This window comes from Cryptomeria japonica, chromosome 5 (assembly GCF_030272615.1).
Source record: "Cryptomeria japonica chromosome 5, Sugi_1.0, whole genome shotgun sequence".
Classification (NCBI taxonomy): domain Eukaryota; kingdom Viridiplantae; phylum Streptophyta; class Pinopsida; order Cupressales; family Cupressaceae; genus Cryptomeria; species Cryptomeria japonica.
The window spans coordinates 805,615,357-805,687,445 of NC_081409.1; the positions used below are offsets into that span (position 1 = coordinate 805,615,357).

The window sequence follows — 72,089 nt, forward strand, 5'->3', positions numbered from 1 at the left end:
CAATTCATGTTAAAATAAACATGACTCTTTAGTTAACTTTTATCACCTTATACACTCTCGCCACACATTCATGGTGATTAAAACATGATTAAAATATGTTGTGAAAGTTGGATATGTTAGGGTTTACGCAGCTTGGAGAAATAAATATATTAAATATAATACAAAATAAAAGGCAAAAGTAACAATTCACAATAACATACAAATTTAACATTGTTCACCAAGTGTGAGTTACATCCACAAAGAAAAAATAGTCCACTTTATTCTATTATCCAATGGAGAAACACATTACAATCTTGTGGCTTTTCACATTACACAATCACTAATTATCAATCCCTTTTCATGGTTTACAAAAGTCGATTCACATACCAAAATAACAACTAACTCCTTTATAATTTGATTTAAGGGGAAAATGGAATTTGTCAAAGTCACCAAATTTTAAGCTTGACGCTATGATCAATCACCATGTACTAACAATCTCAAAATTGGAGACTGATCAAGGTCTACACCAAACCAGATATAGGTTATGTTATATATTCATATTAGATTTCAAAAAATATCTAGTTATTTGAACATAGCAATACATGTCTAGTTATTGAGTGTAGATCTAATTTTAGTTGTTGTGGGTATTTCAAATTTTAGAATATTTTATATTTGATTGTTAAAAAATATGAGTTTATTTTAAATATAATAATTATTTAACATATATTGGTTAGGGACACAAAAATGATACGAAAGCATCGATCTTTCTATCCTATAGGATACAAAAGAGTTCTTGATTATTCTCAATGGAAGGGAGAGAAGGTATCAAAGAAGGAAGCAAAGTAAATTGGTCAAATCTCTTGTCCAAAATATATATTTAAATGCAAAATATTTTGTTGCATGAGAAAAAATGGTTGAAGAGAAAGAAAGAAGAGAGTTTACAAAGACTACATCAAATATATGGATTCAAAATAGTAGTAGCTCCTTGATTTTTTTAACCACATCCTCCAAACACCTATTCCAAATATAGTGACTAGATTGTGGGAAATGAAAATTATGGAGAATCCTTAAGATAACTCATAAATCTAGATTAGCCAATGAATTTCGGTTACCAAAAGTCACTATTTTGAATGAAGCGAACTAGTTAGAAAAAGTCATAAATTAGCAAAATGATGGCTTGGCAACTTTCCATCCCAAGTATACAACTTAAAGTGAGGAATCTAGAGCTGAAACTTATTTTAAATATTTATGTACATCAAACTATAAGAATGAAAAGAAGAAAAATATAAACCATAGGTAGCTCCAACACAAGTAGGGAAACTTCACAATTCCTTCTTTTGATAGCTCCAACCCCTGTGAATCTCATATTTGGATTTAGAAGTTCAACACCTATTTTTATAAGTATAATGTATGAGGAAGAGGCAATCATATTTTATATTTCTTACTTGGAAGAAATATCATATGAATCGATGTATCATGGCCTAATCAATCAAGATCACAACCTTGTTGCTATAAATAATTACAAAACTTAATTCACAAGATTGAGATAAAGCACTGTGAGATCCATTTGAAAGAATTGATATGATTGAAGAATAGTGCATCATTAGACAACTGTCACATAGTTTAAAAGGATTACAATTATGATTCTTTATGTATTAGAGAGAAGAAGCAATTTCCTCTTTGTTGAAACTCTATTTAAACCTCCTAAAGATTTAGTCAAAGATTTTCATCTTTCATCTCTCCAAGAAATCATCAAGGAGACTTTATAGATTGAATATTTAGTGTTACAAAATAAGTACTCATCCAAAACATCCACCTTTTGACAAAAAGTAGAACTTCCATAAATGAGGTTGTAGTTCACATCCCTAGAAAGCAACATCATAAAATGCCTATAGTGAGGAAAAATGATTATTAAATCATAAATGAGCTTCAAAGAAAGAATTTATGTTTTTCATGAAAGGATCCTTGAGAACCTAATCATATATATCTTGGTAAGGGCCAAGTATATTATATTAAGGTGATATCTAATTATGACTCAAAATCTTATTAACCTAAGCCATAATCATTGAAAGAGAAGTATGAACCTAAAAAGGAGGATGAATTCACAAGTACTAGTAAAACTGTAGCTCGTTTAAGAGCACCTAGATATCATCCATCCATGATTGAGGAATATTGTGTAGACAAAGAACCACGATACTCATTAATATTTGGACTACCCATAATTTTATCTATAAAGGGTTAGTGGTTAAAAGAGGTTTGAAGTTTGATGATTTTGAAAGTTTCAATTCTCTTATTGCATATGGATTTACCATACTATGCACCAAGATAATCTATCAAATCAACATCATATTGGGATATGACAAGGTATGTGATTAATTATATGTTGTGGGACTAGGGAAATTTGCATGGTTTGGGGTGTATATGTTGGAAACATGGTTGTCGTTGCACCAAAAGATTGGTGTGTTAATGCCTGATACAACCACGAAACTTAATGAATCCACGAGAGGTGGCTAAGACATGTCGCAAACCCAAGCACTACGTTGCACAACACAAGGAGACCAAGGGCGCACGCCTTGCAAAAATCCCTCCCAGCGTAAGTGAGGGATTTGAACCCATGACCCAAGCTCTGATACCATTTGTTGGAAACACGGTTGTCATCGCACCAAAAGATTGACATGTTAATGCCTGATACAACCCTGAGACTTAATGAATCCATAGGAAGTAGTTAAGCCATGTCGCAAGCCTGAGTGTTTTGTTGCATAGCACAAGCAGACCAAGGGTGCACACCTTGTAATAGTATAATGGTTTTATTCTCTTTGTGAACTTATCATAGAATTATTGGTCTATGGATTTCAAGTCCAAATTTAAAGGAAAATTTTTGATACTCAAAAGTAATTTCAATTGGAGCTCCTTAGGTAGTTAGTAATAAAATAATAGAAAATAACTTTTACAAGGACTAAGTTTCTTGGGTAACAATTTTTTGGTGTTTCCTACAAATTCGTAAATGGATAAGCAAGATAATTTGTTGAGATGGTTGACATTAACATTGCATTTTGAAGTATTTTCATGTGTCTCTACATTCCTTGGAAAGTGTTATAGGGGATATAAGAGATAAAATATTTATTTTATTGTGTTTGACACATTTTATTTCCATCCCATAGAGGTGCAAATTTGTCATTAACAGTTAAAGAGTATTATATGGGAATATTCCCTCTTATTGTCTACTTTCTAGGTCTTTCTAGTAGGGACCACCTAGACTTGCATGTGGTTGCATGTGGTTGCATGTCAAAGCATGTTGGGGTGCCATATTTTTCATGTTTTTAAATATTCTAGAAGTGAACCTTCAAATCCACTAGAGAGTAATGGAGCACCCAAGATGACTAATTGTGATTGTTTGTGGGTTAGGTGTGTAGGGATTTAGGCAGAATCAAAATGTGCAAACAACCTTCTACAAGTGAAACCAAATTAGCACAAATAGAAATATCTATCATATACAATGAGAGTGTATGTAATGTACATAAAAACCTTACATATATAGGCAAGGTAGAGAGGTGATAAGGTATAAAACAACGATTGAGTACCCCTCTATATATTAGACACTTGTGATCTCGCCTGCCAAGTGTCTGAGCAAGTGGCAAGTATGTATGCACTTGGTATCTCATTTAGTGAGTACACATGTCTTAACTAGATTAGGTGATACAAAATCACTAAAAACCCCTAAGTGGAGACTCAAATAATGTGATTAGGACTCTCTCTAGATATGTTATAACCTAACTAGTTTGATAGTCACTATTTACACCAACACCCCCCTTAAGTGTGACTAAGAGAGTAATGTATGCATCATGATGACTCCCAGCTACTAGGCCATGTTAGGAACTCATATACAAATTTCTCATAAGTATATTAGAAGAGAAAACCTAATGGGAACAAAACTCCCCTCTAAAAGAGAGATGATACAATGTGAATGTGCAAGTGAAGAAGATAGATTTTAGAAGGAAGGACTCATGATGACCCCCAAGGACTACTTTTATGCACAATATACAATTAATTTTCTCCCCTTATATAGAAATGAGAAATTATGCAACCTCCCATAATATGATGCATGTAATGTTGGTAGATGTTTAACACTAGTGTTGATAGATGTTTAACACTAGTGTTGAAGATGTCCCATAATCATTGAACAATGTTGGTAGAAAATAGGGTTGTAAGGTACCACAAATGTCTTTTGGGTTATTTCTAGACCCATATATCCATTATATACCCTTTAAATAGCCTTAAAACGCCTTTATTGTGCTTTGAAAAGCTATAAAAGAGTAAAATATTGTAGAATAAAAGTAAAATTTGTGGGAATAAGATAGTTGAGAGTTATTATGAAACGATGTGATGGAAATGTATTATGAAGAGGTATTAAGAGGCTATATAAAGAGGGAAAAGTGGGAGATAAGAGAATAGTGTGAAAATATATGTGAAATAATATGAACTAAATATATGTGAGAATAAGGAAGTGTGGTACACACACACACACATGCATATATATACACACGCATACACACACATACATACATACATATATGAAGCATGATGAATATATTATAATACATGTATAGTACTTTAAATTATATGAATAGATGATGTCATAGATGTATATACATGAGTGGATGTAATTTATTGTAATTTAGGTTATAACTATCGCATACATATGTTCTCCCTTTTTATTGCATTACACCAAGGTTGACTACATATAATAGAATATTAAACCTTAGAATTTGGTCAAGGTTTTTCTATCAACATTGGTTATGTTGTGGGGCCTTGGTTGTTGCATAAGTAGAAAGATTATAGCAAAAAATAAATTATTGTTAAAAATTAGGAATTTTTTTGAGTAAATTTTTCTCGATTGGGAATATTCAAGAATGAAAAGGAGTTTTTAAGGTGTGCAAGAGATTTTTTTTTAGAGACAAGTCCATAAAGGTCTAATTCATATTTTTTAGCAAGGATGGAGGAGTTAGAAAAGGGAGAAACGTGAATTATTATGTGAAAATAAAAAATTTGAACAAGAATTGAAGTAAGTTAGAATATACAATGAAGACCTACAAGAAAATTTAAATTTTCATATTGAGGAACTTATTTGTGCTTGCAAGCTTTGCTAATGCATCTACAACATTCACCAAAGTGTCAACCTTCTCCAATCTCACCTCCCATCTTCCACTATTTCATGAAAAAAATGGAACTGAATACCAATGTACTTCATTTTCGCATGGAACATAGGATTCTTTGCTAAGAAAATGACCTTGATTGTCATAACCAATGGTAATCACACCTACATCAAGCCCAACATTTAAAAATCACTATCTAAGCTTTCCTCAAGAGCATAAGTAACTACCATGTACTCTAATTGTATCATGGACAAAGTGACCATAGTTGTCCACTTACTCATCCAACAAATAGCACCACCAAATATCATGAACACATCCATTGGTGGATCTTTTATATTCAATGTTAATTGTCCAATTTCAATCCACATATCCAAAAATACAAATTGAATACTGAGCTCCAGAAGGTTAACCATGAAAACATAGAGAATATTCAAAAGAACCTTGCTACTATCTTAACACTCTCTTCATTGCATCCCAATATACTCGTCCAAGATTAGCCATAAATTGGCTCTAGCCTCCCATTTATTGGGCAATGTTTAGCCTCATATAGACCATGACATACATCAAACTACTTACAACACTTACAATACTTTGGTCATGTCCTCCACATCAATAGGAAATTTTGGATAATTCTCTATAGATAAATTTGTTTTTTTGCAAAACAAGAACTACCAAGAATTTATAAGTTGTCATGTTGAATCTCTCCAACACCAAGTTCACATGCTTTGGCTTAACCAAAGATTTTTTTTGGTTTTGTTTATTTTGATCTCCATTCCCATAATGCATCTAGCTACACCTAGATTTCTCATCTCAAATTATGGTGACAAATAAGACTTCAAGTCAGCTTTTAAATCCTTACCATTCCCAAATTTTAACATATCATCTACATACAATGTAATAATGAGAATGTGACCATTATTGATTTTGTAATATACACAATGATCATATTTAGACCTCTGAAATCCATGGCTCAACACATAGGTATTAAACTTTTGGTACCACATCCTAGGAGACTAGTTCAAACTATACAAAGATTTATTCATTTTGCAAATCATATTTTTTTTACTTTATACCCTGAAATACTCTAGTTGCGACATGTAAATTTCTTCCTCCAAACCAACATGAAGGAAAGTTGACTTTCACATCCATTTACTCAAGTTCTTAATCGTAAGTTGTAGCAAGTGATAAGAGGAACCAAATGGAAGTCAAGATTACTATAGGAGAGAATATTTGACCAAAATCAATTCCCTCCACCTATGAAACCCTTTCGTGACCAATCATGTTTTATGTGCCATTTACAACCAATGAATTTACATCCAAGAAAAGGTACCAAATCCCATGTTTTTTTTTTCTTCAATGTAACCATCTCTTCATCCATGGATTTCATCCAAGAATCTAGCCACTCATAATCAGCCTCTTTTACAATCCTAGGCTCATCAATTTTAGCAATCAAAGTAAAAACACAACTGAAATCCAACAATGAATAACTAAAGCTTTACGATTACTACCTAAATGTCATGGACCTTTTCACTAGTCAAGGATTCTTCTTCAAAACTTTTAAAATTTATTAGAGATCTTCTCATCATTAGGTCCACCAAGTGTATACGATTCATTCTTCATTAGAGTAGGTGGACAATGAACTACACCCTTTTGTTTCTCTTCTTTCTATGGTTGTAACTCAATAGGGGAAGGTTTCATCTCTTCAAAAATTACATTGATGTTGATCCCAAAGATTGTGCCCCTTCACAGTGATACCATAACCAATGAAGATACATATATTTGCCTTTTTATCCAACTTTTATCTCTTCTCATTTAGCACATATGCATGGCTCACAAATAAACATTGTGAGATGTCTCAATGTAGGCTTCTTTTTTAACCACACCTCCATGAGTGTTTTATCAATAAGCATCGATATAGGAAATCTGTTGATCAAATGACAAGTAATGACTATAGCTTCATCTCGGAACTTCTATTCAAGGACAACACCACTTAGCATACTCCTAGCCCTCTCAATTAATGTATATTCATCCTCTCTACAACTCTATTTTGTTCATGGGTGTATGAAGTCATCTTATGCCTCTCAATCCCATGATCTTTATAAAACATGTTGAATTCTACCAAACAAAACTCACCACCATTATTAACCCTCAAACATTTAATCTTTCTACTAGTTAATTTTCAACTATCTTTAGACTCCTTAAACTGGCTAAATCTTTAGATTTTATCCTAAGGAAATATACCTTTTACTATAGTCATCAATAAATGAAATGAAATATATAGATTCTAAAACCAATGGGACATTAACAAGACCAATCACATCAGAATGAATGTGGTCCAAAACCTTAAAAGATTTGTGAGAACTAGAGTAAAATTGAACATAAATTTGTTTTTCATATATACAATGTTGACAAAAATCAAACTCAAGATTATAATTATCAAGCCCTTCTATAAGGCGTTTTTTTTTTAAGCCATAAGACCCTTCTCACCAATGTGGCCAAGTCTTTGATGTCAAAACATTGTCTTTCTCAATTGGAAGCTTCATCTCTAGATAATGGGCACCCTTAGGTACCCAAAATGCATGACCATCAAAAGTAGATGCAACAAAAATTTTTATTGCTCGATTTGACTATGAGGACCTCTTTTCTTCAACTTGTCAAATTAACTATTACACTAAATAATGTGTGCATCCAGCTTTAACAAGGTGTTGATTCAAACAACCTTAGCCAACACCATATATCCTCTCATTATCTTGCATCCTTGACTTGAGAAAACAACTTGCATACATGCATCATTCATTTTTCTCATTGAAAGAAGTTTTCAGGTCAAACCCAAGATATGCAACACATTGTCAATCCCCTTCACTCTACCACTAGGGAATCAAAATTTGACTCTTCCATGAACAACAATGCTTAGATGAGAGTTATCACCTAGATACACCTTCCCATTGTCAAATTCTTCATACATTGAGAAGCAACCCCTATACAAGGTCATGTGAAAAGATGCACCTAAATCTATTAACCACACATCTTTAGATGCATGCATTACCAAGGCTATGACAAAGGCTTCACTGTCATCTTCAAAGGATTTTTCTAAATTAAAATCGAAGGTGTTCTTTTTGTTTTTCTTCTTTTACTCCTCACATTCTTTGCAAAAAATGATTAATTTTGCCACAATTCCAATACTTCATCTTGGACTTTCCAAGAGAATTTGATATCTAGGGGGATTTGAATCTGGACTTCTTGTCCTTCTTGCCTTCCTCCTTCATTCTACCACAAACAACATGGGGCTCCTTAGACATTTTGAAATGTTTTCTCACACCTTTTGAAAACAACAATGCAACCACTTCATCATTCTTAAAGATGGTAGTGGTACTCTCAATGGGCATCACAAGGTGATCCCACGAGTCTAGCAAAGAACATAATATGTCATGCAATGATCCTCATCCTCAATCTTCACACAACAAAATCCAGTTGGACAATGAACATGTTAAAGGTATTTAAGTGATTAGCCACAAATTCTCCTTCCATTCTTAGAGAATATATAGCTTCTTCCTCAAGAACAACTTGTTTACCAAGGATTCAACCTAATAAATCTCACCAAGCTTCTTCCATGGATTTTTTGTAATCTTCTCTTCATGAATATTTAATAACATGAAGTCTACCAACTAGAGTATGATCAAACCCTTGTCTTTCTAATCCAATAGCTCTCAATTCTCTTGAGTCGTGTTGGTGAGGTTTGCACTAGATATTACGACCCATAGATCTCTATCTACTAGCATATCTTTCATTTTGAGCTTCCACAACTCACAACTCAAAAAAATTGCCATTGAACTTTTCCATCTCAATCCTTCTTAATGTGCTTGCCCTCTTTCTCCTACAAGGTCACAATTTTTTTTTTTGCAAAAACTCTCCCTCAAATGAAGATCAATACAAAAAACCCTTCAACCCAACAACGAGATCAAAACTAGTCAAACTCTACTACCAACTGGAGGTCAAGTAAAAGGAAACAACTTGCTACACCAAACAAAGTGGGGGAGATAGTGCAAAAATGTCTTGCAAACCCTTACACAATTACAATTATTAAATGCATATACGAGTAACAAAATAAACATGCAAGTAACACTAGATATACATGAGGAAAACCCTTATGAGAGAAAAACACTTCCAAAAGCATAACCATTTGCATTATCAAAAATCAAAACATGGTTTCAATACAATCTCCAAAGCTAAGCTCACCTACAAGAATCTTCAATCAACAAGAATCTGAGGTAACTCCAACAACATATTAATATCTCTAGAAATCTTTAACCTATTCTACATACAAGATGTTGAAGTGCCAAATATATAAAACTCCATGAATAGAAGATGGATGCTAAGATTGCCACCCGGCACATGTTCCAATGTTTGTATTCATATATTGAGTCTCTGCACTTGGATGCATGTAACCACCTTGCATGAAATGCACTATCATATGCAAAACCCAACTCTTTTTCTTTTTCTTTTTCTAATTCCAACGCCTACCTCCTCAAGCATAGGACCCCTTCAACAAGCAATGTGCCTACATGCATGCATAGGCACCTCCATTGCAAAGTGCCCACCTTTCATAACCCATCACACATCAAAATTGTCAAAACTTGTCATAGGCCATCATACAATTAAAACCTGCAACTTATGACAAAAAGCCATCAAATAAGCCTCCAATATGGTCCACCAAATGAGGCACATACTTTCATCAAATTAAAATGCATGTAATCCTAGTCACCTCCATGTATGATGGTAGCTCAACCAATAGATCCTACAAAATGGCTTGACACAGTAAGTAAATAGAAAAAATTAAGATACAATAATAATCAAACAAATAAATCAATAATTCAATGTTAAGACTTGCAAAAAGTTGAAACACCTAAATTCCAAGTTTTATCAAACCATCACAAATAATTGTCTTAAAGAACCAATACCTACATGTTGGATAAAATTCAATTCTCGAGGAAAAGAATATTTTCAATTAATTGTTATGATCTTGAAAGTGTGATAATTTAATTATGAGCTTGATATAGAAACTTTGCATGTTTAAGTATTACCCTTTACACAATTTAGATGTTTAAAAAACCTCTAGCTTCTTAACATACATTCTTCGGATTAACATAAGTAAATGCACAAGTAGAACGCATTAGGAATCGCCACCCTACTAACAATTACTTAAATAGTTTTGCATTTGCATAGTTTTCAACAATTACTTAAATAGTTTTGCATTTGCATAGTTTTCAACTATAAGTTGCGACTTCAATTTTTTACCCTTTTACGTGCAAATTCTTAGTTAATTTATATTGTCACCTCTAAATGTATTTTGACATACAATTTTTATTGCTTATAATATCTTTCTAGTGAAAGAAAAACAATATAATTTCTTTTTCTTCCTGGTGATTAAAAAAAAGGTTTGTATGTATCTTTTATAGAGACAAAAATATACGTCAACATATATCTCATAACGGGCAAAACTAAATTTTAAAATTACTACATACACTATTATGTCTGTTTTGAATAGGCTATTATTGCAACTTATACTGGTTATTTTGAAGTGATCATTTAATTCCTAATTCTTTATTAAGATATTTCCTAAAGTTAACATTAAGATGGGACATCTCAATGTTGAGTTGTCGACGTATATGTATTATGTATATGTAGTGTGTGTGTGGATGCGTATATGCATATGTATTTATATGTAGTGTATATGTGTGTGGATCTGTATATGTATATATACAGACACATGTGTTCATATATATATACACTTACATGTGTATAAATTGCAAGTGAAGTCATTTAGAGAAGATCCATCCAAGATGTAACGTTTAAGAATCTCATCAACCATCATTAAAAGATCAAAATTTTCAGTTTATCCCACAATTTGCGAGTACAAGCACCTTGTAATTAAAAGATTACATAATCAATAATCCTAGAAAGGCCTTATTCTCAAGAAAATATCAAGGCATTCTCATATCCTGCGAAGAGAATACATCAAATCTTTAAGGATCCCAATATATTTCAGGTTCTTCATATGCTCATAAATCCGATGCATGAAGTAAGATCATTCTTTTATAAGGTGTAGGCATAGCATACAATGGCTCGCAGCGGGGAGAAAAATAAACTACGAAATGGGTTATTGTCGATTTCTCATTGTTCATAGTTGCAAAATACTCATAAAGGATATCTTTTATATTGGATTTCAGCATATATATCAAAGAATGCAAGTGAATCACTAAAAGCTTTCGCAGCCATTTAGTATTGAATGGCTTGTAAATTTGTTATAGAACATACGTCTCCCCAGCATATTTGTGTAATCTAGCCAACATTGAGTACCTTTGGGGGCTGCAATTCCACACTGTAAATTTGTGGAGCTTCCATCTGCAAAATTTAATGATACTTGTGGCCATATAAATAAAGACGGGATAATAACACGTTTAACAAAGCTACTTACAAGATTTGACAAAAGAAGTAATCTTGGTAGTCCCTACATTAAATTCGCGAGAACAAGGGTAACTATATTCAGAGTGTGTGTGGACGGGATCATAAAGTAAACAAATACAATTAAGAGGTACAATAAAAACTTGAATGGACAACATGCGACTGTCAAGAATAAATAAAAAGCTCAGGTAAAGGGATGTAACACAATCAGCTAATCATAGCATTTACAACTTTTGATATAATGTAATGATCTCGACCCACATCCTTGTCTGATTGAATTTGAGATTTTTAGGGGTAACACTTGAGATATTTAGGGATAGCATATCTCCTCTCCATTGAAGAACAAAAGAAAATTAAGTTAAACATTCACAACTGCTCCAAATATTAGCACTTACTATATATTTATCCATAAGGAGTGTACAGAATCAAACATTTAAGTAATATACTGCTTAACTTTTTTCACAGATAAAGAAAAAAAGCTAGGCAGATTGGACGAATCTGAGAGATGCCTGCTCCTCTTTTTAACGAGGTTTTTCATTTCAAATTCTGCAATAACACTCCTTTCACATCAATTTAACAAAAATACCCTTTTAGTGGAAGCTTTATCTACCTGAGTTGAAAATTAAATATCATGAGAGTCAGGTAGACTGCAAATCACTGATTTTGAGGAAAAGTCAACGAATTCATGCAATGACAAGTTGAATTACAAGAACAAATTTAAATTTCCGTAATGATACCTTTCCAATATACTGTTACTTGCTCACAGTCTCAGGCAAATGAAAAGGGGTGCTCTCGTTGAAGAGAATTTTCACATATATGTAGGTGGTAAATCATGAAAACACTTCCAATAGAACTTCCCTTGGCCAATCCTCTCAAATAATTGACATTAAAACTTGCTCTGCCATAAGAATTTGACTTTAGTCATGAAACAAGTCTCAGAGCGTTCATTAGAGCATTTGTATGTTCTGGCTTTCCAACTGAGATACGAATATAACCTTTCAATTCTTTGTTATTGTAATGGCGTATCATCACTCCCATTTGAGAAAGGTCCTCCTGTAGATAAACAATAAACCATTATAAACATCTGAATCCAAAGCATACAATTCAGAAACACATTTTATACTTTAAAATAATCCTGTCATATAGTCACAAAAAATGATGATCTAATAAGTATGAGTTGCCCCTTTCAGGCAGCAACTTATATAGCCAATAGTACACAAACATAAGTACCAATGATAGATTGTTTATACAGGATAGGTTGCAAAAAATCTCCACTTATTGCTTCAACGAAAATTTTTTAGATACATGCCCAACTGGCAGGCAGTAACCTGTAACTGCAAATTTGGGTGTCACGAAGTCTCCTTTTCCATTTAGAAGGATGGAATACAATGTGTCCGCAACATAAGAATAAACAAACTGAGATGAATAGCCTATAACAAAAATGTAAGATAGAAAGTAAATAAAATCTTGCTGATAGATGCTAGATGATGAGAGATCAGTAGAAGGCAGGCAGCAACCTGTAACTCCAAATTTGGGTGTCACAAAATCTCCTTTTCCATTTAGAAGGATGGAAAAACAATGTGTGTCCAACATAAGAATAAACAAACTGAGATGAATAGCCTATACAAAAAATTAAGATAGAAAGTAAACAAAAACTTGCACATAGATGCTAGATGATGAGAGAACCGTGCATGTCATATTGTTTCAGTGAGCAAAATCACAAAAGCATGCCAAGAAATATACCTTAATTTTTTTGGCATCCCTTCCTTGGGTTACTGCACAAAGAATAAAATTTGAATAGCTTGGATAGGGATTCAAGTACGGTACTTCTTGCAGGAGCGAATATAGTCTCTCCTTTTCAGCCAACAGTGCATCTTTCACCTTCTGCAAAATTTGTAATACAATTTCATATTTCAACTGAAAATAGCCACTCAATTTTTTATTCTAAAGATTCCCAAATCATGATTTCAGAAGCACACGTTCTGAAAGTCTGCCGCAATGGAACTCTCATGCATTTATTTTACAATAATGAATAAAGCAATCAAAAGCACTCAAACATGTCAAAAAGGAAGCAACATAACAGGGTCAGCATCAGTGTCAAAAATTGTTTGTTCTCCAAACAACAGGATAAACAGAAGATAAACTAACCCCACCTGTAAATAAGTGGGATTTTTAAGTGCTGCACATGCAGCAACTTCTGCTGCAACAGAAACATTGTATGGTTGCTTTGCTCTCCAGAAATATCCCACAATGCTCAATGGAAAAGCTCCATATCCAACTCGAAGGCCTGCTAAACCTATAAACACCATTTGTACTGAAATTAGCCCATAACTAGTTTCTTCACTTGATTGAGCTAAGAAATTCCCTAGAAGTGAGATCTTTAGTAAAACAACGCATTGAAACAAAGGTACAACAAAAAATTCCACATGTTAATTTTTTTTAATGTAGTGCACAATTAGGGAAAAACAATTAGTTTAATTAAGGTTTAAGTTTGAATCATGTACAAAAGCCATTATAATTTTGAAACATTAAAATGGGAAACCAAGATCTCAACTTGTATTACAAAGCAGGCCCCAAGGCTACAAAGAGCAAAACCCAAACAGCAGCTAACAAGAAACTAATAGCAGAGCAGAGAAAAGAAGCACAAAAACAGGAAACATCACAAAAACCACTAGTTACATAATGTCTTTTGTGGGAGACACATTTCCCCGGTCATCAAACAAGAAAGAAAAAGGTCCTCCTTAAGGTCTTTCTTTCTGACCTCATTAAGGCTATTAAGAGCAAAAGCTATTAAATTGGTTTTTTCTATGTTGCTGCATTAAATCGTTATATATCAAACTCTTCACATTAACAGTCGTCTGGAGCTGGGTCCTATCTGGCTATCCAAGTGGAAACTGCAGGATGGCATCGATATTCTTTAACCTATCCTCCCCCAAGTTTCTGGGATGGGTACAGCAGGGGACATGCTTTTGGTACAGGATGTTTTTTGACCATATTTTAGGGGATGGCTATTACAAAAATGAAAAATAAGGAAATTCTTTAAAATATAAAGAGATTTTAAATATTCGTATGATAATAAAGCATTCATCATAGACATTATACAACCTTAATACATAACATTAGACTTGAATTGAGATTTCATATGAGAATTGACAAACAAATTGACAAAATTTAAATGCTTTCATTATCAATGTGCATATATGTTATAGTTATTGGGTTCTTCTGGTTGGCGCTGGATTCCGGTACCGGTACGAGCTGAGTCCCAGTTTGAGTTAGGTTCACACCAAGGTTTGACCTGAGTGTGTTCTCGGCGCTCGGTTTCTCTATGGGTCTGACGACCCGGGTGTGTTCTTGATGCCCAGGTTCTCTGTGGGTCCGGCAAGTTGGTCTGTCCATCATTTTTATGGATGGAAAGATTGTAAAAATAGGCCATTAATCAATGTTATAGCAGTGTGCCCTAAAGGGGCGATGTTTTTGAAAGTGATGGATTCTGAGGGGCAACTGAAAGATGCAAGTTTCATTGACAATATCCTCATATAGAATCCATTGACATGGTGGGGCCTAAAAATGTTGTCCAAGTCATAATGGACAATGCTACAAATTGTAGGGCAGTTGGGACTACATATGGTCACATTTTTTGGACACCATGTGCAATCCACTCACTCAATTTAATCATGCAAAAGATTGGCACACAAAATGATTGGGTGAAACAAGTGTACACGAAGGGCGAGGAGATTCAAATGTTTGTGACTAATCATCATATGCCACAAGCCATATTCAAGAGCTTCTCCAAGTTGGAGTTGTTGAAGGTAATTAAATTTTATTTTTTAGTTTTTTAGTTTTTATTTTTTATAGTTGATATATGACGTGTATTTTTTTATGCCATGTTAGGTTGTTGAAACACAATTTGCATCTCAAATGCTCATCTTAAGGCAACTTGTGAAGGTGCGAGAGGCCTTGAGTTCTATGATCGTCAACACCTTGTGGAGTGTATGGAAGCAATCCAACACAAGAAGAGCTCAAAAAGTAAGAGCATTGATCCTTGATGATGTATGGTGAGATCGTGTGGAATATGTGTTGAGTTTCACTGAGCCCATCATGAGCATGATTAGGTATGCCAATACTGATCGCCCATATTTGGGTGAAATTTATGATGGCATGGATAGCATGGTGGAGAAAATGAGAGAAATAATACCAAAAAAAAGGCAATGACCTAACGGAAACATTTTTCAAAGTTGTGCAACAAATTGTTGTTGACCATTCATTGGAACAAGATGACCACCCCTTTACATCTCTTAGCATTTGCTTTGACACCAAAGTTTTATAGCGCAAAGATGCTTGCAACACCAAGGAGGGTGCCACCATATAGAGATGCGAAGGTTCCTACTGGCTATAGGGCTGCCTTTAATCAGATATATTCAAATGAGGAGACTGGAAATATTGTCTTGAGGGAGTTTGGCTAGTTTGTATCTACAAAATATCATGATGCTATAGCTCTTCAAGCCAGATATGGGATGGATGCTAATGAGTAGTGGTATGTGTTGAATTTTAGACTTTCAGATTTAACCTGTACTCAGAAAACTGAAGTTAATTACTAAATCAATATATTTGTTATTTAGTTTAATTACTTTCAGACTTTAGACATAAACATAAATTGAACAAAATGAACACAACACACAAATAACCTAGGAAAACCTCCTAGGAGGAAAAAACCCAGCCAACAGATCTTCAGATCTGACTGAATTATATCCAATTGTAACAGTACATTACTTAGCTGGTAGCTTTGATGTGGCACACCAATTTGTCTAAGCCTTTCACACAGCAATACACCTCTTGAATCTGTTTTGCATATAGCAGCAAGATGACCTTCAGATGAGCAGATCTGGAAATTGTCTTTGGCTTCACATATGTCTTGCAATTCGCATCTTCTATTGAAGTTCACCCTTGTATTAACAATCGCCTCAATGCACACTTCCTTCACTTCGCATTTAGAATTCTTTCTTTCTGATTTTCGCACTTGTAGAATGATTATCGCATGTGATATCATTGTGTTAATGAGGTCAAGTAGTTGTTTATTTATATGAGGCAAGAGGACCTATTTGAGGCCGGCTTGGTGCTGATCCCTTTTATTTGTTTAATTACTTTATAGGGTCGGCCCTATTAGAGGGAACACATTTCCCTTATGAGTGGCGTGTGTCTTTTAGTTATAGGGTCAGCCCTATTAGAGGGAACACGTTTCCCTTTAGTGTGGCGTGTGAGAAGGGAGAGAAGGGTCCAACCCTTGGTGGATTCCAATGTTGCCTTAGGCAATTGGAATCCACATTCTACCTAATTACAATCAACACTCCCTCTTAACTAGGGAGAAAGATAACCTTACAACCAAGTTACAAGATTAGGGTCCAGCCCTAAGTAATACATACAATGTTTAAATTGTAATCCGAACTTAGCTGTCAACTTCAAATACTCCTTAGAGAGGATCACAACAAGTAGCCACAAATAGAAGCCCATAGTATCCATCTTGTACTGCCTATGGAGGGTGAATCCAAAACTTTAACATGCACACTTGCAAGTCATGAATACATACACAATTATTCATGCACATCATGGAGTCTTTCCATACCATCCATCACACATATCCATCATTCATTGCCTTTAACTCAGTCTTCTCCCAAAGAAGAATGTAACATCATAATCTTCCATCTTGCACCCAAGCATAGAGTGGAGTTACATAACCATTGTCCTCCATCTTGCACACAAGCATAGAATGAAAACATAGTCCTCCATCTTGCACATAAGCATAGAATGAAATCTAATAAACATAATCCTCCATCTTGCACACAAGCAAAGAATGGAATAAACATAATCAGAATATTGTAGTCTTCCATCTTGCACACAAGCATAGAATGGAACTACATAACATAATCTTCCAACTCACACACAAGCATAGACTGGATCCACCTTACATTGCTCACAGAGGGTGGAGAGGATCTTTTCTACCATCTTACATTGCCCGCAGAGGATGGTAACAATTACTCTTCTCCCCGAGAAGATTACACTACCACCTTACATTGCTCGCAGAGGGTGGTTGATACATCACAATGTATCATTGAGGTTGAGACTCCCTCTCAACCAAGGCAGTGTTCTTCACAGCTCCAAGACTATCTTTTGAAGTACTCAAGCTTCAAGAGACTTGGTGAGAACATCTGTTGTATACACCTAAAATTGGTCTGAAGATAGTTAATTAAATATGCAGTTATTTGATTAATTCCCCTTCCCAATTGAATTCACAAGCAATTTAATTAATTTCCTACGTTACCCCAAGTTTCCGGGACGGGGGGACGGGGGGACGAGTTTCCGGGACGGCAAATTTTTTTGCCAAATTTGGGGACGGGGGGGACGGCAAAGGGGACGGCTATATAAAATATAGGGAAAATTTAAAATATATAGGAAAATTCTAAATGTTCATATAAAAACATGGATAAAGCATGCATCTATACATCATATTCATATGAAAACATGGATATAGCATGTGTATGATACTATGAAAACATTTTAGAATGCAAACATCGAACATACAACATTATCAATAGACTCAATACTCAATATGCACTCATAATTCAGAATTTCAATTCATTCACATTGTCAATATGCATATCATAATAGATATTAAAGAAATAAAATACATAATGGAGCCTAATCAGACTCGGAGGTTAAATTTTCACTACTTCCATCAGCGCAGTTCCCCCCTATATTTTTTGACGGGGGTTTGGGGGCAACGCCCCCAACTTGGGGTCAAGGGGCATCGCCGTCGGGTGTTATTTTTCTATTGGCAAAAAACCCTTCATGAGATATTTCACTCCCTCAATTATGCAAAAAACATCATTAAAAAAAAATTGAAAATACGACTTTTTTTATTTTAATATTTTTCCCTAGCCCTAGATGTGGGGGACGTCTAGCCGTCCCCGGGACGGCTGGGACGTCCCCAATCCATCCCCAGTCGTCCCCGGGACGTACGGATGTCCCCCACAGCTAGGGAAGCCGTCCCCCCGTTTCGGGGACGTCCCCTCAAAATTTTGACAATTTGGGGACGGGGGGGGGACGTCCCCTGGCCGTCCCCAAGTCCCCGAAACGTCCCCGGGACTGGGACGGGGGTTTTCAGGTAGGGGACGCGTCCCCGGGTTTCGTAGTTAATTTCCCTATTCATCTACTAAGTAAATAAATCTAAATGAATTATTTATATAGTTCATTTCATATCCCCTTTTGATTAATTAATTGAATTAATGTCTCCCCATATTAATCAATTCTTCTAATCCCTAATTAAGATTAATTACCATTTTCCAATTATTTGAATTTCTAAATTCAAATGAGCACATGGCTCCTAACTTTAACCACCTAACCTAACCATCCTCTAACCTAACCCATTCCACCTAGCCTTGGGTTTAACTAACCCTATCCTATCTTGCACATTCTAACCTCCTTATCCTAACCTCCCATGGTGTGGATATTTTCTCTTTGAGACACATGGCACTTTGGCCACATGTCTCCTCCCTTGGACACTTGCCCTCTCATGAGCAAGGCTCCTCAAAGATGACAAGTGTCTCTTCCTCCAACCTCTTCTCCAACTTCCTCAATCTTGGCCCTTGATATCTTCAGATCAAATCTAAACCGTCGATTCCTGCCACCTCAGCTTTGGCCTTGGAAGTTCTATAAATATCCCCCATTTTGAAGCAATATGGATCCCATCTCATATCAATTTAGGCATCATTATTATAGGCAATTTACATTTCAATTATCTAGTAATTAGCTTTTGGATTTATCATAGCATGTTAGTCTAGTTTCTTAAATCATGCATTTCATATCATCTCCATAGTCAATCATGATCAAATAGCTACTCAACTCTTGAGTTGTCACTTTGGAGGTCATTGCTCCGTTGAGAGCACATTAATCCAACACCTTCAAGGTCCTCAAGAATAGAGGAAAATGGGACATTTCAAGGAAGGCTTATGGTTTGCATCTTTGATTTAGTTTTGAAATTAAGTTTTTCAATTATACTTTATATTGTCTCATTATATGTGTATGCCTCTTATATACAACATTTTTAGCATCACATCTGCAACACAGGATTATCCTGCCATAAAACACTGAATTGTCAGGTATCTCTATACAACCCTGATAATAAATCAAAACAACATAACAAGAATTTTGAGAAACCACACTGCTTCTCTTGATGCAACACTTACAACAATGTATTTAGCTTCAGCAATACTCAATGCAACTGAGGATTGTTCCTGTAGGTCCAAGAGATTGCAGCGGGTGAATGCTTGAAGTGTTTTCCTTGTCCACAAACTTTTTGACCAATTTGAACCTAAGTAGTCTTCTAATGATGGCAGCTTCAGCCCATAATCAATTGTGTCTTGCAAATATATTAAAATATGCTTAGCTGCAAACAATATGCTTAGCTTTGATTAGCTGAAACACTCACCAATTAACCTGCCTCTATTCAGATGAATCTGCAAGATCATAGTTGGCTGCAGACATACTCAACTTCTTCAAGTTAGTTTCCATATAAGTTTACAATCCATAATTCTAACATAACAATAGAAAACTTGACTTAGAATAATTTCATTAGATCTTTTCCACACTTCTAACCTAGAAGTAATGCATTTTAGATTTAGATCTTCCATCTCAATTTTGAGCTAATTCTTTCTTATATTAAATCATGAGACTACCTTTATCAGTCAGAGTTAGATCATCCACATAAGGAATCAAAATTAGCATTTCAAATACTTTAAAGAACAGGTTAGAATCTTTACAAAAACCTAGGTTTATCAAGTACTCTTTCATACCAAGAGTTTTATTGAAGATCATAGGGCTCCCTCTTAATCCTCAATATCAGATTGATAGCTAAGCATCATAGTATCATAAGTATTCATAAACAAGGATGAGAAATGCCAACTTCACCTTTTATGAATTGGACCCGTGGCGCAATTATGACATATCTTCAAACTTCTTCTGATTGAGTGTGAAGATCCTTATGCCTTATTTCAAAGCTCCCTCTGAAGCCACATCAATCCAAACTTATGGATTTCTGAAGTCAGTATGGCCTTGGCCCTCAACATACATCACCTACTATATGAGGTTATATAAAAATGACCTTGGGTGAGGATCACAACATTCCTGATAAGTTAGATGCATCCCTTTTAACAATATAACCAATGATACATAGAATGCCGAGACAATACTTATGTGACACAAATTAAAAGAGTCAGCCTATAACATACAACCTGAAACTTGTACATCACCATACAGGTTATAACAAAAATATAATTTTTCATGAAAGATGTACAAAGAAACTCATAAGGGTTAAGTCATGTTCATTTTCTGTCTCACCAGGGTTTCCACAGATTTGAGAGTATATGCATTCAACCATTAGTATGACCTAATAGAGTCTAAAATTAGCTCACAAAAGTACGATAGTTATCAACTAGAACAATTCTAAGTCAGCAATTGAGGATATAGTGTATATCATTAATTTCCATAATACTTCACACTTCATGATAACAAATACTCAACAGATAAAGTCAGTTTTATGTAACTAATATAAAATCATTCAATTGATAGTCAAAACTCAATCAAATCATAGATGAGGAAGTACTAATACCTTTTAATAATGAAGTACCACATGATGGTGACATAGAATGTTTACAAGGAGAGTGAGTATACTTACCAATGAAGATACTAACCAAGCAATGATAGTGAGAGCTTGATAGAGAACTATACTTCCATGAATCAATAGCAATTAGAAAGTTGCAGTATATAATCAAAATAATTAGAATAAAGGATATAAAGGTATTTCAGACCAAACCTCTAGTCATCCAACAGCAAATACATCAAAGGAATTAATCTTCGGATCAAGCATAAAACAGCAGTCTAATATTATTTTCAAATTTGCCCTTTTCAGCACTCCATACTCCAACAACTGCCGGTGGTGTGTGTGTGTGTGTGTGTGTGTGTGTGTGAGATGTCCCCTAATGGAACCCTCTTATATTAAGATATGTGCATAGTGATTACAATATGGAAACACTATTGTCAGCTAAGCTTGGTCTGGACCCTGCACAACAGATTAGTCAACATTTCCATTATGCCTTGATAGACTATATACATATCATAGTTATATGAAGGATTAGAGAAACCATTTCTCTCCCTACACCAGTTCCCATTATGGAGCTCAAGGAGAATCACCCAAGGTGCCTCGAGACTATCCCTCTCCAACAAGCCCAAGAGCACCAAGGACCCATCAACTTGGCCTCTTGGCCCACACTTGGGGTTGGCGTAGTGTTGATGTGTATTTTGTACACCACCAAACACAGAATAAAATACCCAAAAGGTACCTTATCCTCTCTTGATTAATGTCTCTGAATGCTGAAGATGTCGCGAAAAGGATCAATCGGGATGACTTCAAGGTTCTTCGTTGTAGGATCTCTACGTGTGGATAAGCACCAGTGGTCGTTGTATATGTTGTTTCTTCAAGGGGCCTTACGTACTTTCAGAGAAAGCTTGTCCGTGTTACTCTCTTTTCAACTGCAGGAACGGGATTTTCCTAACACTAACAGATTTTCAAAAAAATGTCAAAAGGATAAGGGTTTTAAGGAAGGAATGCTAATCTAATCCTAAGAATGACTCAATGAAGGCTAGACTTGGTAAGATTCTACCAATTTCAATATCGCCAAGAAATTACAACTCTACTGGAATTGATGCGATCTTCTAAGGTGATTCAATAACTTTCAAATCATCAAGGATATAGATACTATCATAGGGATACATATCAATACTTCCAAAATGATTGAATTTTTAAGCAATCTCAATATTTCTAGTTGACCACACAAGGCGTCCTTACAATCAGTAAGAAGCTAGTGGTTTGGAACGTGAATCTCACCAAAGATCAAGCACAACACTTAGTCCTTCAAACTTAAACTTAAATACTACTTCAACTGAGAGTGATTCAAGAAAATAAACAATCATGAAGATAGCCACAAGTATTGCAATAAAACACCATAACTTCAATATTTTATTGATCTCAAAGCCAAATAGACAACAATTGTTCAAAATTCTTTCTTCACTACTCAAGCTTGCTACACAATTACTTCTTTCTCTCTAAGCTCTCTCTCCTTTTTTCTAACTTCTAACTATAAAAAATGAAAATGAGTGAGGGTATATATAGCATCCTCAAATACAATGAATGGCCTAGATCGAAAGAAGATCAACGGCTGAGATTTTGACACCTAAACCCTAATTAGGGTTTGTTACAAAAAGGTCCCCATTTAGATAAACATCATTAAATGCATAGCCAATAATTAATTGGCACAAATATCGGGGAAACATAGACCAATAAGAATTAAGCTGCCACATCATCCTATAACAACTTTTCATCTAGAATTTTGTTCCCTTTCCTATGATCTTTCTTAGCATATTCAATGAATCTGGACACAGCTCTCTCGATCTCAACAATGGGAATCTCAGAAAGATTCTTCATTCGTTCTTCCAAGTGAAGTACTTGATCAAAAGCAGTGAGAAGAGTTGTCTCCCATCCAGGTTCAAGTTCTTTGGTCTTCTCAATCAGGAACATAGTGGTGTACATCTGATCTCGTTGCTTATCTGTGATGACATTCTCTTCTTTGCAAAAGATAACCTTGACTCTCTCCTCCAACTCTTGGATGTCCACATCTGTCTCAATCTCGATCCGCCTGCCAAGAATGGTACACAACACCTCAAACACCTTATCTTGAATTGGATGAATGATACCTTCAACTTGACTGCATCTGGTGTTGATGTCTTCAAAAAGGACCTCTTTCATCTGGAGCAGAGTTGACCACTGTAGGAGATTATGGGTTCCTCCATCCATTATCTTTTCTTGTGCCAGAATCCGTCTTGGTGTTTGTCTCATCACTTGTAGGACAGGAATGATAACATCTCTAGTGTGAGTGAATGCAGCTACAGTTATCATTAGATTATGGATAATCTCAAGGACCTGGATAGCTCGATGAACTGTCTTCATCATTCTTGTTGCAAATTCAACGGCTACCATGTGGGATTTATCAATCCAAGAGCTCATAAGCTGAACCAAGCTCTTCACCCTTTCTGCCTCGCCTACTGATTCAAGAGGGAGTGCTTGTAAAGGGGATACTGCTGGATCCTGACGTCTCAAGGGCTGATTGAGATGACTAAAATAGCTTCTCCAAGCACTGACCTCTCTCAAGCTTCTTATTTTTTTCCATTTCTTCTTAAGTTTGTCTTTAAGTGCTTCAAATGAATCGATTGCTTCTTCCATTGCTTGTTCGGAGGTAAGTGGACCAAGCTCAAATGTTTACAAGTCATAGTCATCTGCAAGAATCTCACCCTCATATTTGTCCACTACTGGTGTAGCTACTTGCAATTTCCTGGATCCTGTCTCATCTCTAATTACCTTGGACATCTTTGTGGCCTTCTTCTTTTCCATTACCTCTTGAGAGTTTCCTATAAGGCTTTCCAAATCAAATACATCTTCTTCCTCTTCAACCACAACTACCCTTGTCAATCTCTCCTTTAACCAATCCGGAATGGCAGATCTTGTTTCCCTTACTTGTATTTCTTTAAGCAGTGGTTTATCCTCTCGGAAAGGAGATGTCGCTTCATCATCATTCTTCTCTTCATGTAGCTCATTAGCATCAACTTGGGGAGATTGACTCGACGACTGCTGAGGTGTCTGTCCCTTTTCTTGCTTGTCATTTTGTACCATGGATTCCATAGATTCATCAATTTCATATACCATCTTCCCCTGATCTTCTCCTTGATTTGCCTTCTTTTCATGTCGAGAAGATGTGCTTGGTGGGTGATCGGGGTTTGTTTTCTGCTTCTTCCTAGTGGGTTCCCTTTTCTCATGTCTTTCTTTCCTCTTTGAGCCGTTGGAATGAGAAGTATTCTCATTCATGCTTGCTTCTCCTTCTTCTGACCTTGCATCCAAAGTAAATGTCATTGATACATTCTACTCCTTCAACTTCTGATGTTGTACATCCACCCATCTGCGAGTGCAGAATAAAACGGGGGCCATCAAAGCTCTCAAGTCTAAAACCTCGGGCTCATTCCAATCTATCTTCACTTCTTTGTCTTCTTTCTCATAGGACGACTGGAGGTATCTACCATTATCCTGGGTTTGATCAGCTACTCTATAAACTCTGCATTTCCTGATGAGATCTAAGGGTAGCCTGGAATGCATCTTTCTTTTAACCTCTAAATCACCTGGGAGATTCATCCAAAAGTCCTCCACCTGAAATGAATGCTTGTACTTCCTGTCGACTGTCTCCTCCATATAACCATGAGGATCAAAATTCTCCCGCGAGGCAAAGAATGAGAATGAGTATAAAGATAATTCCTTCTTTGCGTCTTCCAAGGCTTGAGTGTTAGGACACACCTCAACTGAATTTCTTAGTATGATGGGCACGGGAATTCCATTTCCATGCTTGTGTCCGGATGCCTTCGCATAAGCTGCCAACTGTCTGGTCACCTCAAGTAGTATTATTCTGTCTGTTGAATACCTTGGCAACATGTAGGGAGGTGAAGGACACCCATGAACTCTGATGTATGTGAATTTTTGAAACTGGATGAACCATGCACCATACTTTTTCACAAGCTCCTGCGCATCCAAAGATAGTCGATTGTGAATCCCACCTTGCAATATCCTGGTAATGTTCATCGTGAAGGTGTCATTGACTAACTTGTAGTCACTTCTAGGCGGATAATGCAGATGTACATAAGAATCACAAACCCTTATTTCTCCGGGTCCTCTTCCGATCACTCCTCTGTGAGGTAGCCCTGCATACTCAAAACTCCTGATTAAGGCATACATAACATATGAGCTCAAGTGGAATGATTTGGTGGGTCTTAGCCTTCTCAATTGCACATCCAAACAATTGCTAATGATTCTGGCCCAATGAAGCATTCATTTTCCTTGAACTATCACTTGTATGAAGAAGAACATCCACTTTTGGAAGAAGGCGGCTTGAGAAGCACCTGTAACTCGATTGAGCAAAGTTATCAAGTCCCTGTATTCCTCCTAGAAGTCGATCCTATGTGGTGTATTGGGAATCTTGTTCAGGCAAGGCCGACTCTTGAGCAACCAATTCTTATTGATGAGATTCAGACAAGTCTCAGGATCATCTTCATAGATCGACCTGGCTCCTTCTAAGCTTTTGTAAATCATATCTTTATGGTCTAGAAGATGAAAAGCTTCGCTTATAGCTTCCTCTGAAAGGTAAGCTAAGATGTTCCCGTCTTTGGTTACGATCGTCCTTGATTGTGAGTCATAATGGCGGGCACACTCGATCATCAGCTCATGACACTTTACTGCAGGAGGGAAACCTGCCACCTTGATGATGCCACTTTCAATTATCTTCCTCGCAACAGGTGATGGCTTGCCAATGTAGGGGGCCTCTCGAAACTTCTTCACATTGAAGTTTCCTGAGTTGGTGTCTCCGATATTACTCCACTTGGACACAATCCTGGTCTCCAATTCGTCGCTCCTCTGATCTTCCTTGATGAGAGCCTGCCGACTAGTAGATCCTCCGGCTTTGGGGGTCGCCATTTGATGCCTACACAAAAATTTCAAAGTTAGTCTTTAAGCATCATACCTTAAAGTGTAGAAATTAAGACTCTTCAAAGGGAAGTTTCAAGATATTAATGATAAATCTAGAATTCCTCATTTCTCAATTAATTATGAATGGAATCAAACTTTCAAGTCTTAGACCCTTTTCTAAAAAATTGCTTTAAAACAAGCCTTGAATAAGAACATCAAAATGATTCCCCATACCTTCCCTTGAGTGCTTAACTATAAAACCTTTGGAAAATGATGAAAGAAGACCGGATTTTGCTGGACAAGAGTTAAATTATGGTCCTCCTTTGTATGAATTACGCCTCCACTAGCCTTCAAAAGAGCTTCACCCTCCACTAGCTTTTCAAAATCTGGAAATTATCCTTCAACACTTAGCAAATTCTGGAAATTTAGCCTCCAATCTGCTGGATTTCGCTCCTCAATCTGCTCCTCAAAATCGCACCTAGAAGGAATGAATGAATGATTTGAAATTTGAAGCAACACTCCCCCTTTATATAGGGCGCTCACCCTAATCCCTTCAAGGCCGACTTGGCAAATAAGGGGTAAAAATAAATAAAAATTCCTTGAAAAGGTGGCCGACTTGTCTATAAAGGCATAATAATGATTTTGAGCGCTCATTTTGTATTTTTTAATTTTTTAAAATTAATTTTAATGCCTCCAAGGTGAATCTTTTAATTATTTCAAGGCCTAAAAATTAATTTATTAAATTGCCAATGCCTTCATTAATGCAAATTTAATTCAACCTCCCAAATGTCTTGATTTAGGTGATTTAGTGCAAATTAGGGAATATCAAGGTTTGGTCAAAGCTTAATGAGCTTCCTAATGATTTCGCCCTGGACCCTCTGGAAGGGTCAGGAGCAATTTTTTTAATTTAGGCCAAAATTCACCTTAGCTTGATCATTGAACTCTTCCAAGGCAATCTCCAAGGTCCATTTCCTTGTATCACTGAGTTGGCTCATCAAAATTTTGAAGGAAATAGTGCATTTAGGGGAATTTCGCTCTGGACCCTCTGGAAGGGTCAGGAGCGAAATTCATAATTGGGCTCAAAATTTTCATTTTCTAAAGTTCAAAACCCCTTCAAGGCATTCCAAATAGGCTTTTTCACTTAATTCCGGGCTTTGTTTCATTCAAATTAGGAGGAAAAAGGTGATTTTAAGGTTTTTTGCCCTGAACCCTCTGGAAGGGTCAGAAGCGATTTTTTCTCCTTGGGCTTACTCCTTCATCAACTTTTGTCGAATCTTCCACTCATAGCTACGCAATGTTCTTCCTCATTCAATCCACCCAAGTTTGAATTGATCTGCAAGGTAAAATAGGGGTTTTTCAAATTTTCGCCTTGGACCCTCTAGAAGGGTCAGGAGCGATTTTTCCTCCTTGGCCTAGAATAATCAAGTTTTAAAGCAAACAATTACTCATCTATGGTCTTAAAGGTTATTTCTACCTTAGTGCATCCTTGTCTTAGCAAAAACTCAAAAAGAATAGGTTGATTTTATGATTTTCGCCCTGGGCCCTCTGGAAGGGTCAGGAGCGAATTTTGAGTTTTTAGGCACATTCCTTCATTCTTTTAACTTCAAATCACTTCTAAGGCATAAAACATCATGTCCTCCTCCCATCTAAGTCATTAATAGCAAGATTTTGTCTTGAATTTTCAAGAAAAGGGGAGGACTTGGAAATTTCGCTCTGGACCTCCTGGAAGGGTCAGGAGCGAATTTCCTTCTTGGCTTCAAAACTTTCACTTTCAACAATCCCTCTTCACTTCAAGGCAATCCAAACATCGTTTTAAACCCATGCCTAGGCTCAGCTTCGCTCAAACTTTTGAGGAAAAGACAGGTTTTTGGATTCTCGCCCTGGACCCTCTGGAAGGGTCAGGAGCGATTTTCCCATTCTAGGCTTGGTTGCTTCTTCTTGACTATCCAAATTATCTTCAAAGGACAAAACATACTTCCTCACATCCACTCCAACCACAAAAATTGTTTTGATCTTGCAAGAAAAAGGTGTTTTTGAGAATTTCGCACTGGACCTCCTGGGAGGGTCGGGAGCAAATTTTGCAATTTTGACCAAAATCTCTCACTTTTCACCTTGAAACTTCTTTGCTAAGTAAGATTTCATCTTGCACTGTGCTAGGAATAGGATTTCATGTCCAAGAAAGGCCAAAAAATGTGTTTATAAGGAATTTCGCTCTGGACCCTCTAGAAGGGTCAAGAGCGAAATTGCCTTTCCTGGGCAAAAATCCTTCATTCTTTCATCTCCAAATGTGCCTAGGGGTTTCATCATGTTCTTTCCACCTTTCATTATGCCTTTGATACTCCACTTCGCCCAAACTGAGCAAGAAATGTCCTCTACTAAGATTTTCGCCCTGGGCCCTCTGGGAGGGTTAGGAGCGAAATTTAGGTTTTAGGCGAGATCCTTCATCCTTTCAAGTTGAAACTTTCTCAGGAGGGTAAAGGGAGTTGTCCTTGTTTCACTCATGCCCAAAACTTGACCTTTTTTATTGCAAGATAAGAGATATTCAAAATTTCACTCAGGACCCTCTAGAAGGGTCAGGAGCGAATTTGCCTTCCTCCAAAATTCATCATACTGCATGCTTCCAAATCTTCAAATGTATCAAGTGACATCCAATCTTCATTCCAAGAGACCCTGCACATAAAAAGTTAGCCAAAATTAGTGACAAATAAGCTCAAATAAGATTTTAGCTCTGGACCCTCTGGAAGGGTCAGGAGCGAATTCCCTTTCAGGCATCATCTTTGCTCTCCAAAATTGATCAAATCCCTCTCTAGGCAAGAACACATAAATTCATCTTCAAACATGTCAAAACTTAGTCAAAATTGTGAAGGAAATCCAGTCTACAAAGAATTTCGCCCTGGACCCTCTGGAAGGGTCAGGGCAAAATTGACATTTTCAGGCCCTTGATTCATTTCATTCTCCATTTAACTTAACCAAATCAACTCCCTTTCTTCATTGACCATGCGTAGCTGACTCAGACTCAGAAACAAACAGGACCTTACCCAAAAAACTTCCTTCAATCTAGACCTGACCTGAGACCTATTCATCCTGCCCCTGACCTAACCAATTTGACTCTCCTGAAAGGTATGTTTTATTTTGACAATCTTGAACCTTCAGGTAGACTAACAATTTTCCAAAATTTGACTAGACTTAGCTTGAAAGAAACCCAAAACGAGCTTCCAAGGTTTAGCCCTAATCCAGCCAGCCCAGTCAGACCACTCACTCACTCAAAATCCTAAAAGCAGAGAGAAAAACAAGTAGAGAGAAAGCAAAACCAAAAGCAAAAGAGGGGTCCCCATTCTAATGGGGCGATGTGTGAAATGGTCACAACACGTACCTACTAGAGCCTAGTACTCTTGCTTGCTTGTAATCTCCCTCCATAATTGGATGGTGAGATTGAAAGGTATTACAGACTCCATCACATAATTTACTTAATCGTCATATGAACAGTTAGAAAAGCATTATTAAACTGTCATACATATTACAATCTATATTAATATTACAATTAAATTCTGCATAAGAACATTATCAGGCTTCATATATTAAGCATACATATTCAACTCATCCCCATGCTTAACACAAAGAACAAAGATGTTAGTGTCTGTAACTTAATAACAGTTGTGATCTGATCCAATCCATGGTGATGTCACTGGATGCTTTTGATTCCTTTCCTTTATCTCTCAATGTGAGGGAGAGGTCACACCTCTTCATCATGTGTGCCCTTTCCACAATTAGCACCCTTTGAGAGAGTGCAACTCTTCATTATATCTGCCCTTTGAAAGGGACACAACCTTTCATGATCAGATCTGAATGTGTCAAATTCACTATCAACCTGACGAAGACTTCCACACAAATTGCAAATACTACCACGCAGGCTTCTCCATTGGTCGAAGATGAATCATATCCTAATTGTTGCAACTGCGCCCTCATTTGTATTAGGTTCGCTGATCAATGAAACTTGTTTCCAGCCTAAGGAAGATGTTCACAGTTTGAAGACCTAATTCATTGATCAACACGCCATAACCTAATTCTTTCTTTTGGTTTCAGTGTTGCTTCAGATCTAATTTCTATTTGGACCTGTCACCAAAGAAGGAAGGAACAAGAGACTGAAATTACATGATTAAATTTGATCACTGGTTGGTACGAACCTAGCTCTAATACCATGTTGAATTTTAGACTTTCAGATTTAACCTGTACTCAGAAAACTGAAGTTAATTACTAAATCAATATATTTGCTGTTTAGTTTAATTACTTTCATACTTTAGACATAAACATAAATTGAACAAAATGAACACAACACACAAATACCCTGGGAAAACCTCCTAGGAGGAAAAACCCAGCCAACAGATCTTCAGATCTGACTATGAATTATATCCAATTGTAACAGTACATTACTTAGCTGGTAGCTTTGATGTGGCACACCAATTTGTCTAAGCCTTTCACACAGCAATACACCTCTTGAATCTGTTTTGCATATAGCAGCAAGATAACCTTCAGATGAGCAGATCTGGAAATTGTCTTTGGCTTCACATATGTCTTGCAATTTGCATCTTCTATTGAAGTTCGCCCTTGTATTAACAATCGCCTCAATGCACACTTCCTTCACTTCACATTTAGAATTCTTTCTTTCTGATCTTCGCACTTGCAGAATGATTATCGCATGTGATATCATTGTGTTAATGAGGTCAAGTAGTTGTTTATTTATATGAGGCAAGAGGACCTATTTGAGGCCGGCTTGGTGTTGATCCCTTTTATTTGTTTTATTACTTTATAGGGTCGGCCCTATTAAAGGGAACACATTTCCCTTATGAGTGGCGTGTGTCTTTTAGTTATAGGGTCGGCCCTATTAGAGGGAACACGTTTCCCTTTAGTGTGGCATGTGAGAAGGGAGAGAAGGGCCCAGCCCTTGGCGGATTCCAATTTTGCCTTAAGGCAATTGGAATCCGCATTCTACCTAGTTACAATCAACAGTATGTACATGGTCAAGGCTCCATTTTCTTGTAGCCTCTTGCAATTAAACTTCTCTCCCAGGTATGTATATTTTTATTTTTATTTTTGTTAGTTTTCTAATTCCATTTGATGCTATCATATTAAAATATTTTTATTTATAATTTAAGAATTTATAATTATGTTTTACAGGTTGCAAGTTCTTCTTCAGCTGAGCGAAATTGGAGTACATACACCATCCACTTAGTCAAGCATAATCGTTTGGATGCAAAGAAAGAAGAGGATTTGGTCTACATACACTCCAACCTTCATCTATTGTCACATAAGGAACATGAATATAATGTGGGTGCAACAAGGAATTGGGATCTAGCCCAAGTGTGCTGATTTAGATGCTACAGTTGCACAGTTTGCCGAAGTTTCTATAGATGAGGCAGCTATGGAACTTGGGAGAGACGTAGCTAGTGGGAGTGACATTCCAATGGATTGTGGTTCAAATGACGTTGAATTTGAACCAGATGATGACCTTGGGCTTGGTCTTGATGCTTCAGATGAAGATGAATATGGAGATTAATTCCCATATGGCTTGTAATTTGAATTATCATTGTGACATGACATTTTGAGACTTGAAAGTTGAATATTATCATTTTTGCAAATTACATTTACAAGAATATTTATTGGCAATTATTGATTTATCATTTAAGTATGGGAAAGTTACATTGTATGGATTGTATCATTGTAATAATGTTAGTGACAATTTATATTTTATAATTTGATGTTTGAACATATATATATAATATATGTGTGTGTGTGTGTACGGACATACCCATACCCATACCCAAGAAAAAAAAATTGTCGTACCTGCAATTCCGTACCTGAACCAGTAACTTAGTATAATATTATATAAGAATTACAACAAGGTGCCCAAAGGTTGCAAGTTTTAACTACAAAATGACAAAAACATAGAAAATATATAGCTGTCCCTAATCAACATCTGCATATGGTAAGTTGTATCAAAATCGGAATTCAAGTTTGAGTCATTGCCATTATAAGTGGCTGCCTCAAGCAATCCTCATCAATGTGTATGGCATATTCTAGTTCAGCATTCCAACATGAGGCTAGAGTCTAACAAGACTTAGGAGTTTGTCAATCCTAAACCACAAGGCATTAGCCACCAATTTCTTCGATCATCTAGAGGCAAGGTTCCTCTTGACTAATTGGATGAAGCTATATGTGCACCAATTCCTCTCTACATCAGAAGAACTAAACCTATGAAAGAAGATGAGTGGCAAGTATCCTTAACTCTAATGCATCCTTGTCATGCCACATCCATCAACAAATAGGGTCGATTTGAGCTAATGTAGCTCTATTCCTCCTCATCTCTAGTTTGTTGAAGGTTGGACCACGAAGATTGACAAATGCAAGCCATTGTGTGCAAAGTAAAAAGGATTCTTCATCAGTATACATTTTTTATAGAACCTTCATGAGCCTTCTTTCACCTCTTCATCATGAGATGGAGGCACTCTTCCAAGCTTAGCTACGTACCATTTGGCATTTAGAGCATAGGCTACCATTTGAAGGGGGATATTCCTAGTGTTCCATCATATTGTCACAATGGGCCTAAGATGCTTCTCATAAAATCCCAAATTAGAATCCCTTAAATGGCTTGGTTCATCTAGCCAAGCATACTATCAAAGGTCTCATAAATCTCTCCAAGGCTATGAGAGTCTTTATAAGCATATCTTATGACTTGCACAATACACCACCCTTGAATGCTTGACGTTGATTGCTACCCTTTGCCTTGATGTTGCTTTTCCATTATTCCTCATGCTGACTGCTTGTATCAGACTTGAAAAGACAATGAAAATATCTTAATCATGACTGGGAATTGATTATAAATACACAAATTTACCCCTTTTTCCAGAAAAATAGATGTTATTAATTTCTGATTTCATTCTTGATAGTCTGGAAATGAGTTTTCTGATCATGAAAACATCTGATTTTGAGTCTTTCTCCCTTTTGGATTTAAATCTTCATCCACTTGAATCTGATTTTGTGTCTCAGGCCTGATTTAAGTCTGATTTCTGACTTTAATATGCCTGATTTGATAAATTTCAGGTCTGGGACAGGTTTGATTTGCATTGATTTCATATAGCAAAGGAGGTACCGGGACATGGGTAGTTATAAGGGAATAGCAAAGGGGTTGGGTGTAGGGAAAGGGGTTGGGTGTAGGGTGTAGGGTGTAGGGGGTAGTTAAGGCGCTGACGGTAGGTTAGGATAGGTAGGCTAAGATAGGATTGGGGTTAGTGAGGGTAGAAAGAAAGGTGAATTAGGATAGGCTCGGGGTAGGAGGTGGGTAGGCTAAGAGAAAAAATGGTATGAGGTGTGAGTTAGAGAAAACGTAGTTGGGAGGTATAAGATGTAGAAGATAAATATGAAGTGGGGTAATGGAAAGTAGGATAGGTGAGAGATGGGGTATAGGTAGTGGATGGTTAAGTTAAGGGGAGTAAAGGGTGTGAGATATGAGATGTAGGTTAGAGGATGTAGGGTGAATGAAAAGAGGGGTTTAGGGAAAGAAAGTTAGGAAATTGGGGAAGGTGTATGCCACGGTTAGGAAATGGTTAAAGAAGGTTAGAAGATGATAAAGGAAGGAAGGTGAAGGAAGATGGAGGGATAAGGGATGGAAGATAGAGGATGGAAGAAGGATGGGTGGAAGGGAGGAATGATGGAGAGGGATGGTTGAGATGAAATTGGAAATCCAAGAATCATTGCCAATATAGCCAAACGGAAGCTCCAAAAGAACGAAAGTGATCAAGACAAGAGATAGTTTCAATAGAGTTGATCAAAGTTAGAAGATCAACATGAGCAAAGTCATTATCACTTCAAGAGCTTGGACATGTTGAGTATCAAGAGATATGCCTCATTCATCTACAACTTGTGATGAGTTAAAAAAATCAAACAAGCTGAGGTGGCACCCAGTCATCACTTATCCAATTGCATTCAATCTGTTGAGACATGGACCAGCTAGGACTCAAACCTAGGACCTTCCATACGCTGCTGGAGTGCTCTACCACTGAGCTATGGCCCCTCATGGACCAATCCATCGTCGGTCCGAGTGTGGCTTATTTCCAACACCAACACCCCCCCTTAAGCCACACCTCTTGTGTGCTTGGGGCTCCTAGCCTAGACCTGGCTCTAATACCATGTTGAGAAATGGACCAGCTAGGACTCGAACCTACAACCTTCCATACGCTGCTGGAGTGCTCTACCACTGAGCTACTGGCCCCTCTTGGACCCTCTTGGACCAATCCATCGTCGGTCCGGGTGTGGCTTATTTCCAACACCAACACAATCAAGATAAGGCGTCCAAATTCAATGTTCCTAACTCATCCATCAAAGAAGATAATTACCACATGTGGGCACAGAGTTCGATGTACTTACCGTCACCATTTATTGGTCAAATTTTCAAGGATAGACGTGTGTCCCATCAAATGTAAATTTATCATTGGTCAAGCATTAAATGCTTTGTAATGGGTGTAACAAACCCTAATTAGGGTTTCTATCTTTCAATCTTGGCCATTGATTGTGAATCAATCTAAGCCATTCAATTGTAATGAGAGCACTATATAAGGCTCCACTTCTTCATTTGTAAAGGTATATAGTTAGTAGCTCAGTAGCAAATAGCAAATAAAGTAGGAAGAGAAGGCAAAGATTGTTACCAAGACATTGTTGTAAGAAGGCATATAAACTTCATTGAAGATATGGTGAAATTGATATGTTGATTCAACAATTTGCATGATCTCTACTTCTCGTTTAATTTTCATGTTGTTTAGATGAATGGAAGACTGTGTATAATCAATGGTGAAATTCGTATATCCATACTACTAACACCTTGCCGATGTTAAAGTGCCTTGCGTAGTAAACTAGATCTATCTTAGCCAAGCTTAAATTCAATTATCATCCCTTCATTGATATGCATCAACTTGATGGTGTCTATGCTTGTGGCGGTGATTTGAAAATCATAAAGCTATCCTTAGGAGATTGCACTAGCCTTGTGGAGATGTTCATAGCATGTCAAAGCAAAGCTTAGTTAAGTTCCATCAAAGCTTGTCCATTGCTCTTGCATTCCTAGGAATAGGGTAGTTTCCTAAACCCTCATCCTTTTTCCCTTTTTTCAAATCAAGTAAAATCCAATGTTCTAGCGATATTCAAAGCATTTAGGCATTCAACGTAAGTCCACCTTGTGATTCAGCAATATCACATCATATACAATTGAGTCTATCCAAGTGCCCATCAAGACCTGACATTCGAGAACCTTGGAGTCATCCCACTTGATCACGCAACTTAGCATTTGGGAGTCTTTGTTCAAGAGAGGATAGAATACTTAGTATTTTATTCTGTGTTGCATAGTGCGTAAAAACACCATCAACATCACCCTACACCATCAAGCCCGCCAATTTACACACACGAGCTAAATCAATCACCACTTGTACAATATTAGAGGCTCCAACCTTTTTTACGGCATCCTTCAAATTTTGAAATTAGAAGTTTGCATCTTATCTCTTACCTGAACAATCAATAGGTCTAAGAAAATAAATGCTAGCTAAACTTGTGACAATAATATTAATGAGTGATCGATGTTTGATATCAGTCCACCCATCCATGATGATGGAACATCCATCCCTCATCTAATTTGTCTCATTTCTTCCATAACACACACCTTAGAATATTCACTATCAATAAAGAGAATATTCACTATCAATAAAGATGATGTGTAGCTTATGTTCTCCAAACAGGATGATGAAGGACCAGCAACTATCACATCTTTGAACATTTGGGCATATTTGTGAGCAAGACAAGGGTAGAAAGAAAAAGATGTGCTACAATGCAAAGATAATGGAGGTGCAGACACATTTGTAATCTAGATGACCTTAAATAGAAAAACTTGTGTTTCAAATGTTAAAAAAAATGGGAACGAGGGCATATATGTGGGAAAAGAAGCCAAGCCCACAATATTGAAGCAATATCCAATAAAGAAACAGGTGAAGAAGCAGAACAAAACCCAAGCAAGAGGATGAAGTATGATGAAGAGGATGAGGAATGTGGAACTTTGGCCTCCATCTCAAAAGCATCCAAGCATCATCCCTTCAGAATTCGAGGTGCCATTAAGGGGCAAAAGGTGACAGCCCTCCTAGATAGTAGAGCAACTCATAATTTTATTGATGAAAAATTAGTTGCAAGAATAGAGTTAGAAACGAAAAACTTTAAAGGCTTCAAGGTAGCCTTGGTTGATGGGTCTACTACTCCATGTGCAAAGAAAATTTTCCAACTAAACATCACTTTGGATAAACATTGAGTCAAAGACAAATTTTACATTGTAAATATGGGGGATACCAATGTGATTTTGGGTACCCCTTGATTACACTCCTTGGACCGCTTACATCCTAGATTTTTCGAAATTGGAGATATGTTTTGAACATAACGGGAAAAAAGGTCCTTTTACAGGGACTATCCAATGGGTACCCATGAGTGATATAATCCAAAAGGATGGAAAGGGCCCTTAAGCATGGACAAGTAGAATGGGCCACCTAATGTTTGATCCTAGACAAATCCTCCACCAAAGGAAAAACAATTCATCTTCACATACAACCACTATTGAACAAACATAAGAAGGTATTTAGTAACATCCCTCTGGGACTTCCACCAAAAGAAATAAAAAAATCGTTAGAAATGGGGCATATCAAACCAAGCTCTAGTCCTGTTGCCTCTTCTATTGTACTTTCAAAAAAGAAAGATGGCACAATGAGAATGTGCATTGACTATAGGGCACTAAATAAAAAGACAATAAAAAGAAGAGATTGAAATATAAATAAAAGAAGAGATTGAAAAAGAAATAAAAGAATTGTTTGAAATGGGGCAAACCAACCAAGCTCTAGTCCTTTTGCCTCTTTTGTCGTACTTTCAAAATAGAAAGATGGCATAATGAGAATGTGCATTAACTATAGGGCACTAAATAGAAAGACAATAAAAAACCGATACCCCATCCTTTGAGTCAATGAACTAATCAACGAACTTCATGGGCCGGCATACTTTACGAAAATTGACCTACAATCAGGGTACCACCAAATTAAACCAAGGGAGGAAATATATTCAAAACAGCTTTTAGCAGCTTTTAGGTGCCATTACAGTCATTTTGAATTTCTTGTCCTACCTTTTGGGCTAACAAATGCCTTGGCCACTTTCTGGTCATGTATGAATCACATCTTTGTAAGGAAAGCACAGTGCGGAAAAACACTTCCCTAATGTCAATTTGCAAGGGAAACAAGACTAGTGTGTTTTAAAACTTTACAAAATACTAAGATTAGCATATACGAAACAGAGACAATATCAAAAATCAAACACACACAGATAAACACAATGAATTTACGTGGGAAAACCCTTTCGGGAAAAAACCCACCACCGACAACAAGAACACTTTATTCACAGCAAAGAATCTTTACAATAAAGTTTTTTATCACAACACAGATGTTCACTCTAATTACTTCAGGTACACACCACAGTATACGGCTTATCATCAGAACAACCGCCTTGTTCAAGTTTCCTCTTGGCTTCATATACATTTTCATGTCGATCGTTCAACTGTCAGTTTGCACCAATCGGTTAGACATCTAACTGTCTGCGTCGGTCTGCATTCATGAGAAAACAACTATCCCACATGCATCCAGGAATCGAACCAGTTCGTATTCAAATACACCGGCTCAGACAAGTCGACTCCATCGAGTATCGGAGTAGCTTCAAAAAATACATCTCCAATGGCCGATGACAGACCCGATCGCCGAAGGCGATTCCATCGGGTATCGGCAAAACAAACAATCAACTATCCCGAACGTCCGATCTTTCTCTCTGCACTCCGCCACGTGGCACCCCCTGATTGGTTCCGACGTCCCTGCTCTGACATCTTAGCACGACCTCACTATCCGCCCGGAATTCTTCTTTGTCGTTGGGTCGCAATGGAAAGTCTCACGAGCAATTTCCCATCGCGACCTAGCGACCACCATCAGATCTTCTGCAATCGCAGTCCAATCATTTCAATCTACTCGGCCTTTAAATTCGCCTTAGCCGCTCTCCTATCGGGTCCCACCACTTGGTCGCCATGTCGTGAGGAATATACTAACGAGCAGTTTCCCATCGCGACATAATGAACACCATTGGATCAACCTTGATCGTCATTCGATCATCTCCGATCTGCACGACCCTTATCTCACCCGGACCGCTCACTTATGTTGGGCCCCACCATGGTCGCCAAGTCGCACAAAATAACATACGTGCATCTTTCCATAGCAGTAAAGCGATGACTATTGGATCTGGATCTAAAGTGCAAGTTTTTTATCCTTTCTTCCATCTGATAACCGATGCTACCGCGATGATCGAAGACGACTTCATCGGGTCGTCGGGATGACTTCAAACCTGCTACTCTGAGCTCCGATATGTCGAGTTCATCGGCAAAGGTTATACCGATAGAGTTCACAGATTTTCTTCACACTGTTTCATCAGCCAGAGTTAACCTGATCAGTATGAGAAAAAGGTCAAGTGAATTAGAGGCATAATACCAACAATCTTCAGGGGGCAGCTTAGGAAATTTCTATTGATCTTCTTTGATATATCCTAATTTATAGTAAAACTTGGGAAGAGCACCTAAGACACGTAGACAAAGTGTTGGGGATACTCAAGCAATATTCACTATTTGCCAAACTATCCAAGTACAAATTTGGGTTGAAAGAAATTTTGTACCTAGGTCACAAAATTAGTGCTCAAGGAGTTAGTGTGGATGAAGAGAAGATTGAGGCCATAAGGAGTTGGAAAAAACCAAGAACTTTAACACATCTCAAGGGTTTCTTAGGACTTTGCAGCTATTATTAGAGATTTGTCAAAGGTTTCTTGAAATTGATTGCCCCACTAACTTAACCAAGAAAGGGAAATTTTCCAAGAACGAAGAAGCACAAGCAGCCTTTGACAGACTTAAAGAAGTGATGAGTTCCTGTCCGGTTTTGGCAATACCGGAGTTCGCTTCACTTTTTAAATTATATTGTAATGCTTCAAGGTAAGGTATTGGAGCAGGGGAAGGCATTGGAGTGTGTTAATGCAAAACAAACACCCCATAGCCTTTGAAAGTAGAAAAGTCAAAGAAAGAGAAAGGATCTATTTTGTTTACAACAATGAAATGCTAGCAATCATGCATGCTTTAGTAAAATTCAGACAATACATAATCTATAAACTGTGGGAGATTTGAAGTGAAACCCGATCATAATAGTCTAACATTTTTCCTAAAACAAAAGGACTTGAATGATAGGCAACAAAAATGGGTAAGCAAGTTACAAGCATAGGATTTCAACATCAAGTACATGAAGGGGAAAAACAAGATTGTAGTTTATGCCCTATAACAAAGACACCACCTTGGCTCCATGACAACAATATCCACGGAATGGAAAACATCCATATTTACAGAATATGCTATGGACGTATTCTCAAATGACATATTAGAAGGAAAGGTAAAAGATGAAAGATCGTGAATCCTTTATGGCCTCATACTTTACAAAGATAGAATATACATCACTCTAGTATCAAAAAATAAAAAAATAAATTTTGAAAACCTATCATGACAACCCTTTGTCCGGGCATCAAGGATACTACAAGACTTACAAACAAATCAAGGAAAGATTTTCATGGAAAGGTCTCAAAGGAGATGTACTAAAACATGCTAAGGAATGCATGGTGTGCCAAAGGAATAAAGAAGAACATACATTCCCAGGAAGTCTTCTTCAACTCCTATCCATACCCAATCAAAAGTGTGAAGGCATTTCTATTGACTTCATTATAGGATTACCTAAGGTATAAGGCAAAGATTGCATTTATGTGGTAGTCTACCGTCTAACCAAATATGCACACTTCATGGCCATATTAACAAATTTTAGAGCCCCCCAAGTGGCTGATATTTTCTTTAAAGAAGTCTTCAAATTGCATGGTCTACTTCAAAACATTGTAAGCGACCGAGATAGCTGTTTTCTTAGCCTATTCTGGCAAGAGCTATTCAAGTTAACCAAAACAGAACTAACCCCCAGCACCAATTATCACCCCCAAATAGATGGGCAAACAGAGATTGTCAATAAATGGTTGGAGGGATATTTAAGGAACTATGTCCCCAGGCAACAAAATGGATCGATTAAATGGCCACATTTGGGAGAGTATTGCTACAACACCACTCACCACATGTCTATAGGGATGAGTCCCTTTCAAGCATTATATGGACACAAATCAACATCTTTTGGAGATTTGAACCTCACAAAGAGTTGTGTACCGAGAGCTAAAGATTTATACAACAGAATATGGATATCATGAACACACTTAAGGACAATCTCCATCAAGCACAAAACCAATAGAAAATGTATGCAGATAGGAAAAGAACCGAGCGAACATTCGAAATTGGGGACTTGGTCTTTTTAAGATTGCAGCCATATAAACAGTCATTCATCAAAAAGAGTGGGGCCAAGAAACTTCAACCTAGTTTTTACAATCCAAACAAAATTTTGAGGAAAATAGGAGAAGTTGCCTATGAGTTCAAGCTGCCCGTAAATAGCAAGATTCACAATGTGTTCCACATGTCTCGCCTCACAAAGGTATTAGGGCAACATATTACCCCATGTCCAAAGTTGCCACCATTAGATGATGAAGGCAAGTTGATTTTGGAACCAAAGACCATCCTTAATATGCAAGAGAAGAGATTAAGGAATAAAACTATTGAGGAGTACCTAGTTAAATGGAAGCGTCTACCTATGGAAGATGCTACTTGGGAAGGAGTCGAGATGTTCAAACATCCAAACCTAAAATTGCTTGAGAACAAACAATCTCGGGAAGGGCAAACTATCATGCCCCCGCCATGACACTACACTAAAATATTGAACAAACCTTAATTACACTATGTAAGACTTCACAATTTCCCCTCTCCCAGGGGTAATCATGATGATTGCAGCAGTTTGTATTCTACAGCAGGTCGTGTTTAATAAGGATTATTATACGTTGAGTAATGTTGCTTGCATGGATCATTCCTCCTCTCCTAATGACAGCGATCTCCCACAAGGAGCAATAAGCAATTGTTTAACTATAAAGAATGTTGCTAAGAGACGATTTGAATTATTCAATAAGTTTAAGCAAAGGGATCCAAAGCTGGTGATTAGTTATGAAAAGACATGGTCAAACAAAGAAAAAGTCGCCTCTCCTACAAGTGGTTGTGACCAACAAAAATATCATGACTCTCCAACCTCGATGGGGGTATAAAGGATCAACCCAGCATTTTGTAATGTCCCCTTCTATATTCTGTACTAAGAATCAAAAAAATCATAAAGTTAGGGTTAGAGATTATACCAGGTCAGCTTAGAAACATAAGGTTAAATGTAGATTCTTGCACATAACAATAAAACCATATGCAAATAGATACATTCCTTTGATAAATAAGCATGCAAGATTTATATTATGATATAAATTCTAATTTATATAAACATGATGTTTGGAAGGAGGATACTATGAGAACCGCTTTAGAGTCTCTCTACCCAGGCCCAAGAGAAGATTGTTTCCTTCAACCTTCTTGCTCCACTTGGTGACTCTAACCGATCTCCTCATATATCAACCTTCTTCATGGCTCACTTACCTTGTGAGTTTGGGATGAGGCTGTAACCAGGTTGCCAGACTCCTCAAGTTAAATGCTCTCAAGGTCCTAGACGCCTCTGGGGTCGTTCTAGAACAGCCAACTTACGAGTCTCTCCTAACCTCTCCATTACACCTCCATCCCCTCCCTCACAAGTAAGCACTGTAATTCGGATTTAAATACTTAATATCTTTATCAGTATGTTCTTAATGATTTGAGCATTCATGATTCATTCATATTCTTTCATATTACTACACACATCTTGCATCTATTGTGAGAAATTACTGAGATAGCATTTATTTGCCTGTGTAAGTTATCATTAATTTGTAAATTCAGTATATTAACCTGCTTATGTTATTAGTGTCAATTGTCTGAAGATTGCTGACGTTATTTAAATTTATTCCTTATGATTGTAATGTTGTGACTGTGAATCATAACAATATGCAGATAAGATTCTAATAAATATTCAGAATGATGTTACCGTGACACAGTGTCCGGGGGTATTGTTCTTCTGAAAACAAACTTGCTGGCCCTGTGCGAATTCTCTTCTCCTGTTTCCGTATATCCTCCTTGGCACCCGATGACCCTTCTTAAGCTCCTCATACGCTGTGTCTCTTCGTTGGAAGAAGACGTGTTATTAAAAAGAGAGATGACTCTCTCTTATCTCCGCACTTTCCAAGAGGGTTATGACCCTTCGATCCAATATAATCATTAGTTACTTTTGTTAAGTCATCCGCTAAAGATATTAAGATTAATCATTCCACCAACTAACATATATAATTAAATATTACTTTTATTCATTGCATAAAAGGGTGATGATTTTAGTCACTATACATAGCTGACTTGAATACAAAACAAGAGACATTAGGGTCAGGACATGACACATTCAAGGGAAGGCATCGATTAAGGAAGAATATCTGATCTAAGTAAAACATGTTTCAGGCCATACAGCCATTGATTTGAAGTAACTAGTATGGAAAACTAAGTGTGTTATCAATCAATACTTCAATATATATTCATAGGCCTTGATTCTAATAAGAGCACTACCTGAATTATATTTCTTTAAGTAAATAGATCTACATAATTGCACTACTTGAATTATATTTCTTTAAGTAAATAGATCTATATAATTGCACTACTTGAATTATATTTCTTTAAGTAAATAGATCATTCATAATATATATATATATATATAATCAATCAAGTGCTAGTTGGAGGGAATAAGCTAGGGAGATGTGATTTACCAGCTCCCCCAGACAAAGTAGACCACCCCAAGGGATGGAACTGATCATAGTTGGACATTCCTGTCCCTTGCAGGCTAAGAGACGAGTGGATTACCCCAAGGGATGGAACTGGTCATAGTTGGACATTCCTGCCACTTGTGGGATAAGAGGCAAGTTGCCATAATTGGATGTTGCATGCTCTCGGGCTTAGTTGGGTTGGGCAGTTTACTGGTGCCCTTTTGAGTTTTCCTACCAAATTAAGTTATGATTAGTTATAGGATAGTTAAATAGTTATAAAGCTTATCATAATCTACTTATTCACTAACTTGTGTATTTGTTCATTATTTCTTAAATTATTAATGACTAATTGAGTTCACTTTAGTATGTTATTGTTGGATTGTTGTTTTTGGACACAAAAAGGTTAATCCCAATTTGGGGACATAACAATGGTCTACTTCTATTGGACATCAAGAAGAATCTTGCACATTCAGGTTGAAGAGAAAATATTTATATAGTACAGACACTAACAAGAAATGCATTGCGAATAACATAGCTATTTTGTCAACATACTATGAATTTTATGTGTCAAGAGATGCAGAACTAAAATTTGTACATTTCAAACTCTGTCAAATGTGAGTGGACAGAACAGATAAGATTTAGTTACCTGCTCTTTTGCTGAATGTCCGTAAAACGATCAAATTTTCATGCTTCTTTACCCAGGCCATCCTGGATTCTTTCCCTGAAAATTCAATGTATGCTTCATCCAGCACAACTAAGATAGGTAGACGAAGAATTTCCAGAAGGTCATCATCATTAATAATGCTGGTTGACAGTCAAAGAGTAAAGTGATTGGCACGATAATTTATAAACCCCAATGCTTGACTTGTCAGCATCTTTTAATGAACCTTACATTTCTAATATTTACACTCTGAAATATACTAAGAGGACTACCATAGAAACTGACGGTAGAATCATTAGAGGAAAAGAGAGGAGGGAAAAAGTTCGCAAAGAATCCATTATGAATAAACATCTATGAAAACAACCTGCCATCTGGATTGTTTGGAGAAGTTAAAAAGATGCACTTTGGATTCTCTTTCTTCACAACTTCAATAATACCAGAAACGTCCAAGCTGAAATCAGGTAGTCTAGGAACTGCAAAATGAGTACAGTGTCAAGTGAGGGAATGTGCATCTACCAAATAAACACAGATTTTTCCCACCCAATATTGTGTTACAAGATACAAATGGTTTGCATGCAAACTTTAAACAAAAGTCCCATAATTTTCATTCCATCCACTTTGAACTTCCAATAGCATTCTGAAAACTAAAAGGAAAGATGCCAGAGAAACAAAAGTACAAGGCTTCCATAACTGCTTCTACTTGGTTACCCTTTATCACAGTAGCCCCATTCACACCAGCATCAAACTCGTACATGGTGAATGTAGGTGGGCAATCCACTATCTTGTCACCAGGATCCAGTACACATCTGCAAGATTTACTATTAAAGTTAAGTGTAATGTTCCAAAATTAGCAGACAAAGAGTATTCACAATGTGCAAGGAAGAACACAAAACACAGAGAAATTGTTGAAAGAAATCTAAAGGATTCAAGCATCACAATATACTCAATATAAGAGAATAGATATAGTGAGTCAAATACAATTATATGTGACAAAAGGGTGGGCTTAGCCTCTTAAAAATACCAACATAATAACATCCTTCCGATTTGAACATTCAAGGACAACATACATCCCAATGTAATCCATCAATTAAGGATCATACAAAGGACCCAATTACGAGGATTTATATCCAATTTAATATTTACGAGATTTCATAGTTAAATTTCGAAGTCAAATATAGAATGTAACAGCAAAGCAAAAAGAATCAAAAATGAAAACAAAGCTAATTACCGCATGATAAGATCAATAAGTTCATCTGCTCCACATCCAGCAAGCAAATAAGCTGCATCAAGACCTGAATCATCAGCAAGTGCTGCTCGTAAACGCCGACTCTCTGGATCAGGGTATATGTAAGGAAATTCCATTTTTCCCAAAGCTTCCATCACCTGTATTCAAAGAACAAATACAAATTTTCTGTTAAGATAACCAAAAGAAATCCTTAAAGAATTTAAAAAGTGAAAACAAGAAGGCTTTATTCGATTATCGGAGGCCTGGAATCGATCAGAACGCTTGATTCATCTCTCGAACCGTAGGTCGCTTCTCTATTTTTTCTTTTAGCACTGGGTAAGCGAGAATGACCAATGTGCTTTCCCTAAGCATTTAGTCCTTCTCCCTGCTGAGCAGTCAATGCAGCGGAGGAAGGAGAGTGACTTGATCTCGGGGCTCGATTGGACCTTCCCAGATGGGCTGCTCGAGAGTCTCTCTGTGGTAGCGTGGCACTGCACCAGACTCAAAGATCAGCAATTGGGCTAATGTGATGCAGATTCAAAGATAAAGAAGCGGATGACCCAACCAATCTATAGGAGCTTCTGAATGCCACCATTTTGATAATAACATGCATTCACCATGAGGTACACAAGTGCCACCACTAACTCATAAATCTTTGATGATAGTTAAGTGCCACCTCTGTCCGTGTCATATTAGTTAACTGATCCACTAGCATCTTAGTTGAACTAAATTAACTCACCTCTTGATTGGGATTGATTGTAAACTAAATTATTAAGCTCATGAGCTCTTTGCCATCTCTGAGTCATGCATCCAAGAGGGCTATATGAAGCAATTCTTTTGCATTGTGCCTTTCCATCCTCAATGTTGGAATAATTGTTATTGGTATTCTAAATCATCTGTCTATTTGCTTGCTACTTTTGTAACTTGTCTCCTCTTGCCTAGATCTTGGTTCGTGTTTGGATTCTCATTGAATCTTAAGTTCTTAACATTTACAAGCTGTGAATAAATTTGCAATTGGAGCCCATGTTCTTATGTGAATTAGGCAATCACACATGTGACGCCCGCTCTCTCATGAATGTAAATTGACGAGCAGTTTTTAGGTATTTCCATTCGTAAAAGAAAAATGTCTAAACATCAAGATTCGCCATGGAATGCAGCTTGCCTGTTTCTGCCATTTAAACATGGTTTTAATTGTTCGCGTTTTTAGACATGGGTGAAAATCATCATCTAGAATGATCAAATATATTTAGCAAGACCAATTTATTCCATCTCACAAGAGTATTCTTGAATGAGAAGACTACTTGCCTCTGGTGGGGGGCCATAAGGATTTTCATTTGCATCAAGTTTGACTATATCTTGAGGTTTTCTTCCAAGCCTTGCTGACAAGACCTGTAACACGCATAAGAACTAAGCAGCATAAGATGAAATTCGACGGTACACTACAATAAGTTAAAAACTAAAGCATACCCCAAAAATTAAAGGAATATATTGTGCATGGGAGTGCCTTTTCCTCTGCCATTATCTGCACCCTTCCCCATCCCCAAAAAGAAAAAAATCAATCTAGAATTAGTTCTACCCTTCTGATGCTCTTAAGAACATAATACGGTACATTCCATTCTTAAAACATAAGTAAGTAGTACATTCTAACAAAGACTACCATATGATATATCATATATCATACCTCAAATGGCAAAATAGGTTGATAAGGAGTCAGTCCCCTCAAGTGAGGACGGATAAATGAATCGCCAATCAGTGGCTTCGCATCTGTTGCAGGGGTTACAGGTGAGATTGATGCCGTGCAATTTATGGAGGACATGATCCTGTGCTTCCTTGGGGCACAAACAAGCCTGCTAATGTTTGTTGGATAGGTTTGAAAACCACTTGAGTTTTGGGCTGTCCAACCAAATTGCCGTTTGGTCTGCTTCAAATCAATAGCCGAAGGGCACCCTGCACCTTGAAGAACAGCCATCAAGGACTGCATATTGACAACACAAATGGAAATTAAACATACAGACAACAAAGAATCTTGTTTTTGCTTTTTGATTTTTGTATTTGAAGAAAAATATCTCATATTACACCAAAGAACTTAAACATGACACCAGCTGAATGACAAAGTTACCTGAGAAATTTCAACCTATAAAAGCAAGAAAAATTAAAACCTACGCACATGTCACAATAGATATGATTGAGATCTTTTCATGAACATACTATATTCATTCTAATACGCAACACCCAAATAAGACTATGAATTAGGAATTCGCCAACATACCGAAAAGGGCAACTAAATTGCTCACAGCCCTGCAATTGAAGCACTGTTCATCTAATTGATAATAATATACACCCAATGAACCTCTGTCTAGTAGTGAGACAGGAGCGATTGCCCTTACGATGATCTAAGTTCAAATCCCACTGGGTTTGCTTCCCCACTTACAATGCAACCAATGATAGCCAAAGAGACACCCCAGATGCAAGTGTTGCAAGGAACGGTGTGATGGTGTCTATACAAGAGAACAGAATAATGGGTGTCAACAAGCATCGTTTGTAGACCATATTAACGATTTTCTCGATGATTGTTTTAAGTAGGCATTAGCCGACGAAGCTAAGTTGCTCCAAAAGGTTAAACAAATATGATCAGTGCAGTCAGCAAGCAGAATAAAGAGTGTAACAACGAAAAATAGGAAAACCTTCAGTCACCGTTTAGGGCACAAACTGATATTTGGTACACAAAATTCATAACGGATACTGAAAATTCTAGTAAAAGAAGCTGTTCAAATAGCTGCCTCTTAGTTAAATCGCCAAAACAGCGAAGCCAAAAGAAAATATAAAAGGCGAGGTAGCTTAATTTCTGGAGCGGCTAAAAACAAGCAACCCAGCGGATTTCTCCTACATTTGAATGACATTCCTGAATTGTTTTAATTTATCTTTCAGCTGTTTGGGAATATTTGTTCTACAAAGTAACCAGGGTTCAAACCTATTGAAATACTTGAAGCCATACTAACATTCAAAACAAGAAAAGCAACGAAATGTGTACCAAAGGTTCCCTGAAGGACACCAATCGTGGTTGCGAAAAACCGATATCGAAAGAGCTGTGCCACGTACAGCCGCACTTATATTTAGTTAAAAAGGTCCAGAGCTGTGTCAAGTTTTTCGCACTTATTATGCATTGAATTGACAACAATACCTCAATTTTCTCCTCGTGTCTTGACGGAGCAACGTCCTTCTAAGATTGATCAGGGCTTGGAAATATTCGGATGAGTGATCACTACAGAAATCTTAAAATGAACGTGTTTGAGCTATTTTTCATGAAAAATTTGTCGAATAATCTTAATAAAATTTACATATTGGAAAATATCATCTATTTAATACATGGTTCAAGAGTTTTATAAATTTTTTTAGAAAGGTGTTCCAAATAAGAAAGCAAGTTTTGTGGGTTTGATTTAGGGAAGTTTTTATGATAGATAATCTAGATGCAATGATTATGATAGATAATTTTGAGAATTTAAAGGAATAATTTTTGAGAAATTTTAATGTTTTTTTTCTTTAAGGATCATCTAGATGCAATGAGGTCTTGATGTTTCCTACTCTATAAAGATCACCTAGATTCAATGATTATGTTGATGATTCGCACTTATTAAAAATAGTTTTTTATAAACTATTGTTTGTAAAATATTTATCAATGTTAACACATGATAGCTTCGGTAAGATAAATGATTGAATGAGAGATAAAATGAAGTCTCTCATTCAATCATTTATCATATCGAAAACTATGATAAAACCTTCAAGCAATTAATTCGTCTTTGATAGCCATTCTATATTTGCATATAAACAACCTATTGATAATCATGCTATGTATTTTGGTTATGTTCATTGATCTAATAAATCTTGTATTTAGATGTATATCGATTAACATAAATAATGATAAATAAGTGATTAATGAAAACACTGATTAAATATATCGGGTTGCATATGATATATCGGGTGGCAATATAACAAAGGTTACCAATAGTTATCGGTGTGTTAGTCTACACCAATAGTTATCGGTTGTTAAGGCTAACACACCAATAACTATCGGTTGTTAGCATTAAGCCAACACCAATAGACATCGGTTGTAATACTACTCCCACACCGATTGGCATTAATGTTGAACATGCATTTGTTTAGTATAAACAAAGAGGCACGATCAAGTAATGTCTTGATCGGTCATGACCGATCAAGGCATTGCTTGATCGTGCCCCATTTGTTATATACTTATATTGAGTGGCATTCGTGAGATAGGACATAGAAAAATATTAAATGCTCCTCTCACCTGCCACAAACAAGAAGATAGTTAGATATACATTAAGGATATAATAAAATCGATTAATAAAATATAACTTGCATATTGAATGTAAATTGAACATCATTTACAATCAATGAATTTGATTTCAAAACTATAATTAAACAATTTAGTTATATTTATAATTCTAATTTTAATGCAATAAAAAAATTTGATAAGCCAATCATATTTAAAAAATTATAAATCTAAAATTTAAATCTTCTTTTTTAAATTTTCTATTAAAATAACTAGAGAAGTGGCTATTAGAGGTAAGAGAAGCAAAAATAATATAAGTTGATAAGTAAATCAAAGCAAGAGCAAAATTGTCAAAAACCATGGTAAAAAAATATCCTTAATTTTTTTATTTAGGTTAGGATTTTGAAATTTCTATTATTTGCCATAAATTTATATGATTTCTTATTGAGTTGTTGTAAACTCTTCCATATCAATGTTCAAATACTCTACATAATCTCTATTATTTGCCATTAGTTTATATGATTTCTTATTGAATTTTTATAATTTCTTACAAATCAATGTTCAAAAACTCTATAGAATCATATTATAGAGTGTGATTATATCATATGTATTATTATTGATTTCTTATACTTGATAAAACACCAAATCAGTCCTTACAATAACTAGAGGGCTCAATAATCTTTGCAAGCTTTATTTTTTAGGAACTTGGAAATCCATTAACAAAATATATAATTCCATCTTTTCTTCACAAACTCGTTTTCTAAGAGCATTATCTAGAAGGATTCATCTAGATAGCAATAGATTTATCTTACATGCATCCTAAATCTATTTTTTTGTTTGCATTTCAACTTGAATATCTCATTTTATTTATCTATTTCTTTGTATTCTCACAGCAGGGTTGCGCTTGGGAAAATGATGAGGAAATTTGTTGTATTTGACCTTACAAAGAAGGCAAACTGCAACATTGTTCTCTAGTTTTTTATCTGGATTGCAAACAAAGGAAGTTTTCTCCCTTTAACCCTAATTCTTAATTTGTCAAGTTTAATGATGTATTTTTCTAGTTGTTTGTCTTTCTTTATAAACATTTAATAGCCAATCTCCTTATAAGTAGCCTAAAATCAATTGTCGATGAATTCATTACATAGCACCTTTTCACTGCAAAAGGCTTCATCGAAGCTATGAGATTTGCAACTTACCTTTCATTTTGAATAAATCTAATAACTTTGCAGGGTATGGTTATGAAGGTAGATATGTAAAATTGCCAGCATTTATGTTCACTTTCTTCTTTGAAATCAAGAAATTTCAAAGTTTTAAGTTATGTAAATTCATTAAATATATATTTAGATGGTATCTACTCTAATCTACAATCAAAAATATTATTTTAATGTGCCTCAAGGATTTTCTTGTATAGTTGGGGGGGGGGGGAATTAATTGAAATAATGTAGATTACAAATTACAAATGAGTTGCAGTAAAAATTGCAAGATAAGAACCAACAAATAAAGAACTAGACATTACAAAATACTCAAAATAAAGCAGAGTAGTAATGCTTACAACTAGCAAAGAGCCACAAAATTATTAACTAAGCAATACAAATTGGTCTTGCAATAGTCGTAACCAACACGGTACCACAAAAAAGACACTATATATAGATATATATACACTTAAGTTCTTGTTGTTGGCTAGAATCACAATATTCATTTTAATTGCTTATTCAATATTCTTGATTTATAGTTTTGTTTGATTGTCGACAATGTACAATTTAAATTAAGAGTTCGAAAAAATCATTATATACTTGCACTAACATTTTTTTTTAAAAAGGAAGCAAATTGTAACTTATATGGACTGTCATCCCAACTTTTTTATCCTTTACCAATGCTAGTGCATGGTGCAATCCTTCCCAACAACACTTTCATCTCTTTTGGTCTATTCTTTGCAAGATTGTTAAGTATATGTATAATATTAATTATAGTGACTTTTCAATTCCTTATAGTAAGAGAGGTGAAGTTATATTCATTGTCAATTGACAATCCTACTTCAATTTTGTGTTGGTCTTTCATATTGGAGCATGGAATGTCCATTCTCTTTCCATCAAGACCTCTAGGACTTGGTGCCAACATATGTCTTGCAACTGGGTGTAATGGTGAAAAATCAAGGTTTCCACCACAAGAATGATGAAAACCACTAATTTTTACTTAGGGACCATTACATTAAAGAGGAGGGTAAACCCAATGGCTCTAGCCACCAATCAACAAGGATAAGCGCTGAGAATTCTATTGGATTTACCAAATTTGATTGGACTGCCCTCTTTTAAGTTGAATTGTGAAAATGTTGAAATTAGGGTAAATGTGTTGGAATTGATGTAAAAACGCATAAATAGTAAGCTACAGTCTTCAAATCGAGCGACAAACATGGATCTGAGGATTATAAGAGTATTTGAACCTGTTCTTAGAAGGATCTCTTGATTTGTCATGTCCGGGATGGTGGTTTCTCTCGTCCTTCGCACTTTTTGCACTCCAATGGGGGAATGATTTATCACTGTAAATCAAGCCAATTTTGAAGATCACAGCTTCATACCTTCTCTTGTGCATAGTAGAGAAGGGAAATAGGTTGGTAATAGGGTTTTGCCTTAGATCAAACCCCAGTTTTTGAATTAACCATGAAATATGATGAAATTGCAGTAATGAAAATGTTCTCCTTTTGAGGGATATTTTGAATAATGACTGGAACACAAATGCTATACCTCCCTATGAAGTTTTGTTTGTCTCCACGTGAAATTAGGGTTTCATGAAGTCTTCAATAACATAGAACATGAATGTCAACTCCAATGCTTGAATCTTGACCTCATCACTGCTCCAATGTTTGAAAGAAGACTGTCTGCTTGCTCACTTGAACTTGAATGCTTGATTGTTTAAATTGATTGATCAATATTATTGTCGAATCTAATTTTATATCAAAATGAGAGGGGTAGACCTCCTTTTATACTTGATCGTTGAAAAACAACTTAATTTTTTGACATGAGCCGACATGGGGTCGAAATTCTTGCTCAAATTGTATGATCATTAAGGGGCCCAAAATTGAGTCCTAATTGGGAGGACTAGGGTGTCATGCCTTGTTCCTACCCAATCAAAGAACAAAAATTGAGGTCAGGATGAAGTGTGAGGTGAAAATGGTGGCAAAATTGCATAGTATGAGCAAAATCAAGTCCCAGATAAGCCTCAAGGCACAAATGCCAAGGTGAGGGCCCAAATGCGATCAAAATGGTAAGGGAGTATAATTTAGGATGCTACATTTAGCCCCCACTTTAGCGGGAGTATGAGACTAAGCATACTGTCGGTAAAGTACAAAGGTTCACATTGAAAGACTTTTATCAAGATGCTAAGAAGGCAAGACACACCAAGCCCCCAATGGACTTTAGGTATCTTACTACTTTAAGATCAATATAAAAGGGACATCATAATAAAGAGAGAGAAAGAGAACCGTGACTACTTAGCCTAGTAAGGTTCACTTACTATGAGTCATGAAAAGAAAAATACCAAAATTACAAAGCAAAAGGTTAATTTGGCAAAGTAACTCTAGTATCAAGATATGCAAAAGAGAGAAACATTAAGCGGAGTGTATGCCCCCATATTAAAGAGGTTGCATACACCACGATGAGAGAAATTGCTTTAAGGTAGTATATACATTCATCCAAAAAGACAAGCACGTTATCACAATGATATGTCCCTAGGAAGGATACATCAAAGGATGATGATCACAAAACACAAAACACATAAGGGTTATACTTAACTCCAGGGTCAGTATGTTCTTATGATAACTAATGTATATATTTGCATTGAGTTATCCTCACCCCCCAAAGAAAGTAGAACCACAATGGAAGAAGGGCACATGTGTCTTTTGAGTCTACATAGGAGAGACCAAAAGAGATATCAACACTTTGCATCATCCTCAAGTAGACAACACTAGGGACAACAAATAGAAGAAGGTTACGAACAAGCAAGAGAGAGAAAGAGAGAGAAAGAGAGTGAATCTATGACATCAATGAAGTTAATCAAGCAAGTCATATATCTGCCTCCCAATCTTGCTCAAAATTATTTTGGGAAGGTGGACAATATACAAGAGGAGCAACTTTAAGCATGGTAGATGGAGCTACCACAAGTTCCAAACAAGGACCACGCTCTGACAATGGATCACTTTCTCTATTACTAGGAGATAGGAATAATTCTTGTGAATTTTGTTTTAGAAAAATCATTGTCAACATCAATATATTCATATTCATCATAATTATCATCAACATTATTTTCATCCATCTCTTCATCAAGATTAATAAAAATAGGATCTTTAATACGAATAGAACATGAACCATCATCTTTCTTAAGCATTTTACATCTTGGAGGTTTAGGTTGGACTTCCTCCTTAGGGTTAGGTGAAGGTTGGGCAAATGGGATCCTTTCAACATTTGGAGTCTTCGGGGAGGAAATGGGTTGAGAAGTGAGTTCATGAGCCTTATAATGATGTCTCCATCAACATTCTCTCACACAATAGTTTCTTTTACTTTTATCTAATGGTTGTGAAGGTTTAGGATCAATAAGCATAGGCTTCTTCTCTTCCTTTAAAGAAGGGTGTACAAGAGAAGGTTTTTTAGGTTGAAAGATAGGAGATGTCAATTGCTTCCCTTTGTAAAATGTAGGAGGTGGAACTATAGCATATAGAGGAGGAATAGAAGGTGTAGGAAGAAGACTAGGTCCATAACGAGGAGGAGGAATAGGTCTATCATGAAAAAGAACAATGGCTTTAGGATCTCTAGGCTTACTTGAGGATAGGACCATATCATTCTTCCACTTTTGATAAGATTGAAAAAGAGCATCACTCTGAGTCTTAAGAGGTTCAAATTGTTTAGGCAAAAAGTCATCAAGATTAACATCTCCACACCTCGCCATTGGTCAATACATGCTATGACTAATTGTTATGATCTTATCATTAAGAGTGAATTTTAAACATTTATGAACAATAGAAGGAATCGATTTCATGGTAGATAGTCACGGATGTCCCAAATTCACATGAAATTGATCTGATGTAGGAGTGATAGAAAAATTGACATCTAATAACTTAGTACCAACCTCAATGGGAAGAGTAATAGAACCAATAGCGAGACAAGAGAAACCATAAAAGATCTTAATTACAGCATCAGATTTATCATATGTAACTTGATACAATTGTAAAGTATGAAAATATTCTTCACTTATCACATTCACCATACATGTTGGATCAATGAGCACCCCTCGTGAGAGCATGTCTTTGATCATCGCATTAATATATAGTGGGCCATCAAGTGCTTCAATAGCCTCACTAGGATCAAACGTGATACATAAGTCCTTGGGTGGTGTATGTTTATCAATAGGATTCACCACATTATTAGACTCAAGGCCAAGATCATTAGGAGAAAAGGCAAGATGCTCAGACTCGATCACATTAGTAGAATGAGAAGGAAAAGGATTAGTAAAGATTTGGAGGTTTTGATTTGGAGGAGCTATAGATTTATTTCCTTTATCATTCACCCCGGCTATAAATATGGTATTGTTATCAATAACGTCTTGAATCCTACTCCTTAAGGAATAACACTTTTCAATGTCATGATCAGGTTGACGATGATATTGGCAAAAATATTTGGAATCATGATAAGGTCAAAAAGGTTTGGATGTGTCTGTTGGTTTGATGGGAGGAAGTTTCAACACATTTTTATTCAACAATTGTGTCATAATGCTATGCAAAGATTCAGAAAGAGGAGTAAATTCTTTTCTAAAGTACTTGGATAAAGGAGGCACACCTGTTGTTGTGGTTGCTACCTAGGTATTGTTGTTGTCATTGAACTTGATGAATCCCTTGTTTGGTTCAAACTTCGCAAAAGTTTGTTGAGTATTTTCATTTTTATCAATTGGAGCCATTAAAGGAGATTGTTCAGATTGACTCACTTAAAGCCGATAATTATGAAGTATTGTGCACAACTGCGTAAAGGAAGTAAACTCAAAAAAGAGAAGCTTATCCCTAAAGTCTTTATGCAAATTAGAAATAAAAATTCTTTGAAACTCTTGATCAAGCATAGGATGAGAAATTTGAGAATACAAATGCTTATATCTACCAAGAAAGTTAGTCACTTTTTCTTTAACACCTTGCCTACAATGCATCAAATTAGTCAAAGTAATCTTAGGACCCATATTATTGTGAAATTGTTGAATGAGAGCATTAGCCAATTGTTGAAATGATGTAAGAGAATAAGGAGGTAAAGAACAATATCATTGCAAAGCTTTATCTCTAAATGTTCTAGTAAACAATTTAGCCAAAAGTTGTTGATAATAAGCAAACTCACTTACACAAAGTTTGAATTATTTTCACGTGAGCCACAGGATCACTTTTCCCATTATAAAGCTCCAATTAAGGGACTTATACATGTTTGGGGGGGCACCACAAATAATATCATTAGATAATGGGCTCACTACATCAAATGTGGGCACATTAAAATTTGATTGGTTTATGGAAGCTATTTGTTGTTGCAAGAATGACATGGTTTGAGCTAGACTATTAATGGTTGCTTCAATGGATGGATTGAAATTAGACATGTTGGATTGGGATGGAGGAGTAAAAAATTTAAATGAAGGTGGAGGTTGAGAATAAGGATGTGGGACATTGTGATAGGTAGGTATGGGAGATGATTGGGTAACAAATGGAAGATGCACAGGAGGAGGGATGAAAGAATTTTGATTAGAAATGTTGCCCCCTTAACTAACACGTGTAGGAATAACATTTTGCATGGAAGTGGCCATGATATTAGATGTGAAAGTAGGCACACTAGTCATAGAAGTAGTCATAGGAATAGAATGATTAACTTCACTAGGAGGTTGAGTATAATCAATGGCTTCAACAAAACTTTTCAAAGGCATGATATTAATGTCAACAATGTGAGCAAGGCCTCACAACAAATCAATGCCAACTAAATCACTTTGAACCATTATTTTTAATCTTTCAATCAATAGGATAGCCTCACTTTCCAAGTATTGTTGACTCATCCATTGTTGAAGATTTTTAAATTCAGTCAATCTTCTCCTATTGGTCAATGAAAACCCTAGTTAGTGATTCACCCTCATCATGAGAATTATGTAAAGAATGCGGATAAATGCCATCAATTATTGGAATAGAAGAACCACCCACATTCTCACGAAACACGTTGTCTAAATTAGGTTCCATATCCTTAGTAATTAAACTTTGGGAAGCCTTAATTCTACAACTTCTTCCCACAAGAATATTATAGGTAGGACTAACGATAGTAAAAACTCATGCACAAAGGAAGAAAATTTGAATTTAAATTTGAAAATAATGATTAAGCAATACAAAATTTTGTGAAAAATGACTGATTAACTAATTAATTAAGCAATTTGATTTGTGAATTTGAAAGATAAATGCATCTATATCGTAGCATACAATTCATAAAGATCAAATCTAAAAATTAATCTAGAAAATTAAGCAACCCACATGATAAATTTTAGAATTATAAGTTAGCCACACGAAAGATAAAATTATAGAGATAAAATGATAAATACATTATAGATATGATAATAGATTCGAAGTAAATAAATATAAAATGCGTAGACAAATCGAGTAAAGGTGAGTAAACTCCCCTCATATGATTTGTGAAGATGACACTACGAGTCATTTGAAAGACTGCAAGAATGGTGGACTGTAGAGTGTTGGAAAACCCATGAATGTTTCTCAAGAAGTTCACCAAGAGCTCCAACCTACAAGAAGTAATCTCAAAATGCCAAAGGATCCCAAAAATACCATCAAATGGGAGAGATATAGGCTCTGGACCAAAAACCAATATTGATGGGCACATGTAGGGGTGTTAAGATTCCTTCTAGGCGCAGGCGTAACATTCAGATGGCCATCTGCAGACTATCAAATTCGCGGGATGCTAGTGTTCCGCATAGACGTCTCTATGTCGCGCTATAGTCTCGAAGGTGATAGGTCGACAGAATTGGTGAAATACCAATTTGATGCTGACAAAGTGATCCCAAGTGGACAAAAGGAAAAACATGGTGATACACGACCTTCGATGATGTGGAGGAAGGCACTATTTGTTGGGATGACTTGTACAATGTGTAATTTCTTATATTACATTTTTCCCCCACTTTAGTGAGCATGTTTGTGCTGAGAGATGTGAAGCTAAAGTAGAGAAAGATAAAGGAAGAATCGTGACAAGGAGGTAGAATTTTGTTGATCAAACAAGGTTGCCCCCAACGAGAAGTTTGAAATAGATATTGCTAACCAATACATCGCAAACACACTAGTTGCAGAGTAACATGTCAGATGGTAAGATAAAAGGATAGATTAAGATGGATGATAGATAAGATAGCGTAACAAAAATAAACCTCACTTGGAAGAAAGCCCCTTATTACTGAAAGATACAAGATAAGTGATCATCACGATATGAGATATCAGTATGGATAGCAAAGTGCGTTATGCTAGATAGCCATATGACAAGGTGAGAATGTGCCAACATGGGTAGCGATACGCTAGATAGCCATGCAATAAGGTGATGATTTATGTTAGTATGGATAACTATACGATAGGGAAAGATTTTTTCGGCATGGGTGGCGATATGCTAGATACCCATGCGATTGGGTGAGATTAAAGATAGATTTGATAAGCAGTAGATTGGCCCCTACAAAGGCAAACATAAAAATAGAAAAAGAAAAAGAAAAAGATCAAATGGTTTGGACCCCATCTGGGCAAAAAGATCATGTGGTTTGGCCCCCACTTAGGCAAACATAAAAACAAAAATATCAAGTGGTTTGGCCCCACCTAGGCAAGCATGAAAAAAAATGATCAACAAGAATCATGAAAGGGACAAGATAACAAAAGCAGATCATGCAAAAATGCAGATATGATGCCCCCCCCTTAGAATGATATGCATGAAAGGCATGCCATTCTAAGGAGAAGAGTGGTTGCGGCACGTTAACATAGTAAAATGTTTACATGGAATTCCACCAATAGCTGGTGGCAAATAAATGTCCACAACATCGACGATCAATGTAAGAGGATGGGGGGATCTAATAGTTTGGCATTAGAACCCATACCAGTGAGAAAAAATATATAATATAACTATGAGATGGGTATATCATTGTAGCGCCAAAGTTCTCAAATCTGAAGAAGAGCACATGAAGACAAAGATAAAATAAAAATTTTGGTCAACATAGAAGAAGGCTAAAGATGCCCCCAATGCTTTGCATCGTCCCCAAAAAATGAAAAAGCAAGATACGAGAGATAGAAGAAGATGTACAATAGAAAATATCCTGTATTCGAGCCCCTATGGAGTAACTCGAGTCCTCCAAGAGAGCACAACAAATAAAGACAATCAACTTCTCGTATCCAAGTAACTACGGAGTAACCTGGGTCCTTCGTGAGGGAACAAATAGATAAAGCAAACATGGGGGAACACAACCAAACACACACACAAAAAGATGGAGGGGAAGGATAAATATCCTAAAGGTTCTCCCATAGGAGATCATCGTCCTCCCAATCTAGATCATAGGGAGGAGGGGAACGAGCTTAGAGAGGGACCACCGTAAGAAATTCATCGGGCACCTCACCAATAGTGAGGGCAAGGGACGAGGCAGCAACAACATCTGCGTCTACAAGCTCAGAGGAGGCAAGGGTCAACAATCACGTGAATATTATAGACAAGGTCAAGATTTCATCCAAGGAGTCGAACAAGCAAGTCTCTATAGAGGAAGTGGGTGACTCACTCAGAGAAGATGAAATAACAACAGGATTGTCAGCCTCCGGGAGAGGGGTAGTGACAAACTCAGGAGAAGGTGGGGCCTTCTTAATCTCACACACAAAGACAAGAAAAGCAACAGGTATTAAAAATAGAAAAGGACGAGGAACATACCTGCAAGGGTTTTCATTGTCAAAACTCTAGAACAGGGCCTTGCTCAAGCTTGCATTTGGGTCAGATAGGAGAAGCGAGTCTCCTATCAACCATAGCAAGTTGAAGGATACTAGGAAAGCTTTGATGCTAGAATGGTTGCGAAACAAGGGGAGTAGATAAAGTTGCATTGGACACCACCTATGTATGCAACATATTAATAGGTTGAGATAATAGAGGTACGTTCAACGAGGAGGTGATGAGGGGTGGATCCAATGAAGGAGCAATGAAAACTTGCACCCACTTAGGGGGAGGCTCATCAACAGGCCCCGAAGCAGCGGGAAGCAAAACTGAAGGCAATGCAGAAACAAGATTAGTAGATGAAACATGATCTGATGCAACATAATTGGGTGTTGAAGATTCACAAGCAGATTGCAAGGCAACCTCACGCTCATGAGCCATAGCTCGTGGATAACACTTATTCTCACGAGCGCAATGATTATGATGAATATGAGGGCCATCGACTGAAGCCTGAGAGGACTCAGGAGCATCATGCTCCATAGGAGAGGCATCCAGAATCATGTCAGGGACAAGAGAAGGCCCAATTGATGGAACAAGAGGTGCATTCAAAATAGGGACCACATTCGCAACAACAGGCGCTCTACTTTGCTTTACTTGAGGAGCAGTGGGAGGAAAAGAGGGTGTTGATGCAGAATATGAAGCAGGAGTAGTAGTGATGAATGAACACGAGAAGAATGCCTCCCTTTCTCATATTGAGAGGGTCGAGGGATATCAACCATGATCGGGAGCTCGAAGGGAAGGCGGGCTGCGACCTTTGACAGAATGGGTACCTTTCCCTTATCTGCATTGGATGCAGTCATAGGAATAGAAGACACCACCGGAGGCTAAGCAATCCAGGGTGGACGAGGAGATCTATTCAGAGGGATAGACTTAGCCTCAATCCTCAATGATGAAGGGACATGAGGCACCACCTGTTCCAAGACAGGAATAGACGTGGCAAAGGTTGATGTAGAAACAGACAATGAATAGCTAGGCTGAGTTGACATAGGGGCCAACTCCCCCATCTTATACTGATGTGTGATACATTAGATCACCACGAGGAAGCATGGGTCCCACTAGAGCAAGCCAAAAAAGAACTTGTGAAAAATTCCCACAGGCTACCAAGGGTTGATATCTAGGATCCTAGATGACATGCACCGAATCCTCATAGGGAAACCTGAGACATTTATGAATCACTAAAGGGACTGCATCCATAGAAATCAACCAAGGAGTGCCCAGTTTTACCCAAAATAGGTCTGATTCGAGAATGATCACAAATATGGAAGACACCGCCTTGGGTCCCATGAGGATCCTCAAGGTGATGCTACCCAAAGGAGGGATGGAGAAATTGGCATGCGTCCTTAGGGTTTCTTAACACTCATTATATGCAAGCCTATGCCAACCCTTCACAAATAGAGTCTCCTTTTGTGATAACATCAACCTTGTAGGATGGGTCCACCATAACACTTGTGACAGTTTGACCATTCTATTTAGTAGGGATGTACAAAGGAGCATGCTCTCCACAGCATAGGGCATCCAGAGGGGTTAATGACACATCAGACACCTTCTCCTTATGGCTAGGAGGTGAAAAAATAGGAGCGATAATGACCACGTTCACAATTAGACCATCATCTGAGGAAGGATCCAATTTAGAAATGAAATTTGTTGAATGCGAGGGAAACATATTAGTGTAGATATGCAAATCCTTGTTAGTCTTGTCAACAGATTTATTCAACTTATGTTTTTGTGCATCAACTTTAATTGCCCCACTGTCGATGTGGTCTTGAACAATATTTTGAAGACAATAACATCGCTTAGTGTCATGGCCAGGCACACGATGGTAATGGAAAAATTTTGACCCATCATACGAGTGCAGATAGGGCTTGTTATCAAGTAGTGGTCGAACCTTAGGAAAGGTAATAAAATTGTCTTTTAATAATTGCTACATAATGCTTAAGTAAGAATCATTCAATTTAGTGAAGGCTCTATTCTGTTGTGATCCTTGCGAGAAAACCACAACATTAGTGACAACCTTGTTCTTTCTAGACCCTTCCATGGACGTGCCTGTGAAAGACCCACTGCGAGATATTGAAGTAGAATCTCCAAACTGTACCATGGTGTGATGTTAGTCTGTAAGTGTGAAGCACGTATTAGCAAATTTTTGGTAACAATTAAGAGATAGTCTCTCCCTCAATGTTGGTTGCAGATTGTCAATGAATATCCTTTGCAGATTGCTATCTGGTAGGGAAAAGGGGATTCTAGTAGAGATCAATTAATACCTTGAGATAAAATTTGTGATCTTTTCATTGGGATTCTACTTATAGTGAACAAGGTCAGCGATAGTGACCCTACTGCCATTATTAGCCTGAAACTGTCTAAGAAACATATCCATGAGATAATCAAGGGTATGAATAGAATGATCCAGTAAGGAGCTATATCATTCTAACATGGTTCCCTTAAGGGACCATGAGAATATTTTAAGCAACACGAAGTCCAAGTTGTGGTAATCACTACACATGGTCATGAAAGAATCAATGTGCACATTAGGGTCCCCATTACAATTGAGCCCATCGAACTTCAATGATTAAACCGCAAGAGGAAGGATGGTGTTTAGGATAGTGATATCAAGGGGACTCTTCCTATAATATGCAGACATGGGTGATTAAATAGAAGCAGAGGCCAGGTTTGTGAGCTGTAATGATAAATGTCCCATGTTCTGTAAGTTGGTGTTCAAGACTGGATTAGCGAGCTAAGGTGGGCTAGAAGTGCCATCACCTCCATCGGCACCACCAAGAGAACCAGTGTCATTGGTAGATTACTAGAGTTGACCATAGAGACCTAAGCTACAACAGAGGCATAGGTTGAGCTACTAGACATACCCATATACCCTAAGGGAGTGGTCGAGGCATTGATGTTAGGAATGGTAGGCCTAAGGTTGACCATGTGTACTGTCAAACCAGGTATTTCAACACCCAACTAAGAACCATAAATGTCGGATTGGACATCCTGCGGGGGTGGATCTGCCAAGGGTACATGGTTTTTGACAATGATAGACAATGCCCTTGACATATCTAAACCTTTATTATTCAAGATAAGCATGTCTCTCAAAGTGTTAACTACATTCCCAACTCGAGGGAGGACATTCTCCCTATTAAGGAACCCTTCGAAATCTCTCAGGTTCTCCTCTAGAGATTGAATCTGGTCAAAGTCAATAGTGACAGTTGAATTGTGGTCAACAACAGGAGAAGGAGAAGGTAGAGGAGAGTTTGTCGGGGAGATGTTCTGAGAGCTAATAGCTGATGAGCCTCCCATGAAAGGTATCTCGAGAGTATAAGAGGGAAAAGGCTCGCTAGAGTTAGGCAAATGGTTTTTGATCATCGCGTCGGATAGAGGAGGACTGTAACAATCAAGAGGGAAACTTCATCTAAATGACCTCCTAACTATGACTCATGTGGCATTATGGGTCATAAAGGTCATAGACAAGCCTCGCGACACTAAGACTACACTACAAGGACATGAAGGATTTTGTCTTCTACTAAATCTTCTTGATCAGAAAGATGAAGAGGCTAATGCAAATTCTAGAACAAAGATGCAAACTATGTTTTATATTTTAAATTTTCAGATTTTAAATGTATGTAATGAGCTATATGATAAAAACACGATGCAAAAATAAAATTAGCTTCACGTCGGGTTCCCCAAAATGCAGTGGAGGAAATTTATCACCTCAAGGATGATAAACCCAAAAGGACAAACTGATCCTCTGGTACCTCGCTTATACTGGTTCTAAGGGTGAGCCAGGGGATGAAAATAATAAATTTCATGCTCAAATCAGCTCCACTCACTCAACAAACTGACCATTGGTCATTTATACCATCTTATCTTAGTTAATAGTGATTGTGACTCTATTTACTAGTCACCCCACATCTTGTCTTAATCAACTTCTCAATATTTCTATGATATATAGCATTATCTTTTCCTTTAATACTTGTGTGCTTTTTACAAGTACAATCTTCCCATATCTATAAATGGACTTTGCATGGTGATAGATGAAATACCCTTCCACTATGTAGGTTGAATGAGTTGTACTTACATTATAGGTAACTTCTATGAAATCCACTATTATAGTAATACTTTATTCTCTACCATTTTTTAGAAGAACAATGGTGGGAATGGATTTAATTTGAAGAAATCGTAGAGATAAGGACAAATTAATAATGACCCCTCAAGGACTACATTCTACACAAATATACAATCAATAATCCCCCCATTGGAGAAAAAGATCGAGATAGTAGATGCACTCCATAGAGAAGTAGCTCTTATGATATTAGTGAATGTTTGAAGATAGAAAACAATCCACTATCTACAAACAACATTCCTTCCCTTGGGAAGAAAAAATGTAATGTTATCAAAACTTCATATCTATGTCTCTTCTTAAATTTGAGGGTGATTTAGGTAGGATTTTCTGTTAGGTGCATTTTTTGTTAAAAGGGACTTCACCATTAAGTCCAAAAAGTCCAAAAAAAAATTATTTTTGTATGACATGTTGTATTTTGGACATAATATTTTGCCTCTTTTGAGGTTTTCAATTTTTTGATAGAAAAAACAATATGTACAGTCAAATAAAATTGATACAATGTGGACTCCAAGATTGATCCATCACTAGCATCAAGTTTCTATCACATGTATTGTCAACTTTTTATCATCTCAGCAATTAGAAAATGTTCCCATGCACTCCTACATCAACTACTAGCATAATACACATGACATCAATTCATAAAAAAAAACTTAAAACAAGTGAAAATATTAGCACTCAATCATGCTTAACAAAAACAAGGGGTTATGCCCAATTCATAGGGGATAAAAATTTATGGGAAATGCAAATCATATCACCTTGGAAGGCCATTAGTAATCTTTTCTCCACCAATCTCTTTCTGCCTTCTCACTTTCATAGAATACTTCAAGCACTAATTCATGTTCTTCTTCTTAGCTTGGTTGGAACAACCAATCTAGCCACTCACATTTGCCATCAATGAGACCAAACAACACATCTAACCACCTCTTGGTAAACAGATTTGTCCCTTTTTTGAAATATTATCAATTATCTTCCTTAAGCAAAATATATCTATTTCACCCTTTATAAAAGGTGACAAACTACCAACAGTTGGATGAATTAATAAAATTCAACCTCTGCATTTGAGGGCAACTCCTTGTATATTTTGCAATGAATTTACTATACAAATGATATGTTAATACTTTTTACTAGAAAGCATTGAAAGACATTAGCATCCATTCATCAACACAAATAAATGCCTTCAAAACTGTAAACATAGAAACTTTTCAGAAAGAACATTTTAAAAGAGTTCACAGACTCTGTTCTACAAACATGCTCACTGTGTAGATTCAAAACACAATAGAGGCTTAGCAATATTGATGGCTGATCGATACTCTCTCATGCCTCACAGGGAAAGGGAGATCAAGCAAATCAATATAGTGAGTATTTTAACAATTGATGATAACCATGAACTGAAGATAAATACAGAGATAACTGGTCGCAAAATTATATCATGCCCATAACAACTTTCTCAAGAAAGATTACAAATCTTCAAACACACAGATTCAAAGATTGCATAACATAGCATTTCATTGATAATCAACTATTGTATTTTCAAAAAATTCATATGCCAACCAAAATATTATCTGTTGCTCCTAAAAATCACAGTTTTTTTGGAACCCTTACAGAGATAAGCTTTTCAGCTTAAATAGCCTCCAGGCTTATACTTTTTAAATAATCAAATTATATTTTAATTTTCTTCAAAGTGAAAGAAACCATTTAAAGCAATAGGAAAGAAAACTAAATTAACAGCCACTGGGAGGCTGAGACTTCATCTTCGGATTAGCTAGGCTTCCACCATAGCAGAGGAGGTTACGGATCTGTCTTGCTTTGCCGCAGAACCATGCCATTCCAGGTGCGTCGGCGAGAAGTTCAAGATAACTTGAAAATAAGGCAAACCAATGTGTAGGATTCTCTACTTCCACAAATCTTTGTTCATGTTTACATGTGCAACATTTGCCTTGTGAACCTCTAAATGGTCTGAACAGACTATGAGCATCGATTCGATCCTTGCCACTTTTGAGAAGTCATTAGTGGTCAAGGATTTCGTCATCTAAATGAATTGAATCCTCTCCTATAAATTCTTAGTCATGTCTGCAGCTTCTTCAATTATCTTGGCACCCTCCTTCCTGAGCTGGATATCAATGCACTTGAGATCCTTTTGCATCAATCGATCAAGTCGGACAATCCTCTGAGCAATTTGGTGGATTCTTCGTGACCTTGCTTGATGATCGAGTTGCGCCACTCTACATTCTTCTTTGACACATACAATACATTGTCATCTAGGTTCTCTACTAGTTTTTCAGCCAGGAATTTCATCACTCCATATTTTTGTACATCGTTCATTTGTGCAAGGACTGCTACCCACTTGATCCTTTCTTTCTCCTAGGCCACCGTTTCAAGTTCTAGTTCCTTGCTCACGGTTTCAACATCTTTATAAACTTTAACCAGATTAATAATATGATCTGACCCTTGTTGTATTATCAGGTCCAACCATTTATTGAATATTTTTGTAACTGCCCTATTCCTTTGAACCTGGTCTAGCATTTTCTGGTTGGCTGGAGATTTAGGGTTGAATGATATTGGTATTTGTGACAATGGTTAGGGGTTTGGATTGTGGTTGCATTGATATATTCAACCATCTGGGTAACAACTTGCTTCAGTTCTCTTTTGTATTTTTCATCTTTCCACGTTCTTGAAATTATCCTCTTTGTGGATGATTCAAAATGCCTAACATCCACAACCCACGAAGCAACCCCCAAATCTATATTTTCCACCGTAAAATCCTCCTAAGTAGCTTTGTCTGCATCCTTTCCTGGAATTGGTTTGGCTACTTTGGTCATCCAGTGACTTGTTGTTTCATCTACATCAAGCATTGCTTATGTTTTGAGTTTCTTTGGCTTTGATGCCTTCCCCAAACATCTGCAAACCATGTCCTCCATTGGGATTGTAACTGGCACCACACTCCATTTTTCCCAACAGCAAATTCCAACCATCTTGGTGCATTTGTAGGTTCCTTAATTGGTGGAGTTGTCTGTACATTTGGTGAAGTAGCAATGACTAAGGTGTTCATGGGATCTTGTTGGATCTCCTCTTCCTTACTCGCATCCATTTCCTACATCTTGGGTTGATCTTGATCCTGTGGGTCCATTGTTTCTTCTAGCTCCTCACTAGGGTCCAAGTCTACAACAACTTGTTTCAGGATGGGCTCCCTACTCTTCTTTTTACTCCTAGACCGAGTTACTCGAGCAACGTAAGACCGGATGGTGACCTCTTTGATCTCCTAGGCTGAATTTTCTCAACAATGGGTCTAGAAACACCTGCAACATTAGCAATTTTGTTAGTGGAAGAAATAGGAGGTTGAGTCACAATATGTGAATCAATTCTTAGTTCATGCGAGGACATGTGAGGTCCCTCCTTAAACTTTTGGTTCCTCAACCATCTTTCTGTTCTCCTCGCAACGTTGAAGGTTCTGGTTTGGATACTATCGTCCTCTTTTTTGTTCCAATCAATTTCTGGGATCGGTTTTCCCTGGACCTCTGTATCAAACTTAGGATCTAAAACATCATGCTTTGTATCTTCTGATACTCTGGATATATTAATTGGAAGCCTCATGGTAGTTATCTGCTGCAAAGTGAACCTGGACTGCAGTCTCTTTCTTACTTCATACTCATCACTGCAGTTCTCCCAGTAATCCTCTAACTGAGGTTCGTGACAAAAATGACTATCCACATTTAGGTTCTCCATTGCATAATCCCTACTATCAAACTTTTGCCTTGCTACATATGGCTGCAGGTTCATTCTTTTGAATTCTAGTTTCAGGTTCAGGGCATCTGATACAGATTTACAGCTATAGGAGTCAAGTTCAATAGGGAATACAACTCCAAACTCGTTCTTCGCTCCCAATCTTTTATCAATGTGAGCTAGCTGCTTGCTCACCTCTATAAGTATGTAGCTATCAAAAGTGTACATGGGCAGCTTGAATGGTTGGCCCTCAAAACCACCTATCCGTAGGTATGTAAACCGAGGAAATTGAATAAAGAAACTTTCATATATACTCAAAAATTCCATTGCTTCAACATACATCCTCCTGTTTGTATCACCTTGGAGCTCAATGGCAAGTATTCCCGTGAAGACTCCATTCCACCTATCAATTTTCTTGACATGTCTATGTTGTTGTAACAGAGGGTAATAATTGTACACCCTCATCCCATCTATCCAAGGTTCATTAGGCAGACCGAGCCAATCCCTTATGCAAGCTAAAATGTAGAAAAGATAGGATGACATATAAAACCCGTACATCCCCACAAAATTGCTCAATCCTTCATGAAGTCTCTCTTCAATTACCTGAGACCAATCTAGATACCTGTCACTGGATACAACCACTTGAATGAAAAAGTACATGCAATCCTCCCAGTAGAAGGAATGTGAGTTTCCCTTCACTCTGTTCAAAAGTATGATGATATCTCACACCTCTATTATGAAATGCTCTCTAGTTAGGGGTTTCGGTAGCCATGACCCTCCTTTCTGGATTTTCAAGAGCCAATTCCTAGCAATTACGCTCCTGTACTTGCTCTTCTTTTCCGAGAAATAGGCATACAAATTCCCAATGGTCTAGTCCTCATATTCATCCTTGTGTGGAATACCCATTGCCGCCATCACTGTTTCTCTATTAATTATGACTAGCAACTCACCATTGCTAGTTCTGATACATTTGTTCTCAGTGTCATATTTGTTCATGCAAGTCATCACTAAATCCGAACATGGTGCGACAAGCGGGAACGCAACAGCTTCAACAAGTCCGTTTTTAACTATTTTCTCCATCAATGAACCAGTCTAAGGGTTCTTGGTTCTTTCTAGGAAATCCCCTAAATTTACATGAACCAAGGAGGTATCTTCTACTTCTGGTAAAATACTCACTAGACACGAGGTCCGACCAAGCTTTGGCAACATTGGCCTCATACTGCCTATCTATACTCTTAACCAAGAAATTCCAAAACAAGGCAGTATCCTACTCCAACAATTTAGAGATTTTATTTTTCTATACTAATAAATCCTCAGAACTTAAAGAAACACAACTTAGGAAGAATCAACTGAACTTACCCGTTAGCACCATGAAAATAGAAATTCCTCAGGAAATCAGAGTTGGTTTTACCTTCGCCACCTCTAATTTGCTCAAGTATGGCAGCTGCAACCTTCTCAAATATGGAAATAAATTCATACACATTTCCTTCAATCAGACGAGAAAATATCTATAAAGCCACACACGCTTCATCACGATTTACCCAAGCGTGCGAAGTAACAGTGAAATGGCCAAAATCTGACACCTTAATTATCTATCACTTCTGCACAAGTAGTTCAATGCATTCATGATTACTTTCCATATTTAGAATTTTAAACTGTTGAAAAGGGAATATTCCATCTTGTCGTGTCACTTTTATTTTCATCCAAAAAGCCTTAGAGTTAGTTTTGAAATGAACCCATTAACCTTGAACCATTTGACAAAAATTTCAATGGTTCAAGTTCATTTATGAAATACAACAGTGGGTGAGCGACACGTACAACAATACCAGGAACGAGCGACAAGAAGGACTATTAAACAAGAACCTTGAACCTTTTGAACAGCTTGAAATTTGGTTCAAGGTTCAAGACCACAAATCAACTTAAAACATATAGACCCAGGCTCGTTATACAACGATACATTTCCGCAACTCACAAAAGGCATTTTGAACCTTGAACCATTTGACAAAAAGTTCAACGGTTCAAGTTCAAGAGGAAAGAAAACAAAAGCGCACTTGCTCACATAATGACAAAGACCACAAATGACTCTCTTCTAAATGCGCATTGAACCTTGAACCTTTTGAACTTTTTGGAAAGAGTTTAATGGTTCAAGTACGAAGGAGAACAAACAGCCCGACAAAAGTAAAGACACAAAAAGGCAACCCTTGAGTATGCACACTCAAAAGGGAAAATTGTGAGTGGACTAATATCGGCTCTAACTGGGGACTAGAACTGTGAAGGAACTAGAAATGAACTCCGGAATCTCCGGTTTCGCAAGCATACTTTATTTAAAGACTCAAACATAAACACAACAAAAAAGACACACAACGACAAATCAACAAAACACTATGTACAAAACCACGAGGGACTCTCTTTTACAATTGATATAATTTCAAATCTTGACCATTATAGGCCAGAGGGAGACCATCCATATATGGAAGTTTGAAAGAATTTGGTCCCTTTACCTCATGAATCAAGAACGGTCCTTTCCAGAGTGATTCGAACTTGGCATGCGCTCCTTTGGGCTCTCTTCTTCTATCCCAGAGCAGTACCTGATCGCCTAGCATGAACTTCTATGGCCTTGCTCACTTGTCGAATATCCTCTTCACCCTCATCTGGTGTTCTGTTATCTGGTCCACTAGTTTATCCCTTTCTTCATCAATTATCATCAAGTGCATAATACGTTTTTCTAGAGAATTCTGGAAATAAGCGTCTTCAATGACAGTTTGTAGCTTAGTAGCTGCCAGCTCTAAAGGAAATGCTACCTGAATGCCCACACCATAGACCAATTCAAATGGAGACATCCCAATTGCCCTCTTTGGCGATGTACGGTCAGCCCAAAGGGCATACAGTTTTTTATGCCAATCCTTAAAATTTTCACTCACTAATTTTTTCATGATATTAATGAGATTTTTATTACTGGATTCAGCTTGACCATTTTCCTGAGGATAATAATCAGATGAGTGAGCGGGGGAGATTCCATGGTCATAGCAAAATAAATAAATTTTGGCAGAAGAGAGCGTTGTCAGCCACAATTTTTAATGGAACCCCAAATCGAACTAGGATGTTCTCTTTCAGAAAACTACAAACAACCTTCGAGGATGTTTTTCGTACCGAAATGGCCTCAACCCATTTAGTGAAATCATCTGTAACTATCAATATATGGGTGTGTCTCGCACTAGAGGTAGGTGTCAAGGGACCAATGAAATCCAGACCCCATTGCTTGAAAGGTTCATCCACAACCACGAGTCGGAGTGGTAATGCTACGAGCTGCGGTTTACCTGTGAACAACTTACATTTTTCACACTTGGCCACCCATGCATATGCGTCCTTGAACATTCCTGCCCAGTAATAACAGTTCCTTAAGATCTTGTAGGCAGTCACCGTTGAAGAGAAATGACAGCCACAGGCTTTGTCATGAAATGTTTTCAAAAGAGACTCTTGGAGCGATTTATCAACACAACGCAAGAAGGTCCCATCTAGTCCCCTCTTATATAATACATCATTAAAAATGACATACTTTGCAGCATTTAGCCTCAAGTTCCTCTTCTCTTTTGCAAAAATATGTTTTGGGCAATCTCCATATGTCAAATAATAAGCTACGTTTGCAAACCAGGAATCTTGTAGACCAACAAACAAGACTAAAGGCAATTCCTCTATCACTTCCTCCTTACTCTCAGCAATCAACTTGCACAGACCCTGCCCTCTTACCAACTTTGTGGGCCTAATGTCTAAATTGAACTCCTAAATTTTTGACACCCAAGAGGCTCTTTCATTCATTCCTATGTCTTGTTGTGTCAATATGCTCTTGACTGTTGAATGAGGCACATAAACAATAACATGGGAATGGAGTATATAATACCTGAACTGTTTTACTGCCTTCACAACCGCATATGCTTGCTTTTCCATTATTGAATACTTCAATTCATTATTTTTCAGTGGTACGCTCATGAATGATATTGTGACTTCATCATTATCCTCATTCTTCTGTAATAAAATCCCTGACATAGTGTGCTCCGAGGCATAGCATTAGATAAAAAAATCTTTACTGAAATCTGAATTAACCAGAATAGGTGCCTGACCAATAGCATTCTTTATTGAGGTGAATGCTTTCTTCCCTTCCTTACTCCATTTGAAAGGTTGTTTTTCACTCATCAGATTCATGATATATCTGGTAGTCTCGGCAAAATCTGGGATGAACCTTCTTAAAAAATTTACCTGTCCGAAAAAGGATATTACAGAATTCCTACTTGATGGCAGGGTTAGTTGTTGAATTGCTCTTACCCTTTCAGGATCTATTTTCACCCCTTCCTTAGAAACAATATGACCAAGCAACTTACCCTCTATGACCACAAACACCGATTTCTTTGGGTTTAAGGATACTCCATGCTCATGACACCTTTGCAATACTTGTCTCGGGTCCCGCAGGTGGTGCTTTCTTCTTTTTGAGAATACTGTCAAGTCATCCAAATATACAACAATGATCTTATCCTTTAAGTGGCCAAAGGACAAGTCCATAGCACGCTGAAATGTCGCTCCTGCATTGATCAAACCGAAGGGCATTTGGTTATATGCAAATGTACCCCAGGGAGTAATAAAGACAATTTTATGTTGATCATCTTCCTGAACGTTGATCTGATTACCAAAAATACATCAAGAATGGACATCATCTCCGACCCTGAATCTGTTTGTAGAATTTGGTCCATGGCCGGCAATGGGTAGTTGTCTTTTAGGCTATCTTGGTTAAGATTTCTAAAATCTACACAAATCCTCATTTCTCTATTTTTCTTTCTGACAGGCACAATATTGGCTATCCATGTAGAATGATGGATTGGGTATATAATCCTGGCTTTTAACATCTTATCTACTTCTTGGAATATAGCCTCAGCTACTTTTGGGTTGAAGCTTCTAAGATTTTG

At 37.0% G+C, this 72,089-nt stretch overlaps 1 protein-coding gene across 9 annotated transcripts; it reads right to left on the reverse strand.

Moving 5' to 3' along the window:
• Nucleotides 1-9,301: 9,301 nt before the first annotated feature.
• LOC131042126 (histidinol-phosphate aminotransferase, chloroplastic) lies at nt 9,302-48,421 on the reverse strand. Of its 9 annotated transcripts, none has more exons than XM_057975482.2 (12): nt 48,190-48,421; nt 48,040-48,094; nt 47,278-47,506; nt 46,690-46,955; nt 46,314-46,397; nt 45,012-45,166; nt 44,492-44,589; nt 44,148-44,256; nt 43,769-43,926; nt 13,748-13,890; nt 13,338-13,478; nt 11,968-12,647 (listed from the first exon to the last, which is right to left on the reverse strand). In XM_057975482.2, exons 4-12 carry the CDS (start codon nt 46,822-46,824, stop codon nt 12,516-12,518), a joined length of 1,155 nt encoding a protein of 384 aa, XP_057831465.2. In that variant the 5' UTR covers nt 46,825-46,955; nt 47,278-47,506; nt 48,040-48,094; nt 48,190-48,421; the 3' UTR covers nt 11,968-12,515. The 9 variants fall into 9 exon arrangements, 8 of the variants coding, with proteins under 8 accessions (XP_057831465.2, XP_057831446.2, XP_057831475.2 ...); XM_057975463.2 differs by having other exon boundaries at nt 46,690-46,983; XR_009105125.2 differs by lacking the exon at nt 47,278-47,506 and adding an exon at nt 9,302-9,927 and having other exon boundaries at nt 12,332-12,647; nt 46,690-46,983; nt 48,040-48,421.
• Nucleotides 48,422-72,089: the final 23,668 nt, after the last annotated feature.

Coding starts and splice junctions, on each gene's coding strand:
- LOC131042126 (XM_057975456.2), bottom strand. CDS start 46,977: ATGGCTGTTCTTCAAGGTGCAGGGTGCCCTTCGGCTATTGATTTGAAG. Junction 45,167..46,313: donor CTTATGGCCCCCCACCAGAG/GCAAGTAGTCTT, acceptor CTTTGAATACAG/GTGATGGAAGCTTTGGGAAA. Junction 13,479..13,747: donor AAAATCCCACTTATTTACAG/GTGGGGTTAGTT, acceptor CAAATTTTGCAG/AAGGTGAAAGATGCACTGTT.